This window comes from Rhipicephalus microplus, unplaced genomic scaffold (assembly GCF_043290135.1).
Source record: "Rhipicephalus microplus isolate Deutch F79 unplaced genomic scaffold, USDA_Rmic scaffold_32, whole genome shotgun sequence".
Lineage (NCBI taxonomy): Eukaryota > Metazoa > Arthropoda > Arachnida > Ixodida > Ixodidae > Rhipicephalus > Rhipicephalus microplus.
In genome coordinates this window covers 3,504,883-3,576,971 of record NW_027464605.1, presented here as the reverse complement: position 1 = coordinate 3,576,971, position 72,089 = coordinate 3,504,883, and the positions used below count along the sequence as shown (strand labels likewise).

General features: G+C 46.2%; 3 protein-coding genes across 7 annotated transcripts in view; 1 reads left to right on the top strand and 2 right to left on the bottom strand.

Moving 5' to 3' along the window:
* The window catches only part of LOC119172824 (uncharacterized), a 203,846-nt gene extending 199,470 nt beyond the window's left edge, over positions 1-4,376 (top strand). For 3 of the 5 annotated variants that reach the window (XM_075884480.1, XM_075884477.1, XM_075884478.1), the window contains one exon: positions 1,442-2,572. In XM_075884480.1, the coding sequence (XP_075740595.1) occupies positions 1,442-1,888 (447 nt within the window). In that variant the 3' untranslated portion in view covers positions 1,889-2,572. Of the gene's footprint in view, positions 1-1,441 lie in introns of all 5 variants that reach the window. The other 2 variants (XM_075884481.1, XM_075884479.1) reach the window with 1 other exon arrangement.
* A 4,373-nt stretch (positions 4,377-8,749) lies between these two features.
* LOC142786778 (uncharacterized) lies at positions 8,750-9,751 on the bottom strand. Its single transcript, XM_075884420.1, is given in 1 exon segment — positions 8,750-9,751. A coding segment is annotated over 1 exon segment (1,002 nt).
* A 13,512-nt stretch (positions 9,752-23,263) lies between these two features.
* LOC119172273 (uncharacterized) lies at positions 23,264-70,232 on the bottom strand. Its single transcript, XM_037423318.2, has 13 exons — positions 70,075-70,232; positions 60,154-60,393; positions 58,823-59,071; positions 54,818-55,002; positions 42,118-42,252; positions 39,528-39,651; positions 36,096-36,268; positions 34,636-34,743; positions 32,729-32,800; positions 27,246-27,411; positions 24,890-25,020; positions 24,616-24,774; positions 23,264-23,617 (listed from the first exon to the last, which is right to left on the bottom strand). Exons 1-13 carry the CDS (start codon positions 70,145-70,147, stop codon positions 23,303-23,305), a joined length of 2,130 nt encoding a protein of 709 aa, XP_037279215.2. The 5' UTR covers positions 70,148-70,232; the 3' UTR covers positions 23,264-23,302.
* Between the last annotated feature and the right edge of the window lie 1,857 nt (positions 70,233-72,089).

Below are 72,089 nucleotides of genomic sequence, written 5' to 3'. Positions count from 1 at the left end.
AAGTTTTGCCCTCGTTTCTTCTTCTATTTTGAGAGCCTGGTGAGTGGCATTTTAAGCCATGTAGAATGGCCGGGCGAAGTTAATGTCCCGTATACTTCACCCGGCTTAAGGAGAATGTAGTTCGTGATGGGCTACAAATTGATGTGTAAGAGAAGTGATGTACACTTAGTCAAACTTCTAGCTCCCGATTAATAGAGCAAGAACAGACACCATCATTTTTTGAAAGTGTTTTCGCCGAAGGTCTCTAACTGCGATATTCCTTAAGCTCGGATTGCATACTAGTATGTTGAATGTTTCAAATTTAGGCTGGCTATAAATCAACACTACGAGTAGCTTCATAGTGGTGTCCGTAGAATTACACATTTGCAATCTTTCGAAGGCAGACGAAGTGGTCTTTTCTAATGCACAGTAGCGCCTCGTTTTCGCCTTTGATAATTCAGACATCTATTTTTGCAAACGTATAGCTGAAGCTGTTCCCTGCCTTAAATGGTGTCCTATGAAGTCTCTTATGAAAAAGTCTCTTATGAGCCAGAAATAGCACCCGGTAACATAAGTGATTAGGAAGTTCAAATATGGATTAGCTGAAGTGCTCAAACAACACTTCCGCTATCATTTAGTTCCGTGAGACTACAACAAGCTAAATAACAATGACCATGTGTAGACAAAGCTAACAAAGTACGCCATACTTATCTCGTAACACACTCTTCGTCATAGTTAATTCTTCGGAAACACACAATGCGTATTGGCAAGTACGCTGAGTGAGCTAGTGAGCTATAATAGAGGCAAACTTTTTTCTTGGTGTCGCAACTATTCCCCAGAATGGTGGCGGAGAGCATAAGTATTTGCAGGCGATTATGGGAATACGTGTTTTGCGTAACTACTGCAGATAACGATGCCTGTTGACAGGCTAATATGTGTATGTCGTACAAACAGTAACACTATGGAGCTTCTGAGGGCTCGCTTTTCTTTGTTAGACACAATATTATTGAGAAATAACAGACAACACTACCAAAGAAGGTATAGGGGATGTTATTAACCTTTACATCACTTCAACTACTAATAACATCCCCTATACTTTCCTTGTCAGTGTTGTCTGTTGGTGCTCATTAATATTATGTCTAATAGGAACACCACGTAATAGTTGATAGTGTATAGTAGTTGATAGCGATAGAATTTTGTATAGTATTAGCATTTGACTATGTAATGAGATGGTCAAGTTTTTTTTTTTTTTCAAAGTGTCCTTTCTAGCAATTGTTAGCTCGCATCAAGTGATAATCGGTACTATTTCGTGATTTTGCAGTTAAAGCGCGTTTCCACATTGTACGAAGCAATATCACAGACGCCACACCATACAGAGTGAACTAGAAACTATTTCAAGTATTTGCATCGCGCTCTGTGGGGTGTTTGTTTTTTAAGGTTTCGGAGTCTCGGCTACTTTCAGGTGAATCTTACAGCATCGTCCTGGGGCTTAGGACTGCCTCTTACGCTCAAGCCGGGACCTGCACCTCCACCAACAACGGTTGAAACCACGTCGATTCAAACAACCGCTATGGCGGAAACCACTCCCACCGAGGAAGGGACCACAGCGGCATCTTCGAGGGCAACTACCTCAGCCGATGTCTCCACTACCTCCTGGGAGGTCATCACTGACCCCGTGGTCACGGATGAAAAAACTCATGATTGGGACACCACTACCACTTTCCCACACGACATCATAACTGAGCTTCCAGAGGCCTACTCTGCCATGGCGATGCGCTATTCTCCCGGTGTTGTCGGAGGCACAACGGCCGGACTTTTCCTGCTCGGAGCGCTGATAGGGGCGTCGGCTACGTACGTTAAGAGCGCGTTCTTCTCAACCGTGTCGCTTCCCACAATGGTGTTTCACTGAGTGACGCCAGTCTACTCAATGGCGCGCAAACGTTGAATTATTCATTCACGACGTGGTAACGCTACTCATATTACGTTTTAACATTTCCCATTGCGCGTAGTACGCGAAGATCTCACAAACATTTATTGTGAATACCAGGGGTCTAACTCATTGTTTTTCTTTTATTTCAATGTTGACCACTAGATGGCCGCCTCCCCTAATGATACGGCCAAGGCCTGCATTGGCCGAAAGTTTCTTTAAAAAACAATGCTAATGCAAGAATGTTTTTTTTTTTTAAGAATGTGAGCCTGGAGGTTAGGGTAGACCCACTAGTCCTGTTTAGTACAGCGAATTCCCTTGCATTTTATGTAAAACATTAGAAGTTTCGGACACTACCCGAAAGCGCTCACTACCAAAGAAGCAATGAGAAATAAAAAGACGGGGGATGACTTTACATCGAAGTTGAGCGTGACGTTGGTGACTAGTCCTGCGGTAGCGATATCTTCTCGCTTTCAAGTATCGCGTTTGCAGAAACTTGTGCAACCCTCGTGGCAGATAACATTGTGCCGCGTGGTATAAGAGGAGCTAAAGCCAGAACGTTTGCTGAGGGATAAGCAAGGTCCTCTTTTTTATCATTTACTGCTTCTCTGCTGACCACCTCTCCCTCCCCCAAATTGTCAATAATACAATAAACGTCATATATTACGTTTCTTACATTGTTCTGCGCTTACACAAAATTAGTGATGAAAATAAAAGTACCCATAGTAGAGGTGTTGGCTGCGAGGGCCTCCACTTGAGAGGACAGCGCTGTGTTTAAGAGAACTTTATTTCTGAAAGAAGCATACATACACAGAAGGCATTCATATGTTACACTTTTCGTTCGCAAGACATTGCTAATATATCCCAATATGCATTTAAATGCACAACAGAAACTGTTTGTACCTGCAAACAGAACTTCTAATGTGCACAAAGAAAACTTTGCACAGGGGGACGCACACTTCAAGAAAAGTAACAAAAAACAACATGATAAAAATGTGTATGTGAATAAATACTTTTACAATACTAAATGCAAGTTCAGTGAACTCACAAACACTAGCCTACCTCAGAAATGAAGGCAAGACATGGACACTTTGTTCTTTCTGAGAAGAATACATTGTGTTGACCACCGCATGAGGAAAGCTTCCTCCCCTAGGGTGAATAACTGTTCGTTCAGATGTGCTGACATCATGGTTCTTAAGCGATGTAGCAGAGGAAACATAGCCCTCTGAGGGCGTCTTCGCAGGCATGTCAGTCTCCTCCGCTTCCACGATACAAAAGCACCAATACAGATTATCAACTCAGCGAAAAAGTCTCTGTGCCGCGACTGCCATTGCATACTGACTTGAAACATTCTGGTCACCAAACGCCAGAAAGTACAAGCCACAGGACATCCGTGAAGTACATGATTTAGAGTTTCCGTCCGGCCGCATTGCGGACATGAGGCGGAGGGCGCCACACTCCACGCCGCAAGGCGGTCGGCCGTTTGTAATGCCTGCCATTTTCTTAACCAAGTGAAGTCTCGGACTTCAGCGGGTAGGGTCGTGGTTGTGACGGACCAATGTCAACTTTAGCGGCATTTCTTTCGTTGATCGTCGTTTAAATTTTTCACAGCAATACATTCACATATTTCAGTAGGTGACATATCCATCAGTTCACAGTCTGGTAAGTTATTTTTCAATCAATGCAGAGATTTCACCACGTACGTATAATAGGTAAGCGGCCGCTCAGCCACCGGTCCCGTCTCGCCTGCTTATCTGAAGAAACTACGGGAGGTTCCTATTGGGTACTTTGTGAGCTCTCGGCCTTGGTATGTCGAATTGCAGATGAATTCCCATGTGGTTCTCAAGGCCGACACACAACACACAGCTTCGTAGTCGGGAATGATAAAACCTCCCATTTTTTGTTGGTAGGTGGACTATTGCTCTGGCGACGCTTTCCACGTGGCCATTTTAAAAGAAGGAGCCACATGCGGTTGTTACTCTTAGCAAGCCTCGTCGAGGGCATTGGTTGAGGTGGCCGTGCAATTTTTGCTGCCAAGAAAATGATGATGATGAAATGAAAACGATGAGATACGCACGTTCAGGAAAAGGTCCCTCATAGATGCACCGGTTTTTAGTCAAAATTTTACAATGCAAATTAGACACGAGAGTGCCACCGGGGGCACCAATTCGTAGTTTGCTTGCCCGTATTATCAGGTCTTACCGCTTCTTTAAGCACTGAGCTTCAAAACAAAGAGAAGCACGCATGGTGTCCACAGCAAAAGCGCGGAAAATGCGGTGATCTAGTGGACAGCACAGCCCGGAATCCTATGAGTGACGTCATCACGTAGGTGGCGGCACGGTATGTCCCCGAGGTCAATATTAACGACTGCTGCCCGTAGGGTGACTCCCCATTCGCTTTTATATTTGGGAGGACCGTGTTGTGTGCTGTACCTAAGACCGCAGGCTGCAATAAATATCCTGATTCCCAATGCTTCTCATGTTATTTTTTTACCTTAACCTGTTCATTCACTGCAGATATTTCCTAGTCATGCATGTGCAGTAATGCCGCACGTGTTTGAAAGCGTGAAGACACTGCGCGTAGATATACGTGCATGATATAGAACCCCAGCAGACTCGCTCGCTGGATTTCGTGCCGACCAGTTGTGCCCCCGCGATCTCCGACGACAGCGCAGCTGTGGCTGACTGGGCTTCCCCTACCTACGCCATCTCCTGACGCCGACAAGAGCTCTCGCCGAGTGGTGCCCCGTCCTCGGACTCCTGCGAGAAAGTCCATCTTTCCTATCTCCTCTTCCGTCGCTCGCTGTCCCTGCGCCTGGCTCTCTCCTTAATCTATCTATATGTACCTTTTAATCCTATCCTTTGAATCCCTCCTTGCCCCCATCTCTTGTGAGCTACTGTTGAGGTGTCGCACTCTGATGCAGACAGATACGGGGCTCACATTTCTCTTAGTTTCCCTTTGAGAATCATATAAGAACCCCAGCTGGCCAAAGTTTCTCGACTCTTCCGCTATACGTTTTCCTCATAACAATGTTACAATTTTTGCATATAAAAACACCAATAATCATTATTACTAACGTGAAGCGGCTATCAGGCCATTTATTATACGGCGTCTAACGATGTAATGGTTTTCAGATCTAAAAACCCCGATAATCATTGTTACTAACGTGAAGCAGGTCTCGGGCCGTCTTTGCGCTTCATTCGTTCATTCCGGTTCTCTTCGCTATCTGTACTCGTCTAGATAGCCCTCCAGTCGTCTATGTGTGTCATCGAGAAGCATATCTGTTTCTCCACCACATACAAACGCACGTAAGTAGGTTTCTTTGTTTGCATGTAGTTGAAAAGGATATGAAAAAAGGTTTGCGAAAAATGTTGCTTAAAAGGCGGCATATCTGTGTGTCTACTCGGGCATTGCTATTTTTTTTCTGTCACTTTCCTATCTATATATATATATATATATATATATATATATATATATATATATATATATATATATATATATATATATATATATATATATATATATATATATATATGTATATATATAGATAGATAGATAGATAGATAGATAGATAGATAGATAGATAGATAGATAGATAGATAGATAGATAGATAGATAGATAGATAGATAGATAGATAGATAGATAGATAGATAGATAGATAGATAGATAGATAGATAGATAGATAGATAGATAGATAGATAGATAGATAGATAATGATTTATATGTGGGGTTTAACGTCCCAAAACCACCATATGATTATGAGAGACGCCGTAGTGGAGGGCTCCGGAAATTTCGACCACCTGGGGTTCTTTAACGTGCTCCCTAATCTGAGCACACGGGCCTACACCATTTCCGCCTCCATCGAAAATGCAGCCGCCGCAGCCGGGATTCGAACCCGGCTGCGGCGGCTGCATCGGAACAGCGGAACACTTCCGCTGTTACAAGCAACTATGATGGTGATACGCGAAAACAGTAAAATGTAGGGATGAAACAGTAACTATTAAATGTGGCAGCGGGAACTAACGAGTAACTTCGATAAATGTCAGGTTGTCGTATCAGATATCGGAGATCACCAACAAGCTCACAATCAGGAGAGCTCCGATTATTGTAAGCGGCACACACACAAACGCATGTAGCCGGTGCACCTTGAGGGCCTAATTTGTTTGTTTGTTTTACATCCGCTATTCGATACCCTACCGTATACGCAGTGAAACCAACCTTAGGGATGTATCCCTAAGTACTGTGAATCGTTAACCACTTTTTCTAAACACAAATCTTACCTTCTAGGTGTATTATCAAGTGCGTTCAATGGAGACGGCATCCTATTCTTGAAACTGAAGCAGCTAGTTTCTCTCCCGTAAAGCATCGTAGTATAAATCGTCGAACATTTTTTCTAAACACGCAATGCAATCACGTGCATGTTGTTCCCATTGCGGCCTAAGGGCTTAGGGCTGCTCTTGCAGCTTCTTGAGAGCGGGTTGATTGATTGATTTGTGGGGTTTAACGTCCCAAAACCACCATGTGATTATGAGAGACGCCGTATATAGTGGAGGGCTCCGGAAATTTTGACCACCTGGGGTTCTTTAATGTGTACCCAAATATGAGCACACGTGCCTACAACATTTCCGCCTCCATCGGAAATGCAGCCGCCACAGCCGGGATTCGATCCCGCGACCTGCGGATCAGCAGCCGAGTACCTTAGCCACTAGACCACCGCGGCGGGGCAAGAGAGAGAGCGGGTTTCTGCACTCCCATCAGGGAGTACCAAGTGCTCAATATCGTTGAACACATTTTAAAACTTATCTTTAACCTCATTTACGTTCGGCGCCTTTTTTGCTGACTCCAGGGGTTATTGTAAGGTGATTAAAATGTGTCATTTCACGGCTTGAATAAAGGCTGAAAAAAAACGTAGAAAGACCGAAAGAAATAAGGCCATATCCACGGAATGAATAATGATAAGTGGAGCGAAGCTCTAGAGAAGGAGATCATCGCTAAGCCGTTAACTGCGCCGTAAAAAGTTAGTCCATTACATCATTAAAAAGACGCAAGATTGTCCATGTGTTATACAAATCAACTTTTAAATTTATTCTCCTTTGTTTCTTGTTTCGTTCCTTCGCTTGATCTTTTCATTTTTTCGTTGTCATGGCGGCTGGATTGGTAGGTTTCTTCATTATTACGTATTTACGGTCCGTGAAATAAAGCGAGAGAAGTTTTTGTACTGGCTGCAGTGTGAAATTTATAAACACTAAGTCTATGTACGTCTCTCGGATCTTGGTAGGTTTCATATGGATACATTTGAGTGCGTGTTTGGAAAACGTCTGGCACGATGGAGTCATCGAAAACAGGTCCATCCATCCATGCGTCCGTCCGAGTGTCCGTTCATCTATCCATCCATCCGTGCGTCCGTCTGTCTGTCTGTCTGTCTGTCTGTCTGTCTGTGTGTCTGTCTGTCTGTCTGTCTGTCTGTCCATCTATACATCCATCCGTCCGTCCATCTGTATATCTCTCTGTTTTTCTGTCCGTCACTGACGCTAGCGCTACCTTCTGAATGAGCCACACAACTAGGTCGTTACGAACCGATTACAAAGAGACATGCATGAACAGACCCGCGGCTTTAGGAGCTTCGCCACTAAAATTATAATTTACGCTAATAAATCAATTTTCTATTTAGGACAGCCGTGGTTTGGTATACTCATGCACCGTGTGATGGGGATATCAGCTTCATAACTTGGGATCATTGTAGTCTGAATACTGTAAAGAATTAGGCTTTGTAGTCGTAGGAGTTGAGCATGCACATTAAAGAGCTCCCTAGGTTATTTCTGCACTGTGAAGATAAATTTGTCGTTTTAGTGCGCATCAACACTTCGTCAAGATCACGCTCACTGTGTGCGTTCATCGAGCAACGTACGTCTCCATGTGAAATAGCCAAAAACATTATAGAAGAACACAGTGAAAGTAGGACTGAACATTTGGTAAAATGGTATGGGTTCAATAGTGCAAAATGGTGTGATCAAAAAGGACAAAAAAACAACCTGGGTGTAAGTCTTTCCGTCATGTTCTGTGTACTTATAAATAAGTATCACAGCATATCCACTGAGTGAATAATGATTGAGTGGGGCTTCGGCTTCCTTATCATTCATTTATGCGTGTGTCCATCCATACGTTCGTCCGAACGCATAGACGGAAGTACGAATGCTTGGACGGATGAATGGATGGACACGTCACGCGTGGACGGATGCTTCGCCCCACTCATCATCATTCTCTCCGTGGATATGTTGTGAAAACCACTAACACCATCTAGTTATATTGTTCCAATTAAATGGATGGATGGATGGATGAATTGATGGATGGATGGATGGATGGATGGATGGATGGATGGATGGATGGATGGATGGATGGATGGATGGATGGATGGATGGATGGATGGATGGATGGATGGATGGATGGATGGACGGATGGACGGACGGACGGACGGACGGACGGATGGATGAATGGATGGATGGATGGATGCATGGATGGATGGATGGATGGATGGATGGATGGATGGATGGATGGATGGATGGATGGATGGATGGATGGATGGATGGATGGATGGATGGATGGACGGATGGATGGATGGATGGATGGATGGATGGATGGATGGATGGATGGATGGACGGACGGACGGACGGACGGACGGACGGACGGACGGACGGACGGACGGACGGACGGACGGACCCTTTAGATCGGGCGGTGGCTAGCGCCACCAAGCCGTAATACTTAATGAACCAAAAACTAGAATTATTTTTTTTCTTTAAAAAGTGAGTTTGAGGATTCCTACTTTGCAGTGAAAAGTTTAATTTTCACTCGTGCCTTGACTTCAGCCACCAATCAGATAACCTCCTTCTAGTTAGGTCTACCCGCTTAAAGTCTATTTTGCCCTCACTGTCCCTAAACCCCAGTGCTTTGAAAAACTCTGCGCCATCAACTTGAACTACAGGGTGAAGCCCTTTACAGAACATTATCAAGTGTTCGGCAGTTTCTTCTTCCTCTCCACACGCACTGCACACCGTGTCTACCCCTTCGTATTTAGCCCGATATGTCTTTGTTCGCAATACTCCCGTTCTGGCCTCAAACAGTAGAGAACTACCCCGAGTAATACCATAGATCCTTTCCTTGGCAATTTCCTGCTTAAAAGTTCGATAGATCTCTAGTGAGGACTTCTTAATCATGCCCATTCTCCACATGTCAGTCTCCGTTTCCTTCCCTTTCTTCTTAACCGATAGTTCTTTTTGGTTTGGCCACCTGCTGTTTTCTAAGTATTTACCAGTCTATTTCCTGGCTCACTTTCTCCATTTTCTATCGACATTCTTCATGTACAAGTAGCTGAAAACCGTCCTAGCCCAACGCTCCTCCCCCATTTCTCTCAATCGCTTCTCAAGTTTTATCTTGCTGCTAGCTTCCCTGCCCTCAAATGATATCCCCCCCATATCACCTTGTACTCCCTGATTTGGTGTATTCCCGTGAGATCCTAAAGCAAGCCTACCTATTCCACGTTGCTTAATTTCTAATCTTGCTTGAACTTGTGATCTCATGCACAAGACCGCATTGCCGAACGTCAGCCCAGGAACCATGACCCCTTTCCACATTCCTCTCACAACATCATACCTATTGTAATTCCACAGTGCCCTATTTTTCATCACTGCTGCATTCCTGTTACCTTTAGTCGTCACGTATATGTCGTGTTTCCTCAGATACTCAATCCCACTGCTTACCCATACGCACAGATATTTGTATTTATTTATTATCTCTAGCGTGACCTCCTGTATTCTAAGCTCACTACCTTCGTTGTCATTGAAAATCATCACTGCTGATTTTTCCTTACTGAATCTAAAATCTAAACTATCTCCCTCATTACCGCAGAAGTCCACCAATCTCTGCAAATCTTCCTTGTTGTTGGCCGTTAGCACTATATCATCTGCGTACAATAATGCTGGTAGTGCCTGATCAATAAGTTTTCCTTGTTTGAAGAAAGAGAGGTTGAAGCCCAGTCCACTTCCCTCTAATTTGGCCTCTAATCCTTGTAGGTACACCATGAATAATAAGGGTGATAGGGGACACCCCTGCCTAATCCCCCGTTTTATCTCTGCAGGCTTGGATACCTGTTTTTTCCACTTTATAACTACCTTGTTGCCTTCATAGATATAGTTTAAAGAATTAGTGACTACATGTTCCACGCCTAGTGTGTCCAGAATTCCCCACAATTCCTTTTGAACCGCGCTATCGTACGCTCCCTTGATATCCAAAAATGATAGCCACCTTATTTACCTTATACACACGATGCCATCTATTGAGCAACCGATAAACTAGCGCCTCTACATACTACTACCATAGAGTAATATAAAAAAAATTCCAGGAGTGGTTACTCCAACCAAAAAGCGGCGGCGCTACGCAGCTTAACCCCCACCGTAAAAAGGCAGCACATACTGTATTCAAGGAACGTGTGTACCCCTTATCTACAACGGTACCTTTTCTAGTGCATCATATATCTACGTGTCTTTGCTACTACGATTGTCACATGTTGTCGTAATGGTGTGGCACACATGGCATGGTCTTGATGTGGTCCACGGCATGGTCATGCAAAAGCAACGCTTTAAATACAGGTCATAATGTGCTTCGTTGTCATTGCTGGATTCGTGTGCAGAAACGTCTGTCTCCTTGGCTGCTGCTTGGTAAGAAACCCTTCATGGCGCTTTTCTGTTCATTGCTCTGCTATCTAATTGACCCTCGCTCGAATTGTGTCTCGGCGCAGAGAGCTTATTTTGTAGCGTTAGCTACACTGGCCTCGCTGAGCCAATTTCGCGTGTCACTGGTCTGCAGCATGCGCAATGATACTCCGCTGCCGCCGCGCGCGGCTCGCCGCCTGTGTGCGCGCAATTCGGTGCGCTGCGCAGACGATCAGTGGGGTCACGCACCGTAGCCGGCACCTCCCTCGCACTCGGCCGCAGCCGCGCGCGATTCGCCTCCGCCGGTGTGCGCTTTCCAGAGGAGTGCCGTCATAGCCTTGGTAGACGTATGGACGCCGACGCGCGCGCCTTTCCTGTGCAGTCGCCATCTGACACTACGCTGGAGCCGCTTGATAGCGCCTCTGACTGGCGTTTGCCATTGTTGTATAGCCATGGAGAAGGAGAGTGGAAATGCTGCTCAACGGTGCAGTAGAGCGGAGAAGGATCCGAAGTAGTTGCACGGCAAAATAAATATGCGTGTGTCATTGCAGCAGCAGTAAGCATGATAATCAAGCTAATCCTAGACACTCTGGAAAGTGAAGAATATTCAGCAGTACCTTTGCTAACGCTACGTATATCCTGGCATAGCTGAGCTAAGCCACTGCCATGTTTTGTTTCTCAGTTCGTGTGTGGCGTTCGTGAATTGCTTGAAGTCAAATGAGAAACAGCAAGTTTGCAAGATGTGCTGCACGTTTCTGATTTCTTTTTTGTGCGTTAAGAAAAACTGTTTAACGATTTAGGATACTCGGTACTCTAATATGGGAGAGCTAAAAGGCGTCCCTTGGGTCCGACGTAGCAACGGAAAACTTCCACAGGAGGAATATCCTCCCTTTCAATGAAGTTTTATTCATCTCTTAAAGGGGTGTGCGGACGCGCGTCGCATCGGCTCCGCAGATTTTCTATGGTTTTTCGGCGATTTCTGGTTGTTTGAAGTGCATCGGATTCGTGAAAGTACAGCGAACAGTGAACGTCGAATTTCAGCGGTGAGTGGCTGTTTTTCGGTTTTCTGCAAGCTGAAAACTTCGAGGCAGCGACCGTCGCGCCCGGCCAGACGCACCGCCGCATAGCGGCTTCTGCGTCGTGGTCGCGTCTCAAGCGTCGGCGGATGGACGCTCTTCAGGAAACACCGAGGTCTCCTCAGGAGCAGCCACTGATTCACACAGATGAGGAGTCTGCTACAGAAACCACTCAAATGGACGTTCAGACCTGGTCACCGCAGGGTTCGTCCGAAGAAGTCGACAATGTGTCTGCAGGGGAACGCCACGATGGTGCCGCATGGACGGAGGATGGCTGGCACACGGTTTTGACACGCCGGCAAAAGAAGAACCAGAAGAAAAACCAGAAAAACGCGTCAGAAGCTGTGGAGTGCAACGCCTCGTCAAGCAGCCCACCGAAGCAGGGAAGTCAGGTGAAGCGCCGACGTCGTACGAGAAGTCGCCGTCCGCTCCCGCCCCTGCCAAAGGACGACATAAAGATCATCCTTAGGCCTCACAAAGGCCTCGCCGTAAAAGACATACTCGGCTACGAACTTTCCACCGCTGTAATAGACGCTTGCCACCGACACTTCGACGGTGGTAGCTTCATGCTGCGCGTCCACCCGGGCTCGAATATTATCATCGTATCGACGCCCCACGAGCATGTAGCCAAAGAGCTGCGAGAGATCACGCATCTGAATATCAGGGGACGAGTGCACTCATTCAACTCGTATGTGGCGGATCCTGAGGACGTCCTACGAGGCATAGTCCATGGTATTCCGTCGGGGACTTCTCAAGCAGAACTCATGGCGAATCTCCGTGTGAGAACACAGGGGGTCAAGATTGAGCGGGCACGCATGCTCGGATCTACGAAGACCGCCATCATTACCTTCACGGGCAGCACACTGCCTAGGTGCGTCTATTTCATGGGAGCGGAAGCCATCTGTTATCCCCACAAGCCTACGAGGCAGGCTTGCAAGGTATGCCACTCCACAGGGCATCGAACTGACGTGTGCCCAACGCCCGACGCCAATGTATGCTCCACGTGTGGAACACGTGAACCCGCACAAGGACACGCGTGTACCCCTAAGTGCGTGATATGTGGTGAGGACCATATGACAGGTGACAAAATGTGCAAGAAGAAGCTTAAACACGTTCCGCCTAGGAGGTCCCGAGTGGATCAGCCAAAACGGAGGCACCATCCACGCTGGTTCAGCTCCGAGCGGGACTCGTCAGTGGAATCACGCTCACGTTCAAGATCCAAGTCACGGGCTTCCTCAAAGGGTCGAGCCCAGTCTGCGTCCAGAAAACGACTCAACAAACAGCCGCAGCACCAACAGCAGCAACAGCAGCAGCAACAACAACAGCAGCAGCAGCAGCAACAGCAGCAACAGCAACAGCAACAGCAGCAGCAGCAACAGCAGCAGTATCAGCAGCAGAAGAAGACAGCGCTGGTACAAATCTTGACGCCGCCCAAAGAGGGGACGGAGGCAGCCGCCTGCCAGCCAGCAAACACGGTGAGCTGGGCGAGGATTGTGTCTCCATCTGCTCCCTTAATTGAGAATCCCGAATATCAGAAAATGGTTGCCGAGAATAAGCAGCTTGCTTTAGAAAACGAGAAACTTCGATGCCAGATTAAGGAGGAACGCCGGGAGTTCCACAAAATCATATCATCTTTAGAAACCAAACTTGAAGCCAGGCTTAACGCCTTAGAGGCGAACAACAACGCCACTCATGCTATCTCCAGGGCAACCGTAGCCCACTCTTTGGAGGGAGGAACGGCGAAAGTAGACATACCTCAGAGGTTTAGCGAGGAGGCCCACGTTAGCCAGTTACAGATGGGGGAACAGTTGCAGAGCTTGCGGAACTTAATGCGAGAACTCCAATCACAACAGCAACGAGCAGCGTCTGAACTCCGAGAGCAGATGATGCAGCAAATGCATCAAATGTTTTCGGAGTACAGGAAAGAGTTTGCAGCAGAAACGGAACAACAAAGACGATACGTTAATGACTCAGTTGTAGGCATTCAGCGTGCCATCAACAAGCGGGTCAGTGTTACCTCCGCGAGCAGTCCACTACCGAAGGACCGTCGAATCACGGAGAAAGCAGACACCCCCCAATAAAGGCAGTAGTCACCATGGCGCGAACTAATTCCACGCAAAACTCCGACCACCTAGAAATCTGGCAGTGGAATTGTCGCACGTTCCACAAACGAGCGGCGGCATTGCAGAATTACATCCATTCGGCACTAATCCCACCTGATGTAATATGCCTGCAAGAAGTTGGGAACCGTCCCGTCAAATTGCAGGGATATTACACATTATACGATCCAAAATACCCCCGCGTTGCAGCGCTGGTGAGTAACTTCATGACAGTCGCGCTAGACCATTACGATCAGACTGACATTAATCACCAAATTATCGATGTCTTCCCACAAAAACGAGGAAAAGTACGAACGAAAATTTTAAACATATACAGTCCTCCCAAAAACCGGAAAGACGACTTCGGCCCACTCCTAAACGAGGCAGTTCGAGCCGTTGGCACCAGAGATCAATTAGTGGTGGTGGGCGACTTTAATGCTCCGAGCACCGCTTGGGGCTACGTCCGGGATTCACCCAAGGGAGTGTTATTAGAGAACACCACGTCTAAATTAGGTTTTACCCTTATCACTCTGCCAACAGCACCCACCAGGCTTGGTAATAGCATTAGCAGGGACACGTACCCTGATTTGACCTTCACCTTCAACATTAAAAATGCCACGTGGTCAAACCTCGATGAAAACCTTGGTAGTGACCATTATATTCTTAGCACCTCTATAGCATCACCAAAAGTTCGTCGTGTCGCTGGTGACGTTGTGATGACAGACTGGGTGACCTTTCGAAAGCGCCCTCTGCCGGAGCAAACGCCCTGTGATGTCAGTGGGTGGGTTGCTTTCATTCGAGAAACGCATGATGCCACCTCTAAGAAAATAGCGCGCACAGTTGAGGCGCCTGCGATAGACCGGCACCTATTGCACATGTGGGATAGTAGGCGACGCCTGATCAAGAGATGGAAAAAACAACGCCTCAACCGCTGCCTCTACAGGCGAATCGCTGCTCTGTCGGAGGAAGCGAATGAATACGCAACGAAACTTGCCACCGATGGTTGGGTGCAGTTTTGCGGTTCTCTCCGCGGTACACTAGGGACTAGCCAGACGTGGGCGATACTGAGGTCCATGCTGGAGCCGGACAAATCTAAGTCCTCCATGAACCGCATTCTTCAAAGAATAGTACACAGCTACCCCGGCACCGACGGAGAGTTGATCCAGGCGCTTAAAGACCGTTATATCGGTACTGATGTGGTTCCGCCATGTACATTAGAGTACATCGGCAGCGAGAATGCCACATTAGACGCCGCAATCACGAAAGAAGAGGTTTTCGCGGCAGCCCAGGCAGCCAATCGGAACTCTGCGCCGGGGTCGGATGGTATAACAAACGCTATGATAAGAAACCTCAGCACTGAGGTTCTTGAGCAGATAACGCAATTTCTTAACGACCACTGCTGGTCCCAAGGTCACGTTCCTCCGGAGTGGAAGGAAGCCAAAATAATAACTATACCAAAGCCCGGTAAAGCACCATCGCTCGGAGCCCTGCGGCCCATTTCGCTTACTTCGTGCATGGGCAAGCTCTACGAGCGAGTAGTACAGACACGGCTTCAAAATTACATTGAAAAAGAAAATCTGTTTCCCGCTACCATGATTGGTTTTCGCTCCGGACTCTCAACCCAGGATGCCTTCCTCCTTTTAAAAGAAGAGGTCATGAGTTGCGTACCCAGGGGAGGCGAACATTTGGTCTTGGCCCTCGACCTCAAAGGGGCCTTTGATAATGTTTCGCACGAGGCCATTCTCTCTGAACTCAACACAATCGGCTGCGGAAAGCGTACATTTAACTACATTAAATCCTTCCTCTCTGGGCGGACGGCAACTATTGGGATAGGCGACACGAGGTCGGTGCCGTTCTCGATGCCAAATAAAGGCACACCGCAAGGGGCAGTCATCTCCCCCTTGCTCTTTAACATAGCTATGCGCAGACTTGCTCACGAGCTCGAAGCAATCCCGCACCTTGGATATACATTGTATGCGGACGACATCACACTCTGGGCTACGAAGGGTTCACTGGCGCTGAAAGAGCAGACCCTCCAGGCTGCTGCGACAGCTGTGGCAGAGTTCGCAAGAAAAAGTGGGCTGAGCTGTGCGCCTGAAAAATCTGAACTCATAAGAATACACAGTAAGTATTACAAAAGTAACGGTGACATAAACTTACAGGTAGACGGCCATGCCATAGCCGAGGTTACTCAGGCCCGTATACTTGGCTTCTGGGTCCAAAGCAATGGCAAAGCCAGTCACACGATAACCACCTTAAAGACTACGGTTAAACAGATAGCTAGAATGATCCGTCGCATCACTTATCATAAAAAAGGCATGAAAGAAAAGGATACTCTCCGGCTTGTCCAGGCCTTAGTTTTGAGCAGAGTGACGTATGGCCTACCGTACCACTCACTCGACAGAAGTGAGGAGAGCCAGGTGGATGTGCTCATTAGAAGCGCTTTTAAGGCAGCACTTGGTCTACCCACCAGCACACCGACCGAGCGGCTCCTAGCTCTCGGTATACATAACACTTATGCTGAGCTCAGTGCCGCAGTCCTCATGTCTCAGAGGAATCGTCTAAGTGAAACTTCAGCAGGCAGGGCGATACTCACTAGAATAGGAATTTCGCCCCACCCACAGCACATTGATGAGGAGCTGGTCGACGTAGCCCAAGAGGTCCGCAGGCGAATCTCAATCGCACCGGTGCCCAAAAATATGCATCACGACTTTCACGCTGAGCGACGTACTGCGAGGGTAAACTGGCTTCGAAAGCAATTCGGCTCAGCTTCAAATGTCGCGTACGTCGATGCGGCCAGTTTCGATTGGCAGAGACACATAATTACTGTTGTCGACAACAACATGACGCTGCTAACGAGTGCCTCCGTACGCACGACCTCGGCTACAAAGGCGGAGACGATGGCCATAGCCTTAGCCTTAAGGTTTCAGGAGCGTAGAGGGGAGCCATCAGTTATTTTATCCGACTCCCAGGAAGCCTGCCGGCTCTTTTTAAGGGGCCGCCTTCCAGCAATGGGGCTGAGGCTGCTAGGATCCAAACTCACTCACCACCATCGCTTGATCTGGTGCCCGGGACACGCAGGTCTCGAAGGCAATGAAAGGGCGGACGCTCTAGCTCGTGCGTTTTGTAACCGAGCGGAGAATCCATCTCTTTCATTGACCATGCCAATTTTACCTAGGGAGATTCTAGCTCACCAGCGCTTCACGCGTCAAAAATGTGGAACACCTCACAGATCCCTTAATGGGGAAGAGGCCACTGACCTTAGAAAAATTCAAACGGATGTATTTCCGCACCTACTGAAGTTACACGCGATACATCCAACTCTTTACCCGGCTGTATGTCCGTGGTGCGGCGGAAGACCGACTCTCTACCACATATCGTGGGGGTGCGATCGTAAACCAAGCGACATAACCAATTTTCTCGGCGAACCTTTAACACCTAGTATGGAGCAGTGGGAGGCACACCTCGCTAGCTCGGACCCAGGAGTGCAGCTCGCACTACTGGATCAAGTCCGGCGGGCGGCTAAGGCCAGTGGAGCCCTGGACGTAGGGCCCCAACCATAAAGGCTCTAAAACGCCCCTCTCCCTTTCCCCTTCAATAAAGTTTTACTCTCTCTCTCCCTTTCAATGTTACGCCGTGAACGAGTTTACGACAGCATAGGGGCGAAGCTCCTTAAAGCGGCACCCATTAGTCTCTCGTCATAGTCGTAGTGCGTCACCAGTCTTACGTTTTGACCGGCAAGGTGGTGCCGGTGGGAGATTTCTCCTGTGCGTTGTTGAACAATAAAAAATTCGCAGCGTGCGCGTTAACTAAGAGCCAAATTCTCCTGTCTCTCATTCCCAATTAGCAGCCATTGGCATACAGATTGAGCACTATCTGACAAGAAAGGGTTGCTATGTTATACTCGCTGGGCGAAACCTCTTTGGTTTTAGAAAGGTTAAGCCAGCGTTGGACCACAGTGTCATGAATACAGTCAACTAGTATATACCGTGATCTCTATATGGTTAAAGGTGAGAAGTAGATGCGAAGCGCAAACCGTAAGAAAGTGTGCGTGCGCTACCTCTCGTTTAGTACATGGAATGTTCGCTGCATGGCGGTGCTTCTATATGCGGAATCTACGATGAAAAGATGCGAGATGGTGGTACTTAGAGTGTTGACTAGATGGACGAACGGACACACAGACAGATGCATGGACGGACGCACAGATGGCTGCACGGACAGATGGATGCATAAACGGACGCAGGGGCGGATACATGGATGAACGCAGGGACGGACGCACGGATGGACGTGTGGACGCACGAACAGACGCACGCATGGCCGTGCGGAAGGACGCACGGACGGTCATACAGACGGGCGCATGGACGGACGGAAGCAAGAACGAATGGACGGACGGCTGCTTCGCCCCACTCTTCATCCTTCACCCCGTGGATATGCTGCCATTTATTTTTGTTGTGCTTGTGCTTTGATGTACGTGCCTATGTACAGGCAATGAAGCAAAAAAAAAAGAAAACGTCCGTTTGGAGCGCTGAGAACTCAAATTAGCCGCAGGGGCCTATGGAAGTGACCTTTTTCACATTACTCTATGCCACTACTACTACAGGAGAGAGAATAAACCATGGCGTAAGGAGCTGGCTTTCTAAAAAGAGTAACAATTTGGAGTACTTCGTACTCAACAGTGGCAGAGTGGTCAACCGTTCCGATTCAAGGACAAGGCTGGTGTGCTTCGGATAAAGTGGAGAACTATTTAGAGTACTTGGTACTCTACTATGGGAGAGCACTAAGCCGTCCCGTGGGCCCCACAGAGCGTTTAGGAGAATTTCATTTCCGGATATATCTTACATAGCTTATGAGCACACAGAAAAATGGACAATGGAGATCAATGCGTATGTACAATGCAAGCTGTTACACACAGCGAAAAAACTTATAGTGTATGCAGTGACCTACAATGCATAAATGGGGGGGAGGGGATTAGGAAAAGGGGGTAACAATTTAGAGTACAGGGTACTCTACTATGGGAGAGCTTAAAGCCATGAGGGGGGGGGGGGTAGAAAAAGGGGGTAACGATTTAGAGCACAAGGTACTCTACTATGGGAGAGCTTAAAGCCGTCCCGTGAGCCTCAGTGAAGCTGCGACCCGATTGTCTGGGAGAAAGCCATGGGGGGGGGGGGGGGGGGGGTTAGAAAAAGTGGGTAACGATTTAGAGTACCAGGTACTCTACTATGGGAGAGCTTACGCCGTCCCTACCTTAACAAACTAGCCTTATTAAGAAAGCCATGGTACGAGAGGGACAAGTGAGGAATATATGTGGCTAGCATTCAAACGTCTCAGCCCTCCTAGTCCTACGTTTGGTGATCGCGAATGGTGCAAGTGAGCGACTATGCCTTTTGATAAATATTTTGAATCAGCCTTTGTATTTGGACAGTGTATAATTATATAAGGAGCTGAAGGTAACGTAGCGTAAGTCTTTTAATGAAATCATGATAAAAAGATTTGTTATGTTTGTTTCGCGCATATAACGCGTCAATATGGTCAATCTAATATTAATACGTGCATGTGGTGGGTATCTGGCTGTTGCATGGCTAGTTTTATGATTACTAGGAGTGGCAAATGATTTGGCTGGAGAAAGACGAGGACGAACTCGCGTTGCTCGATCAGAGCTGTTTGGTTGTTGGCCGCACTCTTACTTGTTCTAATTTAATTGCCGTGACAAACTAGTGGAGGTGCTGTACAATTCCAAGGCGCTAGTTCGAATTCAAGACGCTTCAAGCTTCTGCCAACATTTCAACTATTTCGGACGAAAATCCAGCCAAGGCCACTGAATCAAACACACAAGTGCATTGATTCGAGCGGCCATGACCCAGCACTTCGCCACAGCCACCGCTTGCTAGGACTACCTCCTAAATTTGGCCTATTGAGCTCGGCAAGTCAGACGCAAGACAGTGAGTGAAATAGACGGGCTCACATCCACCCCAAGCGTCGTCTACGCAGCACGCATATCAAAGTCGTTTCATGGTGATGTGTTCGAGGACGTGGATGACTACTTCGACCAGGTCGCAGCCGCCAACGATTAGAACGAAACCAAAAAACTTTGCAACGCCTATTTTGTACTTGAAGGCTACACTCGCACCTGGTATGAGAACCACAAGCTTTAAATAAACAACTGGCAAGAATTTCAGCGACGGCTGCAGCAGGCATTCAGAAATCCGAAAAGGAAAGAGAAAGCCGAGCAGGCTCTGCAGACACGGGTTCAAAAGCCAATGAAAACGTGCCTTATATTCGTAGAGGACATGCCACGCTTGTTCAAACGCACTGACTCAGAAATGTGGGAGAGAAAAAAAACGCAGCATATCCACGGAGTGAATGGGGATTAGTGGGGTGAAGCGTCCATCCGTCCATCCCTTCGTCCGTGCGTCCATCCGTGAGCCTATCCGCGCGTACGTCCGTCTGTCAGTCCATCCATGCGTCCGTTCGTCCATCTGTCTGTCTCTCCGTCCATCCATCTAGTGAACACTCCAAGTACCACCATCTCGCATATTTTTATTATATATTGATCATATACAAGTATATCGCCATTCTGCGGACATTCTAAGCACTAAACGAGAGGTGGCTACTACGACTACGACACGTATCATACGACCCACGGCGTAAGGAGCTTCGCCCCTAACAATTCGACTCTTCCTGTGGCGTATCAAGGGGCAACTTTTTGCTGGACTCATGCGCAAGGTCCCAACTACCTTCGATTAGTTCATCTCTGAAGCTACTATACCATTAAACAAGCACTTCAGTAACGCGCTATGCAGTACGACCACCAAGCTTCTGTCGCCACGTTTGTCACCTTTCACCTGTGGACAAGATTTAGCAACACAGCACGAGCTTTTGCAGAGCGTGGTCTCCAAGGAGCTCTTAAAATTTCGCCCCACTTTTACTTACCCGAGTGCGACCATTCTGCGGGACATCAATCACCACGAAATTAGGGATGTGACCCAACCATTCATCTCAATGCGTGCGGAAGCTCCTCTGTTTTACGCCGAAGCATTTTGAGGACCCCTCAACCTTCTACCGGACGCCGGCCGCCCTCCACTTTTCCAGCATCGCCCCGTAAATTCACTCCTGATAATACCTACGAGAACGCTTCCTGTATGATGTTCCGTGCGAAGTCACCCGTAAATCCGACGTATGGCGCGCCTCTGACAACAGGCCACTTTGTTACCACTGCGGCGAAGCGGTCCATCTGTAGCGGCAGTGTTCGCATCGCAGGATGCGCACACTGGCTTTCAACCTAACGCGCGTCGAACGGGGAGCGCCCTCGCGATATTCAGCAATACCTGGCAGCGCAGCAGCCAGGTATTGCTGCATAAAGACACCGGCCACGCTCACCTTCTCCTCGGCACCCCGGCTCGCTTTTTCGTTACGCCACGTTCTCTGTTGTTCGAAACAGGTTCCCAAGTCCTGGTCCACGTCAGGAAAACTGAAGCCAGCTACCTCTGGAGTCTACTCTTGGCCGAAGTGACAAACATCCTCGGCCACGACTCCTTAACGATGCCAATTTCTCTGTCACGAAACTTTCTGGTCGTGACGCAGCACTTTCCGCCGATATTTTTATAACCGTCGACAATCACTCGGCCACCGCACTCGTGGATACTGGCACTGATTACTCCGTTTTCAGTGATGACTTCGCGGCTGCTCTCCAAAATGTTATGACGCCATAGAACAGTGGGCCGCTCCTTATCACGGGTAGTCATCTTGTGACGCTGGTTGGGAGATTGATTGATATGTTGAGTTTAGCGTCCTAAAATCACCATGATTATGAGAGACGCTGTAGTGGAGGGCTCCGGAAATTTTGACTACCTGGAGTTTCCTTACACCCAAATCTAAGCACATGCACCTGCAGAATTTTTGCCTCCATCGAAAAATGCAGCTGCCACAGCCAGTATTTGATCCCGCGACATGCGTGTCAGCATCCAAGCACCTTAGCCGCTAGACCACCAAAGTGGGGTACCAATAACATTGAGTCTAACGAAGAAGAAAAGCCTATAAATTTATGCTTCTTGCTCTCCGTATGAGAGGACAACCCAAAAAAATGACTGAGTCGTACAGCATCACCTTATGTGAGAATGTACTATATACGATCACTAGCCCAGTTTAAAACGAAGTTCAGTCAAGGCGAAGTTTTGAGCATACGTGAAGATTCCACTACGAGAGACGTTCATGTTAACACGATACATCATATACTAGCCGGGCCGAAATGCACAACCCTATTATTATGTGGCTGCACACAGAGGCATATGGCATGTTTCAAAATCTGCTTCTAATTGCTACTGTTGCCACCAGTGTTGTCATTACTGCTACTCTTGTCTTTTATGGCAGTTCTTTTTTTTCGTCGTTCCTAGTTTGCTGTTTGACCACTTCGTTTTACATTGGCCTGCCACACTTTTCCAAGTAATCATCGAGTGAATTCCTTACAGGAGTTGCCTCACAAATAGACTGGTGCAAAGATTTCTAGAATCTATCAAGTACAAGTTGAGTTGCAGCGACTTGAGGCAAGGTCTAAGCAATCTCTTTCCTACCGTACCAGCGAAGCCGCTTAAAGTTGCACAGTAGGTGACCACAAGGGAGCAAGCTACGTTCGTTCGACAGCGCACGTTATGACCTTGAGGAATTTCTTCTAGTTTGAACACGCGGCTCACTTTCAGTGCGATCGCAAGTTCTCCAGTGTAATTCTGTACTGAATGCAATTCTAGTACTATTAGTGCAGCAAGAGCACGTCATTCTTATGGCCAATGACCATAATCTTAGTGCTTATGACGTGGTCATTTTGTATTATGACATCACTTGTTGAGAGCAGAGCGAGCAACTTCTGACTTTGAAAATGAGTGGAAAATTTCACTTCGCGTGCTGCGTTACTCGACTCACGTGTTCTAGGGAGCCTCGACTGCCACCTATAGGCAGCGCCTTCTGATCGGGCTCAAAAAGCGTTAACGGAATCGCTGACGTTTTCAAACTTCGCAACCCACTTGAGTCGGCAATGACATGTACGTAATATGATGACAACTCATCATTAAAGCAATGTCGCTTGCGACAACGTTTTCACGGGAGGACACGTCTTCGTCAGTGTAGTCCGGTGACTGGAGGTGGCATTTTTTTTTCCGGTGGTCAAACCATTAGCTACGGCCGCGTTCATTGTTAAATGAGTTCCCACAGTAGTTCCAACATCCACCTGTGCAGATGTGAATTAAGAGTTATTTATTAAAGAATCAAACAGATTTCACTTGCTTGAGAAAGACGAACTTTTCAAACGTTGTATCTTCGTCGTATAATGACTCTCAAGACTTTAGCCATCAGTGCGGGAATCTAACAGAAAAGTTGCAATGTTTTCGTACTGTATCGCAATTGATCGGCCGGCTGGATAGGGAGTAAGGCTTGCCAAGTGAGAGTTTCGAGTGCGTGGAAACCACATGCGCAAAACAACTAAGCGATTGACACAGCACTTTCACTCTCTTTATTTTTTTCCATTTCTACCGTACAATCCGCTGTAGGCGCAGTGATATTGCACCAACAAGAGCGCCCATGATGAACAGTAGAACAGCTCCGCCTGCAAAACTCGCAATTTTCACAGTTTTCGCAAACGTATCGTTCTTCGGAAGGGCCGATTGAGAGCGTCGTTCATATCTGTAGAAAAGAGCAGGTGGCGCCCTTAGCACCGTCGTATTGTCGCCGAGCCAGCTGTATTCTTCAGGCTGGAAAGGGGAAGCGCTAGATGCCTTTCCCTCCGGAAATTCGTCTTCGGTGATCCGGAGCGTGTTTGGCACGGCTGTAAATTCGATCTCCTCCTGTAAGAAACGAATAGACTTTGGTTCGATTGTTACGACATCGTCAAGGTGACACGTAGCATAATGAAACTATAGTTATCCATCTGAAAGTACTATAGCCTTTCGGTGAGTCTTTAACGCTAAATGTTAGCGCTCAGCCACTGTGTTAGCTTGTCGACTGTGGTGCTGTACTGCTGAGTACGAGGGTGCACGCCTCAAGGTCGCGGAGGCAGCAGCTCTACTGGGACGAAGTGAAAAAGTGAAGAAATGAAGTTTAATTCAAGCAAAAACGCAGTACAATGAAACAATGCTCCCATCTCTATGAATTTAGGTGCACGGGAAAGAAGACGTGATGGTGAAATTTACACTGCAATATCCTGCTATAGCATGCCTAATTATCGTGCTGAACAATAATCTTGTCACGCAAAACCGCTGAAGTTACTTTAATGTTAGCTCTTTTGCGTCTTGTTCTCCCAGTGCGTCGGTGTGCTCTATAGTTGCACCGTGCTGCACTGAACCCCTTCGCGACCACATTAGTGAGTGTCAAATCAGCAAACATTTAGTTAATTTGACCAACCACGTACTCTTCCATTTCGACATACTTATCTCCCTAAACTCACCTCCGTCCCTAAGTAGCTTATTGAGTTATGACAGTCGGACCTGCTGCAAACAAACTGTACATTGACGTGTAACTTCAACTGTTTTCAATGTGGTATTATGTTCTTTGTTTTGTTGTTGCTTTCGTGTTTTTTCGCTGATTGTTCATTTTGGGCGCACCAAGCAATATTCATTTATTTCGCTGCAGAACGTATTGATATGCAGGAGGTAGAGGAAAGAAAGGCAGGAAGGTCAACCAGGCAATATGGAGTAGCCAAGTTAATATGGATCTCAACCTCGCCACAGCAAAACAGAACAGAACACGTCAGAACAAACGTGTGGCACTACAGTCATTGAACCGCATTTTCTGTGTGTTTTCATTTAATGGAAAAGATAGTGTGGCTTAATAATAGCATTCTCACCTTTTTTCCCGGCGCATTGACTTTAACATTCAGTGACCCTTCGTCCACAGCTTTTTGAAGTGATGCCTTCATTTTCTCAAGTGTCGGCTCATCTCTAACGGAAGGGAATCCATCAAGTAATGAAAACTGGATGTACATCTTTCTTTGTTCGTCGAATACCTATAAATGACGTCAGAAAATATACACTTCTACGTCAGAAAATATACACTTCTCTCCAGTTTTTCACGCATTTACAAGCCACACTTTTTGTGTTAGATTTAGACGTCATACTTACAGCGCGCAAGCGTCCGATTCGAAGTGTTCCGAGATTCGATTTCAAGCTGCGCACTATCTCCGATTTGCACATGGCCAGAAAAATTGGCTCGGCGGCGATGCTCACCACGTCTTCATGCTTGGCTTCCGGATCTGAAAATAAACCGTGTGAAATTTAAACAATATTTTACAGTGAGGCTGCTAAATAAAAATTCCAAGTTCTTGTTTGCGGATGCAGGAGAGTTGTGGGCTCTACAGTGAGCAACGAAACATGAATTGAAGTATTGAAAAGTAAATGTAACTATAAAATGTTGTACGTGTGCATACGTCATTCTAATAGGTCAACATGTCAGCGCGCGTATGGACCACGATGAGGTGTTATAGACCGGCTCGGTGGTCCATGCTCCTTTTTGGGCATCAGTTGCAATGCTGTTAAAGTTGGCGAGACTTCTTGCAAAAGATGCATTCGGATTAAAATAGAGTTCAATGCTTCGGGCCACACAAAATAGATTCTTTTTTCTTCATTTTAAGGGTGAATAATAAATGAAGTTGTTTTGTGTTCTACAGCTTGTGAACCCCGTTATGCGGCTTTTACCGTGTGACTCGATGACTTAGCGTGCTGTTGTTTTCCTTTTTTGTTTGATTTTCGTATTTTACGCATATGCTCGAGCGAGTTTTCGCAGTGACAAATACGGACCACGAAACAAACCTAGTCTTATATCTTGCCGGTGGAACTTCTTTTATGTCTTGCACAGCGTTGCACCTGATGTGTGAAACAGTGTGTAGAGTTTAAATAATCATGGTAGTCTAGATGATGATAAACTCAGCTGCTGACCCGCAGCTCGCGGGATCAAATCCCGGCCCTCAGCGGCTGCATTTTCGATGGAAGCGAAAATTCTTGAGGCTCGCGTGCTTAGATTTATGTGCGCGTTTCATAACCGCAGCTGGTCGAAATTTCCGTAGTCCTGAAGTACGGCGTCTCTCATAATTATATCGTGGTTTTGGGACGTTCACCCCTACAAGTGGTTGGGCTGCTGGACTATTGACCCGGAAGTTGCGCGTTCGAATCCCTTTCGGGGCGGCTGCATACCCAGCTATTCCGTGACTATTCCAAGTCATAACTACCTTCCTCAACGCAATGGGTTTCTTAATCTCCTGTTGTCTTCTCACGGAAAATTGCAGATAAAACCTGAAACCTGGCTAGCTGGAAACATTACCGATACAGAGTATATCACTGGTCTGCCGAAATACGCATTCATCGGAAATACTGCAGTATTTTAATAGGACATGCTATATACTTGTTGCCACGTATCATCAATTACCGTTCTCTCTTGCAACGATTGAGACAGACTTGATGGCCTCGCTTAGCTGCTGCCGCACTTCAGCACAGGCTGAAGTACGGCAGCAGTGCTCTTAGGCGCTTTCAAGAAGCCACCGTATAACATTGCTGATTTTTTACGTGAACTTGATTGCACCTTCAGTGAACTTATCTAAAAACAACTAAGCAAAGAGCCAGCTTTTTGTTGGCTAATTTCCCGGAAAAATATGCAGAAACAATATCGCTTCTATTACAGTATATTTCGCTGCTACAGATTTCGTTCGTGTACTCCTTAACTGCATTCTAAGTTATACTACATCCTGCGCGTGTTACAAATGACACATCTAATGTACTTAACCTTATACTAACTAGTGACCACTATAATGTACTATCGCAAAGCTTTTTGAAAGAGTTAAGAGATCATATGTACTCGCCACGTTGATCTTTCAGTTGATCGTAAGAGGAAAATCCAAGAAATCTCAATCCTTATATAACAGAGGAAAAAACGAAGTCTTTACTAAGGACTTAAGCAATTTCTTTCGAACCTTCCAGATATTATTTCCTATGCATTCTACTTAAAAGAAACGAGCAGTATTTAGGAATAAAATAACCAAACACTAAAGTATAAACTATGAATGACCATGCACACCAACATAATAAGCCGTTGTTTACCGAAGCCCAATAAGGTTCATTCCGAAGAATGATATCCACAAGCATGTTTCGTTTTAGGCCTGTATTGTTGGCAAATTCAAAATTTTTCATGAGACTACATTTACGTTTTCCATGTCTTCAGCAGTTCAAGAATCAAAATCGAAATATTGGCATCTTCGACAAGTTTTCTAAGCAGCGTCGAAAGCATTAAACCTAAGTGTATATAATGATTTTCTTGTTTATTGTCTGATGCTCCTTTTTAGAATCTCGCTCTATGTTCTGGATTTCTTCATTGTTCCATAGCTTCTCTTTGTTTTCCATGTTTTGAGAAGGAACTACCGTTTTGTCGTTGTTTGTTCCTGTTCTATGCGCATTCAATTGCAAAAGAAGGGCATGCGAGCTCACTTACACGCCAACTCGAACTGCATCGGATAAACATTGTCTCCCATGCAGTCAGTGACATCGAAAGCCTGCAGATCCGTGACCCACTTGTTGGCTCTGTCCACTCTGTAGAAGGAGAACGTCAGCTTCTCCCAATCGGTGCTTCCTTCGCTGCCCGCTGCGGTATCGTCAGTCTGAGGGCACAGCAACGAGAGAAAAAGTTTGTACTCTAGTGGTCAAATTCTAAACTTGATTTTCTTAAACTCCCTGAGCAATAACAAATTTTAACGTTGCGACTTAGAGCGCACAGAGAACACGCACACAAAGAGCTGCATGATCATGCAAACAACTAGCCAGCCAATTCAGTTTCTCGAGTAAGTATTGTCGAACAGTGGCATTCTCTTTTTTTTTTTCTCTCGTACTTGCCCGATGATGTGCAAGATCACGTCATAATTGGCCCATTCGCATGGTTCGCTCACTGAGTCCTAGCATTTCTATCCTTGCGTGCACAAACGAAAATTACCTAGCTTAAGCGAAGGCAGCTGGGTCAGTTGCACGTGTTTATAGCTATGTAACATCATACTGACCAACACAGACATGAACGAGCAGAAAGTATCCAACAACGTCGTTAGAAATACACTAAATGGCACTGCTGGTATACTTAAGAAATAATCGCCCCTGGCCTCGTACCCCGGTATCATAGCTAACGTAACCTATACTATAACCTAGCACACTATAACTTCAAACTTAGCACGTCCTAATCTCTAACCTAAGCTCTCAAATGAATTTCCTAACCTAACTTATACTAGCATATTGTCTTTCCTAGATCTGTGTCAAAATTATGACACCTTATACTGCGGCCGTTTCGCGGTGGTCTAGTTTCTGCAGGCAGTGGAGCAACGGTTTTCCACTGTTATCAATGCGATCGGCCGGCCGTGAACGGCGGGTGATTACAGTGGCATGATTACGAGTAGACAGAACCGCTGCAATGTGGCGGCCTTGACTGCGTTTTGCTTTCAGCGTATTTGTATTCGATGTCATTTCAGACACCCGGTTGTTTTTAACGTTTCATCGAAATCTGTGTTTGAAGTCTGATTGTGCGATGGTCAACATTAGACACATTAGGGAGATTTAGAATACCGTTTGCAAGCGCTGCGGGCGAAGCGGGCGCGATAAGAGGTTTAGAATAGCGTTTGCCCTGCCGCTAACCGCAACGCACGATCGCAGCGACACTGTAGCCTTGAAACCAGCGCTTGCGTGCTACATGCGGGCAACGCCTCCTAGATTTCCCGTACCTGCCTGATTATCGGTGGTCACTTGGATTATCAGCAGTCACACCCGAAAAAAACGTCTGGCGCACACACAAGTTACGATAGGTAGTGATAACTATGTGACACTCTCGCGAGATCTCAAATTATACAGCAGCCAGATTGCAAGATAGCACAGGACATAAAACCATGGATCTAACAATTCGATTTGACTTGATTCAGTACGGCATCATGTGGTAGCGGCCATTATTAGGGCCGCAACCACACGATTACATTAAGAAGCATTCGAAAACTGCTTCATTTCCCACATGATACGTGTAGCGGATCTAAACGCCCGGTATGGTCGATACGATAAACGAAAGGTGTTGTTCAGTGCTTCGCTTGCAGCATACGCAACGTCTCGTGCTGCGTACGTAGCATTGTTACGTACACCCAACTAAATGTGTATATTCTCTAAGAAGTTTCGTGAATCGTGTAGCAAGAAGGCGAAGCTCCGGCGTCTTCATCTGCGAAAAAAAGAAAAGAAAAAGAGAATCTGCCCCACAGAGGAAGACTCCCGTTTCCACACCGCCTGCAATGGTGAGATTATTTCTGCAGGTAAAATGCTTCTCCACTTTCAGCGCGTCATTGTCACCACTTTTCAACGTTTCCTTTCCGGAATGATGTATCAAACGTATTAAGCTACTGTTACTTACTTACTTTTCGCGAAGTGATACTTCGTTTGTGAAAGTATGCACATTTAATTCACGTAGAGTATGCTTGGCACGAAAAAAAATATTGTTTCTGATCGGAGCACAACATTGCCGCCCTCAATATTCTCTTCCTTGGACAATGTAATTAATTTTCTTTCCAAACGACCTCCACTGGCTTTACTGTGAACCCAACGCTTATGTATATTACCCCTTGAGGGGTCTTCAAGGAAATGAAGCGATGGGATGTGATGGGATGTGGAAACACTTTTTCGAAACTTTGTTGCAATGAAACCACATGAGTTTGGCGTCGCATGTTTTTGTACAACTCTTCTTCCCATTCAGCCTTAACTTTTTTAATAGCTTTAACTGTAGAACAAAAAAAACCTGCTGATATAGTTGTTTTCCATCTGCACGCAAGAAACCGTTTATTAAATTTAGAGATTGTGTGGGCTCAAGGCCAGTGGCCTACGGAAGACCTCAGATATATGGCACACATTCTCAGGATTAGGCACATTTGTACGTGGCACCATCTCACTGCGGTAGCAACGGTGTCCTGCCATGACTGAATAGCAAATGGGGAAAAAAAATCGTCCCTTTTGAAATAAGCTACTTATGAAAAATTACTTTGGTATCTGTACAGCAGAGACCTACTGGATCATTTTGGGGAAATTTCACTCTTGCACTACTAAGCTAGTGGCTCGATTCCCAAAACAACTGAACACCACCCATCGTAAATACACAAGGTCCCGTTGTAAAATATTAAAGAGCCAAGGAAACCACATGGTTTGTAGTGATAAACTGCCACTATAACCGAATGTTTAATGAAGTTCATGCTGCCCGGGAGTCGTTTTTGAGAACTACCTTTTTTCGTCAGATATGATTTTTGTTTCGCTTATTTGCTATTCAGTTACGACAGGCAGCCGCTGCCACCAACAAGAGATGGCGCTAGGTGTACACATCCCCAAATCCTGGTTACGGTCATGAACAAGAGAATGAGCTCTTTACTGCTTCACGATCCTGGCTGAGTTGATCGCTGTTCTGTCAGAAAACAGTGCCAACCGCGAGTGTGAGCGCTCCCCAGCCCACGTGTACTTGTCGCGTTCGCACATGCGAACCAGCGCCCCTCCCATGTTGGATTGCGGCGGCCTGAAATCACATCTACTGTTGCACGGGTGAATAGAACAAGGAGACTATTATCAGAAAACACGCGAAAAACTATAACTCTGAGTGATTCTGCAATATTACAAGTTTACTGAAGCTTGTTAGAAAGGTACTTCTACATGTCTTAGAGGAATCGCCTCAGTGGTAAGACTACAAGTGTTAGTTGCGCAAACTCTTTTTTGGAAACTGCACTGGTCGGCTTTATGACACAATGTACATCGGGCATTTGTTCACAAGACAGTAAAAGTGCTTCGTCAAGCTTCCTCCAAGGGACATGAGATTGTGTACGGTTGGCTGCCTCAACATTGTAGTACTGCTGGTAACGACCTCGCTGACGATACCACCTAGTTCACCTACGAGGGGACCGTGATACTTTCAGTATCCTGGCTGAGGACAGATGCTAAAAGGGGCCTTCATTTTTTTCCTTGCCGAAGCAATATCTTGGACATCGAGACGCAAATCGACTGTCTGTAACGCTCATCTAACCCTAACCTCGTTCAATCAAGGAAGCTGAAAACTCGATCGCAGCCCTCCCGCCTCCACACAATTTTACTGTGCCGCCTGAGGTCAGGAGTGGCTTTCACACAGGTGTATTCTTTTGGCGTATATGAATGACGGATTCTTCTGCATGTTACATTGTCAACAGACCAGTAGAGTATGTGCCGACGAAAATACGAACATTTTCCCGCGGTGGAGGTCCAGTGGCTAAGGTACTCGGCTGCGAGGAATAGAAAAATAGCCAGTTTGTCGATTATTAGCATGACCAAAAATTAAAATATGATGACTAGATGAAAACATGACATAATTATCGCTTAACGAATGAATCCTTTTTTTATTTCTTTTATTCTTCGCATGCGCAAAGCTGAGCGAGGTCCTGCGGTTTTCGTTTGACGCCCATTCTTTTCTGCACTCTTGTCCTGAAATGTTCGTATTTTCGTCGGCATGTACCAGATTCACAGACGAATCACAAGTACAGGTTTCTGGTTGAAGTACTTGTTGCTTGCTTACCATGAAAAAAAAAAACGCTTGCAGCTCGCGCTCGTGTTGCTTGCGAGAACTTGTGTGTCTCTCTAGCATTTTTGCCACCTTTCTTTCTTTCTTGTTCTCTTTTCTAGTTCTGTTTTTTTTTTATTTCAATGTCCTTGTATTTCTCGTCATTTATTTCATTCTACTTCTTGCTTGTTTCCTCTCTTTCAATTTTTACACATGTTTATTGCCTGCGTTACAACAAAGAACGGCAGCTGATGGCAACATACATAATCCCGGACCCTTAACGTGCCCCTAACGTACTATCATCGTCACGGCACTCGAACAAATGAAAGAAAAAAAAACTTTTCTTTGCCGCGAACGCGCGCTTGATATGCTACTGATGGCTATGCTACATACAGTTTCACTTGTGCTACGGCAAGCGACGACAACAGCATGTGATAACAGAGTACGACCACAATATAAGTAAAGAGAAAAATAGAGAGAAAGGAAGAAACAGAGAGAAAGATACAAAGATAAACAAAAAAGACAAAGAAATAGAGAGAAAGATGTCGAGAAACACATTCTATTCATGACAAAATAAATGAAAGAACAATTAGCAGTGGCTTAGCTTGGCTATGCCTGGACGCACCTATTACGTGCTTCGGACGGACAGATGGACACATGAACTTGCGAGCGGCTCACGCAAATCAATCACCAGCCCACTAGTAATATGTCACTCCAGGAGCTTCCAGGTCTTCTCGTGCGCGCCAGCTGTATGTCATGTGACGTCATCGCTCCTCGGTCATGCGCAGCCCCGGCTCTCGATAAGCCACGCGAACCTGCTTAACCTTGGCCAGTATAGCTTAGGCTACAAAGCCCAGAAGGAACAAGGACGGCCACAGAGCTGTGCTCCTCCTTCGCGCCTGGCACTCCTAGCGCGAAGCTGCTTTTCTGGTTTGACATCTCGCTAAACGCAAAGAAATTGTGAACGTTAAATCACGCCCTAAACTCAGTTTGAAACGTGTGCACTGTTGGTATTATTATATTTATGCGATGCCTCTGGTCGTGCATAGTACTCGACTAGTGCCAGTTCCCTGCCCGCAAGGAGTCTGGTCGCCTTTTCGAAAGGGAATGTACCACTGTGAAAAAATGTATAAAGGCTGAAAACGTGTGTCTGTTCCGTAACAGTGCTGAGCATGTTACCCTGTGGCATCTACTTTTAGGTGACGTTTGTGTGGCCGTAGGCCAGGCGTCTCTCACGTTGACGTCAGGCCGACAGGTTCACATCAGACGGGACAAACCAGACAAGCGCTAAGAAGCACAATATTCCTTTCCGCCTTCCGTCTCTGACAGCTCTAAACGCGTCTGCTCTTTTGAACGGCGTTTTCATCGCACGCCTTCTTTTAGAAGAAGTGGCTTACGTGCGCGTTGTAGATTTCCAAGCTGACCAAAGGGAGACTGGGGGAGTCCCACATGCCAAAAGTTTGCTTTTCCTGAAAAGAAAAGAAGAAAAAAGACAATGAAAATAATTTAACACCTGTAGGCATGCTTTATACGCAGAAACAGAGTAATTTTGAGGTGTTTGTTCCTTTTCTGAGCATATTAGTGATGAACGTAGATGAATAAAATTCCTTCAATTTCTCAGGGCTTTTTTTTTTTTTTTTACTGTCCGCAATCAACAAATCGCTGTCGCAGTTTCTAACAACACGAACACTTTCGACGCGTATAAGGCCCTAATCTCTTTCAGGCCCAGTGGTTCGAAGAGGAATAATAAATTTTGTATGTCAGTCAGCGTCCATCTGGTAAAGATAAAGCGCTGTTCTTCTCCAAGAGGCCGTGTTTAGCATCTGATGTGGTGCCAACATAGCACGCGCAGGTAACGGTGGTCACGTGTCAAGGAAGAAATTTCAGAAGCGGTAGGGCACATTGCGCATTCTAATGATGATGATGATAATGATGATGATTATGATCAATCTGCATGCCTCACACCCACTCTGTGGTTATTAATCAAACAGCAAATAATTGTTGAGGTGCATTTTTTTGCACTGTTGATAGATAGGACTTTTATTTCTGTTCTGCCCCAAAAGTCTGAATTCTGTCTTCCCATCTCAATATTCCGTATTAAATTGAGCATACTTTATAAAATATTCTGGATTAATATTTAAATTCCACTAATCGGCACTGTAACTATTCTTCGTTGAAGATTGTCAGCAAAGCCCCGCCGTGGTGGTCTGGTGGCTAAGTTACTCGGCTGCTGACTCGCGGGATCGAATACCGGATGTGGCGGCTGCATTCTATATGGAGGCGACAATGCTGTAGGACATTGTGCTCAGATTTCGGTGCACGTTAAAGAACCCCAGATGGTCGAAATTTTCGGAGCCCTCTGCTATGGCATCTCTCATAATCATATAGTGGTTTTCGAACGTTTTTTTATTTTTTTTTTATTTATGGTACCCTCAGGGCCCGAAGGCATTACAGAGGGGAGTGGCAATACAAAATAATACAGCAAACGGCAAAACGTAAAGGAAAAGAAGGGAAAATACAAAGCGATTGGCAAAAACACACAGTAACAAAGAATTAAATGTAGTAGCGGTAATACATTACAACGATTTTGAAAAAAAAAAAAGCACGACATATATAACACGAAGCAAAATCAAACATCGCAAAACATGTTTTGCAAAAAGGCCCTAAAACGTGATGTATCGGTAATAGCCGTAGCTGATTGTGGTAGTAGATTCCATTCGGATGTGGTTCTTGGAATGAAGGCATGCGAATAGGTTACGGTTCTGCAGCGGGGAACATGAACTTTTTGCAGATGGTCCAATCTGGGTGATATGAATGAGGGGGGTTTAATAAACTGTTCACGAAGATTTTTGCTATGATAAAGTTTATGAAGGAGACTGAGTCGGGCTATTTTACGCCGAATGGCGAGTTCAGGAAGGTTGAGCTGGGACTTCATTAAGGTAACACTGGCCGTGCGGTTATAATTGGCTAAAACGTTAAGCCCCACACCGTATCTATAAAAAAAGCGATAATTTTATTCATTTTTTATTTACTTCCCCATGCGCATCTCAAGATGTAAAAACCAGCTAGTTATATTGAAAATAATTTATTTGAGAGTAAAAAGGCATTGTCTTTTATTGTTCCCTTTCCCTCTTTGGTGGTTTCTTTCCTCTTCTAAGCTTCGAAATTGAACGTTTAAGGCGCCTATATACTTTGAGGAAAGGTACTTGCAATGCCCGTGGTCAACTTGCCTTATTTGTCTTTCTTTCTTGTGTCTCTCTCTACTTTGACCTAGTGCCATTTTTTTATTACTCTTGTCTCTCACCTTCTGCTCGCCTACACACCACTCCCATACGGTGGTGATATTCGCTCGTGATGGCCAGTCGGTCCGTTTGCCTTGCCACACGTTGCAGGGAATTCCTCGCTTCCGCGTCTGAAACGAGAGATATCTACTACGACCTCTCTGGCAATCTTTTTGCACTAAGGTTTAATATTATAGAACTTCTATTTAACGAAGCAGCTTGTGCAACCCCATGTTTCTCGTAGGAAAGACTGGTTGCATGCATCCACAAAAATGTCTTTTCTGCAGAAGCAAGAAAATCAAGTGAAGTGTCATGAAGGTCTGCTGTTGTAGTCAATAGTCATTTTTCATGTCTTTTTCTATGAATCTGCAGCGTCCAAAATAAATATTTTGCCGCCATACTTCCACGAACTTTGTCTCAGGCTGTACAACTATCGTGCAACAGCAAAAAATAATTGTTTTGTTGTCCTCTTGTGGAATATTACTGACCAGATATGAACCCGAGGACGAGTTCTCTTACACTAATTTCAACGCTGTTTAGTACATACTAAATACCAAGACAGTTCACTTTTTCTATCCCTCTCAGTTTTTAGTAAATAACAATAATAACAAGGCAGACTTTTTCGTATTCATAAACGTACTGATACAGTAAGGATCAGATTACCAACCATGATTTTCCATTATAAAGGCATGTAATTTGGGTATTTTGTTTTTGAGCAGAAAGCTTGACATTGTATTTGTGTGTACGCAGCCAGTAATATTCGGCATTTTTCAGTACATCGTATTTTTCAAGACTCTTTCTTTTATTCAGATTAGAAGATTTTCATTTCTTGGGCTCTCTTCTGTTTTGTAGCACAAGATCTGCTTCATGCTTTGTTCGGCAATGAATGAGCGCAGTCTTGGAAGTTTCATCACTTCATTCACATCACAAATGGAGTTTCTCAATAATGGTCTTGTGTGCTGTTTGCGCACGGGACTATATGGCTGTTGTGCGCTCCAGTGTCCTTTCAATATCAGTGCTGCATCGTGCGTAGTTTGAGCCTGCACTGCAATGGTGGTCATCAGGCTTTGGCGTTTAGAAATTATAGACCAGGTGTCTACTCAAACCAGTCTTTTTTTACCTCGAAGCTAAATTAAAGTAAATGACACATGGAAGTATAAAAATCACATCGAATGCTACGTTGGAGGCAAACTCCTATTTATATTCCTTCTCTAACTCTATATCCGAGAAGTTTATTATGGCGAGCTTCATACAAACTATGCTCAGTCGGCCCTTTCAACAATGTCAACATGCTTTCATTACGTTTAGGCCCAACAAAACCAAACTTGACCGTTTCTATTTACGTTTTTATCAACCACTACAAGTGGCGAATCGTTTGACCTTCTATTGTCTATGCTAAAGCGTTTTACCCTGTTTTCTCACTAGCATTTCAGTCTTTCTTCTTTTTTTTATTTTTCACCATCCGTAACCTTTTTTTACGTACCTGTTTCTTCAGAAAATATTTAGTCCTGTCTGTGCCGAAGAAAAGCGTGGGCGAAAGATTCGGTACATCCTGGAATTCTATAATGGACTCCATCATGAAGGGCAGTCTTCTCAATGTTCTGTTTTGGCATCGCGTCACTCCCCTCTTCAAGTGTTGTATGTCGAACACAAGCTCTGTGTTGGAAAAGAAACAAACAAGCGTTTTCGGTTGTTTTTTTTTACCTGAGGGATTGAATACATATGTTTGCCCTTGGACATGCTAGAAGGCAGGTTGCGATTACTCTTGTTTCAGGCATAACGTTCTCAGTGGCTTAGCGAGGGGGCACACTAGGCCCGTTCCCCCCCCCCCCTCCTAAATTTTCGCACCATGGCCTAGAAAGCAAAAAGTCACAGCATATCCACGGGGTGAATGATGGAGAATGGGGCGAAGCTGGGTCCACACGCCGCTGCCGCACCGCTTCGGCCTCCCGTTCTCGTACACCGGGATCTTGTCGGATGCCGCCGTGCAGCTTCACGGCACGCTTCTGCCCTCAAGCACTCGCACATCGGGGTTCTGTCTTCGAGCGCGAGCCGCTGCCACCGCCTTGTGGGCACGCCGCTCTGCAGCCTTGTGCATCCACCGACCTTTTAAAGGCGGGCGCCCGCCAAAACGGCTTTTATTTTACTACACCGCACCCCCTAGTGTACGGTGCCGCCGACGAACATACGATTGCCAACCTCTTCATGTGACGCCATTTCTATTTCCTCGCGCGCTCGCACATCGAAGTTCCGTCTTCGAATGCGAGCTGCCACCGCCTCGTGAGTATCATACATTTAAAGACGATAGTCTTTCTTGGGGACCTTCGACGCAAAAATTTTGGTCTGTCTTTCTGTCTGTCTGTATGTATGTTCCCTCTTAACGGCATCGGGTACTTGAAACGGCCGACCCCATCCGCAGCGCCCACCAATGTCGCTCAAGGTTGAGCGTTCATGCACGTGCAATTGTTAATTAAAAAGCAACTACTGCGCATGTCTGGGGTACCATAACATGACGTATATATTCTGCATGTGCGTCTTTTACTAGAAAAGACATACATAAGTAATTTTAAGGACCGTAGTGCTTATCATGCTGCGCTGACCATGCAACGCTTGCATGGAACGGGGAGTGTTTCCAACGCTTTGCTAAGACGAGACAGTGGTGGCACCTATTCGTCGCCTTGCCTTTTACACTTTATCACCTCTGACATGGGCGTGCACAGCCGCCTCAGAGCCACGTGCTTTGTTTTCTAATAAAACTGCCAGATGGCGCTATGTCTCACGTGTGACGTAACTTTATGTGCTCGTTCGCCTCCGCTGCACGCTCGAGGCACTCTAACGCAGCGCCTCCAGAATAACATTAACCGATTTTCTTGCGCAGAGCGTCAAAATAGTGTCTTGTTCACTCTCTCCACACGCAAGACTATCTTCTTTCGACGACATTTGCAGAAACATGCAGATATGGGGACAATTTTTTTATCGGAACCGTGAATTATCCGCTGGCCGCATCCCTCAGTCATGTGTCTGTCTGTCTGACACACAAATGGACGGACGGGTAGATGCACGGCTGGACGCATGGAGAGACGCATGGACGGACGGATGGACGCATGGACGAACGCAGGGACGGATGCACGGATGGACGCACTAGAGGACGAGCGGACGCATGGATGGATGGATGGATGGATGGATGGATGGATGGATGGATGGATGGATGGATGGATGGATGGATGGATGGATGGATGGATGGATGGATGGATGGATGGATGGATGGATGGATGGATGAACTGATGGACGCATAGACGGACGCACGGATGAACAAATGGACACACGGACGGACGGAATCACGCATAGACGAACGCAGGTATGGATGCACGGGTGGATGGACAGGCGCACAGATAGACACACGGTTGGACGCACAAATGAACAGACACATGGATGGACGGACTCATGGACGGATGGACTGGTGGACGCACGGATGGACGGAAGCAAGAACGAACGAACGAACAGAAGTGTGCACGGACTGGCGGTCGCTTTGCCCCACTCAGCATCATTCCCTCCATGGATATGCTGTGATTTTTATTATTTATGGTACAAGTAACGTCCTCTAGTATCGTACCATTTGCATTTTTCCCCGCATATAACTTTCATTATATGTAAAAAGTACCGCCCTCAACGACTGGTGCAAGAACTAACAAGAGGTAGGTGGCTTGATACGATTACTACGGGACGCTCAGCCCACGCCTTAAGGAGCTTTGCTCCTAAAGGATCATATAAAGTGGTACACCCCTCCCAAAATCGGGGAGGCACCTCCACCCACGAATAAAGCTTCTGCCTATACGTACCTAATGCTTGTCATAGGCGCACTGGGTGATTTATCGCACCATTGATGGCATAGATACGTTTCAACGTGCAACAGTCTTCATGTGCAAATTTGGATGCGAGTTTGTTTTGGATGTGTGTGGTAGTTTTCTGGGACGGGGGGGGGGGTATTTATGGGCAAACGAGTATGGCTATAGATGGTTTCACACCTGACTCCATCGAACCATAGACTGACTGTGGTTGCCCATATGATTCTATCGAACCAAAGACTATCTATGGTTTCACATCTGACACTATCGAACCATAGACAATCCATGGTTTCACATCAGATTACATCGAACCTTAGACTATCTATGGATTCACATCTGACTCCATCGAATCATAGACTGCCTGTGGTTTCACATCTTACTCCACCTAACCAGAGACTGTCTATAGTTTCATATGTGACTCCATCGAATCGTAGACTACCTATGGTTTCACATCTGACTCCATCGAACTACAGATTGTCTGGGATTGCCTATCTGATTTCATCGAACCAGAGACTGTCTATGGTCTGCCATCTGACTCCATCGAATCATAGACTGTCTATGGTTTCCCATCTGACTCCATCGAATCATAGACTGTCTATTGTTTTCCATCTGACTCCATATAATCATAGACTGTCTATGGTTTCACATCTCACTCCATCGAACCATGGACTGTCTGTGGTTGCCCATCTGATTCTATCGAACCAGAGACTGTCTATGGTTTCACATCTGACTCCATCAAATTATAGACTATCTATGGTTTCACATTTGACTCCATCGAACCATAGACTACCTGTGGTTTCACATCTGACTCCATCGAACAATAGACTGTCTGTCGTTGCCCATCTGATTCCAACGAATCATATACTGTCTATGGTTTCCCATCTGACTCCATTGAATCATAGACTGTCTATGGTTTCACGTCTGACTCCAGCGAATTATAGACTATCAATGGTTTCACATGACTCCATCGAATCATAGACTATTTATGGTTTCACATCCGACTCCATCGAACCATAGACTATATATGATTTCACATCTGACCACATCGAACTATAAACGCAACGGCTCACCGTGAGTTCCTGATATTATGCGGTTCACAGATTTCACGCCTTGTGGCAGAGCGAATTCGTTGATGCTTGACGTCTCCGAGCTGAAATCAATCCGGTAAAGCCTTTCTGTGGTGTCCATGCGAACCTACAGGAAAGAAATGAACCTGAATTTACATAGGTGGTATCCTTGTGAAAGAAAATAACCGACCATAGCGAGCCCATCTCTGCTCAACAACGTAGTTCCCACTTGTTTCTAAACCTCAAGACGCATTTTATTGAAGCATGGTATCTTGAAAGTTTGACAGAGCTAATAAAACGCACCAACAAGTCTAGTGTAACGCGGAAGTAGGGCTCAGCCCGAGTCTGAGTTCTCATTTCCTTCGTTTTGTTTCTGTCTATGTTCCTTGCATCTCTTATTTACACCTGTTTTCTTCCTACGCCTTTATTTCGACTTTCTTTCTCCAGTTATTTGTTTCTCTTTCTGTCTTTCTTTCTTTTTCTTTCTGTCTTGCTCTCTATTTTGGTATGTGTTTTTCATGTCTGTTCCTTTTAATATCTGTCTCCTTCTTTATGTGCCTTTCTCTGTGTTTCGTTTTTTCTATCTCCTTGTCTCTGTGTCACATTGTTTTCTTCATTTTCTACTCCTTTTTCGTCTTTGTTTCTCTTTCTATCTCTCTTTGTTCCTTCGTTTCTTTGTCTTTTTCTAAGCTTGTCTGCCTTTTAATCATTTTGGTTTCTTTCTTTCTTAATATATATATATATATATATATATATATATATATATATATATATATTCCTTTCTTTTTTCTTGTCTTTTTCGGTCCTCATTTTCTTCTTTTTTCATTTCTGCCTTGTTATTTATATCTTGTTCTTCCTGTCTTTCTTTTTTGGGTGTTCGTTTTGATTTGACACTCACCCCTCCTGCACGGTAGTGGCGCTTGCCCCATTCTTGATTGATATGTGGGGTTTAACGTCCCAAAACCACTATATGATTATGAGAGACGCCGTAGTGGAGGGCTCCGGAAATTTAGACCACCTGGGGTTCTTTAACGTGCACCCAAATCTGAGCACACGGGCCTACAACATTTCCGCCTCCATCGGAAATGCAGCCGCCGCAGCCGGGATTCGAACCCGCGCCCTGCGGGTCAGCAGCCGAGTACCTTAGCCACTAGACCACTGCGGCGGGGCGCTTGCCCCATTCTTGTAGCGGAAGCCCAGGTTAGGAGTTTCGGACGAAAGAGCACAAGTTACCTATAGCTTGTACTGTTTCACCATTAAAAGACTGAAAAGAGCATGATCCCGTTCCTGATGAACGTTTTTTTCAGGACTGGGCTCAAGTTACCGACAGCTTATGCAGCTTCGCTGCTGAAATATCGTTGGTCCCACCATCATAGCAGTCGGTATGAAGAAAAAAAAAGTGAACCGTGTTCTTTCAGAAGTACTCGAGTGTTTAGTTTAGGCCTAGGTTTTTATACGAGAGCTTGCCGAATGCATCCTGGTGTTTGACAGCTGTAGAACATTATTTGGAAGCGATGCACCCCCGCTGACGCCTAGTGATGTTTCTCAAGACCAACGACTAAACTCCATAATCATGAGTGAATCTTTGTGGTAGAAGCAGCAGTCAACATGCACTTCGGCACAGCATATGCTGAATATAGCGCATATGCTGCATATGCTGAATCATAGCATATGCTGAATAGCATATGCTATGATTCATAAGCATCCATAGCACTCATATGATTCATAGCATTCATATGATTCAATCATAGCATATGCATTCAGCATATGCTGAATCTAGCATATCGATGTTGCACATCGATATGCACTTATTTGAAGCATCGTAATTTCACCATAGAAATGTCAAGATGCAAGAAAAGGAGAAAAGAGGTGCACCACCACTTTTACTGTATCTTGTCTTGTCTTGTCGCCTACTGTATCTATCGTGAAGCACTGCACGTGCATGGGGTGGTTGAATGAAATAAAAGTGGGTGTGCAAAGCGGAGCAGCTTACACGTTCAAGATGACCGGCGCCCAGCCAAATTCTCACGCAGTTGCTTCCCACATGTTGGAATATAATTACGAGTGTTTCCGATTCACTGACTTTAAAGATGTTTTCACATTCAGGTGACTGCATTGATTAGTGAGCCCAGTTTCCGTGCTAGTACTCTCATTAGAGTGGTCAGTATATGCAATAACGTCCATTATGGAGACAAGGCATCCATTTTCACTTATTCCTCTCGCAGGTAGACTTTTTTTTTTTGACGAGGTGCTTTTAGCTATAAGGCAAAATGATTGAGACAAAAGGTTAAGAACACAAACCACACTCATTCACGGACTAACAACTGACTTTATTTTGCACCAATACAGCCCTCTAAATATGCGCGCAAACACTTGCCGAGTGACAAACGAGTAAGCAAACAAATGGTCATACGCAACCCATTAAGCAAAATATATCTAGTATAGAAAAGCGTGGTTCCCTTCTTTTCAAGAGCCGTAGAAACAATATAACAGAACTCAGTATACACACTCATTAATTGCTCATTTTCCAACACTTTCGTCTCACGGCTAAATGCATTGTTACAACTCACGGTCCATCGTTGGAGGCACTCACACGTGAGTCAGCAACAGCCCGGTCATTCTTCGCGTCAACAGTGACTTCTGCTAAGTAGCTGAGGTAGTTGAGAGGAGACGCGTCCGGTTTCCACTCTTCAGCGGCAAAGCCTTCGCAGTACACTCCGTCCGGGTACTACAAATGAATGTCAAACATAAACACACTTTACGTATTTCACTAAAATACTCCTGTATTTTTTAATGAGATAAAATTAAACAACGCAATATTTATCGCCTTTTCTGGTGATGGCTACCCCTCTCCGCGCGTTATTTAAAGAAAAGATGATGATTGATATGTGGGGTTTAACGTCCCAAAACTACCATATGATTACGAGAGACGCTGTAGTGGAGGGCTCCGGAAATTTCAACCACCTGGGGTTCTTTAACGTGCACCCAAATCTGAGCACACGGGCCCACAACATTTCCGCCTCCATCGGAAATGCAGCCGCCGCAGCCGGGATTCGAACCCGCGACCTGCGGGTCAGCAGCCGAGTACCTTAGCCACTAGACCACCACGGACGGGTGTTTTCAGGGAAAAGTAATAATGAAAACAAAATATATATATACCTATATGCGAATGCACATTTGAAAAAGTTTAAATGTTCTCCCTCTTAACACAGCACACATACAAGCACGCAGTGCACAATTTCAGTGTAGTTCATCCAATACTCGTCCCTAATAGTAGCGCTCTAAAGAATATTCAAGCACTTTGACTGCTGTGGTCATTTCTGACGGGCATAGACTCAGTATTTTCGCTAATGAGAACATTCACTCACAGTTCAAGAATTGGATTTCTTGGTTCTAGTGGCTATCTAAGCATCATGTGCTTTGGACAGGCCAGCACTATTTATGACTAATAGGTTACAAATGGTCTGTGTTCCTTGCAAAAAATAAGCTTATTGTATTCTGTACAATGGTCACGGCATAATAGCTGCGGAAAATCGACATAAAAGAGGCATGGTAGATGTCGTGGAGGTTTGATAAAGAATCGCCCAGACCTGCGAGGAATGTGCGGGACAGTCACAGAGAGAGCTTGAAAAGTGGACTTTCTGGAGCCTGTGAGGACTGTGTAGACTCTCAAGAGGCAAATAATACAAGTACACATACAAGGAATTTTTGCCATTTTATTTGCATACACAGATACCCAAGGCGTACACAGATACCCAAAGGCACGCCCTTAGACGCCATACGTCCGAAGAACTAGCAGACACTGCCACAAAGCTGCGTATTTCTTTTCGGGTTGATCGGCTAGCTCCCTTGATGCGTGCATGGCAGCGAGAGTTACGGGGTTGTTTTCAACGCCTTATTGCAGCGTGGTCATTGACAGCGGCTGCTTGGCGTTGCAGGCGTAATCCATGTGCTCACCCTGAGCTTCTGCGCTTTGCGAAAAGCTCGCTTCTCAACCCGTCGAGTCCACTAGGAAATCAGGCTGCCAAATCTTTACCAACTGTGTTGCCGCTGGCACGTTATCAATCAGTTTTCCTAGATCACTTTGCCAACATGGCTCGTACGACAACGTAATCACATCGCGGTAGCACCGAGACAGCCACAATGCTAAGTAGGCTCCCTCAAATTTCATCAGAAGTAGCTGAACAACCTTGCACAAGTCCGTCAGCTGACAAAGCACTGTCCTCCATGAAGCGTGACTCGGCCCCCGAGCCGCATGAGTTGCCTGTTGAGTTTTATTTACCGTTTGGGGACGTCATTTCGGCTCTTTTCACCTTTGTTATTTGCCACTGTTTTGAGAACTTTGATTTATCTGATAGCTTTCGCGATGGTCGAATTGTTCTAATACCTAAACACGACCCATCTTTTCTTCGCCCAGAGGAGTGGAGACCAATAACGCTCCACAACGTTGATTATAAAACTTTCGCAGCAGTTATCACTCGGCGTTTGAGAAGCCCGATAGGCGTGCTCTATTCCTGGAAAAGAAATCCACAGTCTCTCTTTTGTTACGCGTGATATGATTGCGTACACGTCAGCAAGATCAGCTCGGGGACTCTAGGTTTCACTTGACCAAGAAAAGACATTCGATCGCCTCGAACACAGCTTTATATTTAGCGTATTGGCAGCATTTGGCTTCTCCCAAAGCTTCATTGAGCTTCTCAGAAACGCACACCGAAATATACGCAGCACGTTGTTTCTTGATGGTTTAGAGAGTGTGTCATTTCCTGTTACCCGTGGTATCGCCAAGGGTGCCCTCTATTCGCTGCATCTTTTGTACTCAGCCTCGAACCATTCCTTGGCTTGATAATTGCTGATTCATACGTTCGAGGCCTTCCTTTTCCAGGTAGTGGTACCATGACGATGACAGCATTTGCTGATGACATCACGTTGTATTTAAAGAACGAGGACAGTTTGTCCCTATAGCCTACGACTTTTTGCTGCGTATGGCACGATTTCAGGTGCTGCGTTAAATTTTTCAAAATGTCGATATTTATTCATTGGTTCCCCAGACGTCTGCCTAAGTCCCTTTTCTGGTCTTCAAAAAAGTGACTCCATTCGCATTCTGGGGCTTGATTATACTTGCTACCACATATTAGCCTCCTTGTGGGTGCCAGTAGTCGAAGATGTAAAACGACACATCCGGGAAGCACGAAAGTATCATTTACCTATGCTCGAAAGAAGGTATTTAGCACAGACTGTGTTTTTGCGGCCGTTCATGGTACATATCTCATGTCGTACAGCCCCCATTACGAATCACTAGGCCATTGTAGTGCCTCATTAGCTCATTTTTCTGGTCAGGTGGAAGAGAGCTGGTTTGCCGAGCAGCACTTGGGCAACCGATAAACTGTGTTGAATTCGCATAGGCATCCGTATCTGTTCGCTGCCGGCTCGATTGCCTGACGACTCTTACTTCGGTTGTTGCATGGTGATCAGTGTGCCGCACGCTATCTTGCCTGCTATTTTTCAGGCACCAAGATACACTATTTACTACCACATGCACGGCTTAATTCTGCATCGCAAACGCTTAACGCACCTGCATTTCACTCAACGGCAGTAGCATTTTATCGACACGCGCAGCATGTTTGTCCAGATGTGGACATTATTTAAAGTCGCATTGTAGATACAACGGCGGCTCTTATTCTTCCTCTGGTTCCTCCATCCCGTCTAGCACGATCGAGACATGTCTCGTGGAGCACGACAACGGCATCGTTTTTGCCCGGTCACCTCCGCGACTTCATGTGGTGTCTTGGATGGAGAGTACTCCTAACACGGGACAGACTGGAGAAGTGGGGCATGGTCCCATCTTTCACTTGTCCTAACTGCCCGTTACAGGAGTCTAATCAGCATGTGATGCAGCAATGTGTGATTGCAAAGGTGTTTTCGAAGTCCGTTAACACTGGTTTCCGTCGCCTATGTGTTAATTGCTTTGTCACATCTAGTTGCTGCTCGCGTAGTCGCTTTGCACGCCTTCTAATAGCTGCGGGAGCTTTTCGTTTGTGGCATAATAGATGCAAGGTTATTGCGGCAGGTCATAGTCATCGTGCTCTTTTTCCGATTCTGGAACGCTTATACTCTGAACTACTATCGTTTCCGTCGGATGAATTGTTCTTCCTTGGGGAGAAAGAATTTCTACGACAATGGTGGTGCCACTTTCTGTCCGTAGTTGACAGACGTGTTCGATTAGTTTTCCACCTGGCCTGGTTCCTATAACCAGGTCACCTCTCAGTGTCACATTAGTGCATGTAATCTGTATATGTTTACTATTTCTATGTATTTGTGTGTGCCCCGTATGGCTGTGAGTTCTTGTACATGTGCACTTCATTCTAACGGTGTAAATGATGTAAATTTCACGAATCTCTATGCCTGTTGTATAGCCTTGCTAACATCTTCACCAAGTCTTGTCAATTCTGTACATATATCATCATTTACATTGTCCATATTGTGATTAATGCGTATATGTAGTGTATGTAGTCATTAGTAACATGTGTCAGGGATACCCTACGGGCTTGGACACTTTTGTTTAAATGTGTCATGTATGTTGTACTTTGTCTTTTGTTTGTTATTGTGCTTGTTGTATAGACGCTCGTTCTGTATACGTTATGTTCAAATAAACTTTTTTTAAACCCCGAAGGACATCGAGAGAAAAAAAGAGAACAAGCTGGCAACTGCCACCTGGAGGAAGGAAAAGAGTGAAGTAAAAAAAAAGATGACAATGACTTAGACAAGTAAGATCCCACGTGGAATCGATGATATGCGAAGCACGAATAAGGAAGGTTGATATTTCACTTTAAAATCAGCGCTACCTTACGAGACGGACGGACGTAGTACGCAATAAACACGAGGAGCAATATGCGCACTCATGTATTTAGGTAAGAGTCAGGTATGTTGCTTATAGTTGCGTAACGACGGCATCACTAACGTTTTCAATGCCAGCACCAGTAGTGGCAGGCATGTAAACTATGCCGTTCAGGACTCCCATGTCATGACCAATATATTTGCGCCTGGCAGTTGTGTTAGCCGTCTATTTACGTCCCGTAATACCAAATCTTGTATATGCGAAGCTAGCGAAACGGCCGCGAGCGCATCATGAGCGTGACACGTAGTCATGTTCTTACATGACACGTATATCATGATTATCATGTTTTAACGAGTAATTTACTTTCGCCGTCCAGTCACTTCATGTAATACCGAACTTGGTATGTATGAATCTAGTTAAACGACTGCGAGCGCAGCATGAGCGTATGTAGTCATGACTTACATGACATGCATGGCGTAATTTCAACGTTAGGACCTGTATGAATCTAGTTAAACGACTGCGAGCGCACCATGAGCGTATGTAGTCATGACTTATATGACATGCATGGCGTGATTTCAACGTTAGGATCTGTATGAATCTAGTTAAACGACTGCGAGCGCACCATGAGCGTATGTAGTCATGACTTACACGACATGCATGCCGTGATTTCAACGTTAGGACCTGTCACTTGTGTTCGCCATGCAGTCATGTCAACACATACCAGTTTTAAATGTCATGTGAACGAAACCACCACGAGAGCAGCAAGACCATGTAAATTAGGACATTCGTGACACACATGTCACTATTTTCATGTTATCACTAGTCATTCATGCTCGCAATACAGTCGTGTTATGCCATACCAATATTGGTATCGATCCCATTATCTAAATGGCCAAGAGAGCTAAAAGTCGTTGGCAGCTAAATGGAGAGATAGATACAGTAATGTCGCCGAAGTTGGCTAAGAACTGCATCGCATTTAAAAAAAAGCATCTATTACCGAATGACCAGGTCCTATTGGTACATTAAAGTGGGTAGAGCTCAATGGGCCTAGTCGCGTTGATAAACACAGCCTCCCGGAAAGAGGTGATTGTGTATCGTCATCCACTCATTCCAGTAATTTATTTAACAAAGTCCTCAGCGTAGCAAATGCAGGACATTGTAGCGAATGCCGGACAGTGCTCAGGTGTTTCATAGGAGCTACAACTACGCACAACGGACTGCCAATACGCCCTTGATTGTATAATCGTTCGCGCACCAACACAGGGGCGACTTTTAAAGACGATAGTCTTCCTTGGGGACATTCGACGCAAAAATTCTCGACTGCCTGCTGCTAGCCTGCATGTCTGTCTGTCTGTCCCTCTGTCTGTCCCTCTGTCTGTTTTTCCACCCTTAACAGTACCTTAAACGGCACCAATGTGACCAAACCATACTCCAAACAGTCGACCCCATCCGCAGCGCCCACCAATATTGCTCAAGGAGGGACGACGACGAAGTGTCTCTTCATAGAACGCTTCTGCTTTCGGCTCCGAGCATTGTTATCAAGTTTTTCGCTTTCTACGGGAGACGCTGCTCCCTGCCCCAAGGCGACGGACGCGGAGTCATCCACTGGTCCGCCCAGCCAGAGGTCTGCTATGGCGAGCTCCTCGGTAAATCAGCGCGCCTGGCCCAGAACCAGTAAGGCCAACGGTGATAGTCACTGCATCATGGCTGTGGACGTGGAGCCTTCTGCGGCTATGTCCGACCATAGACCACCTTTGGCAAGCTCGTCGCGGAAACGAAGCACCTGTTCGAGCACCAGCGAGGACACGGAACTGTACTCGGCCACTGGCGACGACTCGTCGGATGACGACTTCGAGACCGTGAGAAGCAGGAAGGCCAAAAGAAGAAGTATCAAGTCGTCTTCACCAGCAGGGACATTAACGTCTCAGTCAAAAGGAGAATGCTGGCCGCACACCATCCTCTTCATGCCCGAGGACTCCACCATCAGCCTTCGAGCAGTAAACAGGCAAGCTCTCTCTATGTACTTTGAGGGGGTAGCACCAAACGACATTAAGGATATCCGGGTGAACACGCGGAAGAATATTCTAGCTGTGGACACAATGACTGCCAGCGCTATAGACAAGCTTCGCAGAGTATCAGATTTGGGAGGCATCAAAGTACGACCGGTTATTCCAATGGACGGTGCCTGCACGGCGGGAGTAATCTACGACATTGATTTGGCCATAGCAAACTCGGACCTCCCAACTCTCATAAAACCAGCGAACGAAGGAGTTCTCATCGCGAATGTACTTCGCCTCGGAAACACCCGATGTGTAAAGATAATGTTCAAAGGAGATTCCATTCCGTCGCATGTCAAAGTGGGACACTTCCGACATCCTGTTCGACCATTTGTCCCTAAACCACTCCAGTGCCATAACTGCATGAAAATTGGTCACATCAAGAGTGTATGTACAAACACCACAGTATGCCCCCGATGCGCTGAGCCGCACACTGCAGACGCATGTCGGGCAACAAGTCTGAAGTGCAGAAACTGTGATGGTCCGCATGATGCTGCATCCAAGGAATGCCCTCGGATTAAGAAGGAAATCGCCATTATCAAACAAATGGTTAGGGACCATTCAACCCACAGAGAGGCTGCTGAAAGGGTACGGCGGCGACGTAGTCGCCGACGGAGGCGTGGAGGACAGAGTGTTGCGCATAACCCATTTCCTCCGAGCACGAGTGAAGTAGTAAGCACGAAGCGAAAAGAAGTGGAGAAACTCACAGCTGCGGATGAGTGGCCTACGCTTCCGCGTACACAGCCTGCAAAGGAGCCTCCTGCGAGACCTCGCCGCCCTACACCTTCCACCGAGTCTACTTCCGTTGAGGATGTGTCAAGGGTCGATCGACAGATCATCCCGATGTTACGATCCCTCGTCGCTGTCATGGCAGACATACTAAGAAGCCTGGGAACTCCAACCGCTCGAAGCGGGTTACAGGTGTTGGACGCGCTGAGCCCAGTCCTCGCCTCCCTCGCGTAGAGTCATGGCAGGAGATCAACAATCGTTCCGCAAAGACGTCAGAGAAGCATCAGTCATCCAGTGGAACGCAAGAGGACTTAGATCACGGATTTCCGATTTTCGTCAGTACGTGTTTTCTAACCTTTTCCCAATCATCGTAATATGTGAACCGAAATTATCAAACCCGATCAGGCTATCTGGCTACGAATCAATCCCGTCCAAAACCCGAAACGAAAGCAGCAAGGTCATTGTGTATATTCGTCGGGAGCTTACCTACATCATTCAACCTGTGTCGCCTCATGATGAGAACCAATATGTTTGCCTGACTGTGAAGCAGAAAACCCTCACCTTCACATTAATAGGTGTCTACTTATCTCCCTCAGCCCGTTTTGATTGCCAAAGACTGGATGACATTCTTTCGAGCGTCCCGGATCCGTGGATAATTATAGGGGACTTCAACGCCCACCACCCTATCTGGGGAAGTTCAAAAGTCAATACCACGGGCCGGAGGCTGGCTTCATTTGTATCGACTCATGAACTGTCTCTACTTAATGATGGGAGCCCTACATTTCTGCGAGGATCAACGTACAGCAGCTGTTTGGACTTGACGTTCGTGTCACGTCGCTTCGCCACAAGCGTTAAGTGGTTTTTAGACATCGAGACACATGGTAGCGATCACATCCCCAGTTATCTCACCATCGAAGGCTTTGCTAGCGACCACCCGCCGAAAACCGTACGGAAGATCGATCTTTCAGCATTCACAACCAACATCGAACACGCTTGTGAAAAAGGCTTAACCTCTGGCATTGAGCAAGCGATCAAACAAGCAGCGCAAAGTGCGATGCGCACGCTGGCATATTCTTCAAGGCCCTCAGAAACGGACATGGAGTTAGAGCGACTCCGTGCGACTCGTCGGCGTGCGGAGCGTAGATATCGACGCACAAAATCCATTCAAGATCTACGGATGGCCAGGCGCATGCAAAAGAAGATCCAGCGTCGTATAGACAAACTGGAGTTTCAACGGTGGGCGAAATTTTGCGCGAGTCTAGACCCTCGCAAACCGCTTTCTCAAATATGGCGAACCGTGCGAGGCCTACGCACATTTCCCCAACAACGTTTTCCGTTTAAAGCCTTGGCCCTTTTCCAAAATAGAAGGGATATCGAGGTAGCGGAAGATTTTTGTAGGAAGATTGCGGGCCCACCAAATTGCACAGAAGCCCTTACTGCGGATTACACGCCACATTCACTTGACCCGCACCTGGACCTGCCTTTTTCAATGGAAGAACTGAATGTGGCTCTTGCTTCATGCAATCGATTGTCATCGCCTGGGCCGGATGGCATATCATACCGCCTATTATGCAATCTCGGTGATCGAGCACGAAGTGCTTTGCTGGAAGTATTCAATGAGTCTTGGAGAGATGGAACGGTCCCCAGAGAGTGGAAAACAAGCCGGTTGGTTGCACTTCTCAAACCTGGAAAATCGCCTCTAGAGCTGACATCATACCGCCCAATAGCGCTGGCTAGTTGCGTAGGGAAGCTGATGGAGCGAATGATCCTTGCCAGACTCGAGTGGTTCCTAGAACGCCATAGAATATATCCAGACGCCATGGCCGGTTTTCGTCGTCTTCGGAGCTCCATTGACAATGTCATTGACCTGGTGACCTACGTACAACACCAGAAAATGAGCAGACGGTTATCTGTCGCACTATTTTTAGATGTCAAAGGAGCATATGACAATGTTTCTCACGAAGCCATACTTGACGCCCTCGAGTCAGTTGGTTTGGGTGGGCGAGTGTACCGCTGGATCCAATGCTATCTACATATGAGATCATTGTTTATGCAAACTGATGATGGGCCGACTTCTGAACATTATACACACCGTGGTGTTCCTCAAGGTGGTGTATTGAGCCCCACACTGTTCAACCTGGTTCTGATCGGTCTCGTTGAACGCATACCAGATTCCGTGCAGATATCTCTCTATGCAGATGATATTTGTGCCTGGACATCAGGTGTAACACGTCCTCAGGTACGTGCGAGACTCCAGAAAGCAGCGAATTCAATATCGGCGTACCTTAGAGAACAAGGCCTCGAGATTTCTCCTGAGAAATCGGCGCTGGTCGCGTTCACGCGGAAGGCAATGACGTCATATCCCATCGCCATCAATGGACACAGTGTCTGCTACGCCAGGACCCACAGGTTTTTGGGGGTCACGATCGATCGAAATCTATGCTGGAGTCCCCATGTGGCCACTCTAAAGAAGCGCCTAACGGCCATCGCACAACTTTTCAAGTTCCTCGGAGGCAAAACGTGGGGCACATCAGTGCACGCGATGTTGCATTTGTACAAAACGCTGTTTCTGGGGTACCTGCGGTATAGCTTGCCGGTTCTGACGAACGCTTGCAAAAGCAGTATACGCACAATAGAAAACGCCCAGGGCCACGCACTCAGAGTTTGTCTTGGATTACCACGCTGTACATCAACAGCGGAAACCATCGCATTCGCCAAAGATCATCCGGCCACAGTGCACATTACTTTGGAGGTGCTTAGAGCTCATATTAGACACCTTGCTCGCGCCCCTGCCCACCACCTAGCTTCGCTTCCAGAAGATCGACCGAGTGCCTCCTTCTGTAAGAGAGTATTGACTTTCCGTGAGTGCCTTCCAACAGTCTACACACCTCCGGAATGGATACTAACACCTCCTTGGTGCTTGGACCGACCAAAACTGCGCTTGACAGTGCCGGGGATTCGCAAGAAGGCGGAGCTCTCGGCGCCAGCTTTAAAGCAGATGATTCTACTCATGCTACACGAAGAATACAAAGATCATGTCAAACTTTACACGGATGGCTCGACAACTGTTGGAGGATCTGCAGGAGCTGTGATCTTCCCAGCAAGAGCCGAAACCATCCAGTTCAGAACGTCACACAAGACGACATCGACAGCCGTGGAGCTCGCGGCACTCCGCAGCGCACTCCGCAGGATTGACCAAGAGACACCACAAAAATGGAGCATTTTTACTGATTCGAAACCAGCTCTCCAATGTCTACACAATACTCTACGTCGTGGACCTCAAGATCAATTGGCGCTCGAAATACGACAACTGTACCATCACCTAATAGACGAAGGACATGACATATCTTTTCAGTGGTTACCAGGCCATTGCGGCATCATCGGTAACGAGCATGCCGACAATGCAGCTAAGAATGCTCACGAAAATGGAGTGATGGAACCTATTCCACTATCAAGAAGCGACGCAGCAGCAAAGATTAATACGCTTGCGCAGGATGTCGCAAGGTCTATGCGGAATACGCCCGGTTTTCTCCACACCCGTCTTCACCGCCTGGACCCATGCCTACGACTTACTATTCCATCTGGCCTACCCCGATCCGAGACGACCCTTCTCTGTCGTATGTGGCTTGGGGTGTCTTTCACGAACGCTTTTGCCTGCCGCATCGGAATGAGAGACAGCGCTACATGCGACCATTGCGACAATGACGAAACAATTGAACATATTTTATGTCAGTGCCCCCAGTACAGCTCTCAGCGACAGTCCCTCTCAGCAGTGTTTGCTCGCCTCGACGACCAGCCATTTTCTGAGCAGTCAATCTTGGAATGTCGGAAAGATCGAGCTTCACGCCAGAAAGCAACGAAGGCGCTGATGAAGTTTCTGCGAGCGACCCGCCTCGTAGAACGATTGTGACACTACTGTGTGCGAGTGTGTGTATGTGTGTTTGTGCTTCTCTTCCTCCCTTTCCCCTTACCCTTTCCCCAGTGCAGGGTAGCAAACCGGATATGTTTTCTGGTTAACCTCCCTGCCTTTCCGCATTAAATTTTCTCTCTCTCTCTCTCTATTGCTCAAGGTTCAGCATTCATACTTGTGCGATTTTCAATTAAAAAGCAATTACTGTGCATATTTGAGGCACCATAACAACACGTCCAACTTATTTTTGTGTATTTTTTACTAGAAAAGGCATCCATAAGTAAGTTTAAGGATCGTAGACTTTATAACGCTGCGCTGGTCATGCAACGCTTGCATGAAACGGCAAGTGTTTGCAACGCTTTGCTAAGACGACACGGTGGTGGCACCTACCCGTCGCCTCGCGTTCTACAGCTTATCACCTCAGAGACAGGCGCGCATGGCGCGCGCCGCGTTTCCAAGGATAAATGCCGGATAGCACTTATGTCTCACGTGTGACGTGACTTGATGCGCTCGTTCGCCTCCACTGCACACTCGGGACACTTTAACGCAGCGCCTTCAGAATACCATTTACCTTTTTTTTTTCGCGCAGAACATCAAATAAACGTTTTGTTCACTCTCTCCAGACGCAAGATTTCGACGTCATTTGCGGTGTAACATGCAGATACGGGGCCAATTTTTTGTTCATATAACGGGGCTCTAGAACGACGAAGCAAGCCACGACCATGAATGCAGGGAAAGAACTAGGTAATCATCATGCCATAAATCATAGTAATTTTAATTAAGTATGAAAGCACCCACTGTGCTATTTCTTCGTCATTCTTCAGAGAACCAAGGCTCCCGCTAGGTCTGTAAATATACTTTACGCTGGCGCTGATATCAATTAATAATTATGGCTGAGCCATTTGTAATAAACTGGAAACATTGAACAACCGAATGGTGGTTCAATTTCTATTGTGTGAACCCGGGATGTTATTTTACTCTTCCGCCAGGCTACACTATATACGCAGGTTAACGCGATTCCTTGCCCGACATGACACCCATATACGATCTTATCACGAATGAGTTTCAGACACTAGCATGTCTCCATGGTAAAGTACTCGACTGACCCGCACAGGGCCCAAGTTTGAATCTCATCTCAACCAAGCATTTCTTTTAATTTAATAAATATAATCTTATTGTGCGTGATAGCGGTTATGGACAATGGCAGTGGCGGCGTACAAATATTGTGCCAATCGCGGTTGTTGCTTTGATTCCGTAAGTCTTGCTGTAAAAATTATGCACAACGTTCATTCACGGTTTCATATCTGCCTCACTCAGAAGTACTGACTTTGATGGATCGTGCGTTAATGAACTACGGCAGTGTTACTCGTGCGCACATTCTACATCACTGCACTGTTTCCAACTCCTTTTTCAGCCGTGTCCTAGCGATGACCACTACCATATCGTCTTCGTTTAGTTTTGCAATGATTCTGAAAGATTCTGCTGAGGCAAAGGCAGGCCTGGCAAGCGGCTTTTCGGGTGTTTTCTTGGTAGTCAAAACACACACTATTTTCCTTTTCTCTCTGCTTTCCCTTCCAAGGAGCTGGCTGGCGCCTTGACCCTCTAAATGACAGTTGTGAGCGGTTTCAACCCTTCGCTACAGTTTGTTGTGTTTTGAGCGAATAATAATAATAATAATAATAATAATAATAATAATAATAATAATAATAATAATAATAATAATAATAATAATAAAACACTCTGTGTGAGTCTATATGCTCACCTCCAAATCTTCGGCGTTTACTTGTTCGTGAGTAAATTGCATTATCTCCATCACGTTGAGCTGCTCGGTGATTTCAGTGCGGTTCTCGTCTGGTCGCCTGACCTTTTCCTGGCGACACATTCGGAGCTCAATAGGAACATTGCGTTCAGCGGACATCGAGTACCAGGAATTTTTCTCTGTGAAATCTGCGCGAAAATATTGAAAAACTGAAACATGGGCTGCACACATTTTGAACAAGATCTAGCAAGATACGCTGAGCCCCGAGCCCGCGACAAAAGCATGCTGTATTCTCACCATTTCCTCCGCACGCCGTATCACTTAAATGATCATGTGTTCAAATGACGAGAGAATTGGGTGAGTCATTTCGTGTTTAGGGTTAAAGGCAGCTCAAGCAACACTGGTCAAAGGAAAAATGGGGCATCATGCTTCTTGTACCACCAGCTTCGTCTCTGTTCGTAAGGCTACCCACCATAGATTGATGCCCACTGTCATCCTTTAGTCCAAAGGTGCATTCAATGATGTTCTGGGTGGTTCATGGACAATCAAAGTGATGACTCTCTGTCTACAGAGAATGTCATTCATCAAAATTATGGACAGTGTATATAAAGTCCTGCGTCTACTAACAGTCTGAAGTTATTTAATAAAACTGTCACTTGCGTCATAAAAGAGGATATGGGCATTGATCCAGTATTTATGCACGCCATAGCTTCATATATGTACATGGTAGGGAACTCTGGCATTAATAATGTCTATGGGAGCTGCAACAAATGGCAGTTCAGGCAACGCAGAAATGATGGGTATGGTCTGAATTAGCTTTGCCGCAAGACAAAATATAGCAAACGTTTAGCATTGCGCTTCCCCAATTTGACATCTTTAGTCTCACCAATTCAAATCGGCTCACGCAGTTCACAAGGGTTCGTTATTTTATTTGAAACAAAACCAAAACACACCAAAAAAAAAACAAGCCACAAGTGCATTCAATACCCGCAATCACGAAGGCTAGGCACATTTATGTACTACCCATCATTCTCCCAGTTACTTAACGATCGCAGCGCCAAAGGTCCCCGTAGTAAATATCGTAAGAAACTATGATACACGTAAATGCAGCATTGCGCCCATGAGCCAGTGCAAAATGAAGTAGGGGCCACATTTGTTTTATGCTGTCTGCAAGTTCTTCCAGGCGCACGCAGGCGGGCGTATTCTGTACCTCGAAGTTTGCTGCAGAAAACACTACGGGTTTGTACGCAGCTATTGTGAAGACCTTTCATGTAATACCGTTGGCCATCTGAGAATATTCGTTTTAGATGCGAAGCAGCTCTTTGACCAGCCTGTGCAACGCTGTCTCGTGTGCCCGCACAACCACTTCGCCGCAAGCGTTGAAGCGGTGACAAGTAGGTCAAGTCGCAGCTGCGCGTTGACGTCACTCTCTTCACCACCCGTAGCAACGGCTGGCTCCTCCACCCGCTCGCAACACACTTATTTCTCACTTCACCCTCTCCACTGCCCGCAACGCTCGACTGCTAGTCGACTGGAAATACTAGATAAATTTAGTTGCGCGTCCGCAGCAGCCAACCGAACGCAGCAAATGACTAGCAGGCTGCGTCGGTATGGCTGTTGTGGACGCATGAATAAATCTGTCTACTCAAATACAACATTCCCCAAAACATACACAAACAATTACTCATACCACCCCTTCCTAAAAACATGCATGCAACATATCATACTAAGCGCCGAATCCAAAGAGCAAAAGCTCTTCAGAAAAAAATTCCATTGATCCAATGACGTGCTCCATGTCGATGCGGCAGAATACCCATCCTACTCATCCTATGCCCTCTCTGCTGTCGACTATAACGGCAAGGCGCTCACAACGGCATCCGTCACTGTCAACTCTTCGGAGGAGGCAGAGGAGGCTGCCATCGCTTTAGGTCTATCCATCCCCAATATCACTATGATTGTAAGTGACTCCAAAACTGCCATACGCAACTTCAGCGCAGGTCGCATCTCATCAACTGCCCTTTCAATTCTTAAGAAACATCCTCCCACGCAAGACGTTGCTCTCATATGGACGCCCGCGCATGCGGGGTTGAGTGGCAATGAGGCGGCTCATACCTGTGCTCGAGGAATGACCGGCCGAGCGCAGGCCTCTGATGGCGCCTTAGACCACGCGGCCTTTTTCAGCGCGAGATATTGTCTTTTGATCTTCCACGATATAACAAATAACTACCGCCTACAGCACACTATATACCCCCCCCCCCTTACATCATGGAGCTTCGCGCAACCATGAAATACTATGGCGCCAGTTACAGACCCGTACGTTTCCTACCCCATCTTTTCGCCATCTTATACACCCTGCGACATACCCCTCCCCTTTGTGCATTTTCTGTCAACAAAGAGCTAACCTAGACCATATCATGTGGGGGTGTACTCGAAACCCACCACCCAATTCTCTACACATTAATAGTAAGGAGCAGTGGGAGGCTGCTATGTGCAGCTAGGTGCCCGAGGTCCAGGACCAGGTCTTGGAATGGGCCAAGAAGGTAGCGGAGACCTACGCTGGGTAGGCTGCTCTGACACTCCACCACCGCACCTTTCCTTCATGGGATGAATAAAGTTTTTCTTCTCCTCCTGTCTACTCTTTGTGCGCGCTTATCTGCGATGGAACTTACATGAAACCCAACCCGCCTACCGTGTCTTTGTGTTTTAAACAAATGTTTACTCGAGTAAACGCTACACCAAGTTTTGTTTCAAACCATTTTCAGCACCCACGTGGACGCCCGTTTTAACCAGGCCAACGCCGTGCTCACTGCTGCTGCTTCGCATCCCATCAGGCTTCCCTTCAGGGAGATGGTCCATAATTTTAGGGGCGAAGCTTCTTAAAGTGGCACCCGTTTGTCCCTCGTAGTCGTAGTCGTAGTGTGTAACAAGTGTTACATTTTGACCTGCAAGGTGGTGCCGGTGGGAGATTTCTCCTGTGCTTTGTTGAACAATAAAAAGTTCGCGGCGTGCACGTTAACTAAAAGCCGAATGCTACTGTCTCTCATTCCACATTAGCAACCTTTGGCATGTTCGAGTAGAAAACGTTAGTAGAAGTAAAAGTGTCAAAAGCCAACTTCTGCTGTCTCTCATTCCCAGTAGCAGCCATTGTTTACCTTCAAGGTAGTGCCTGGTGATATTTCTCCCGTGCGTGACTAAACAATAAAAAATATTGGTTCAAAACGTCGTTTATTGATGAAATAAACCAACAAAAGACGCCAGATGTTTTCTAAAAGCAAAACAAAAAGACGCCAGATGTTTCTAAAGCAAAACAAAAAGAAGACGCCAGCTGGTTAACGAAAGACGCCAGGTGTTTTCTAAACCAATGGTTTTATGTGATCGGGCGAATTAACGGAAAAAAATTTCACGGTATTACTTCAAGGAGCTTCGCCCAATCTCATCATCATTCACCTCGTGGATTTGCCGTCAATTTTTTTTTCACTTCATTATCCCCATTCATTTTCTCCCTATGTGATTCGTTTTTTGCGTCACTTTTTTTTGTCTACATAGGCGCACGAATAAAGCCAGGGTCGTGCGACTTTACTGGTATAAATTGAAAAATGGCTACTGAGGTGTTACCACCTCCTTCGGAAAAGAGAAGAGAAATAAATAGTAGGACAACGAATGAAATCAGTCGGTATAGATGGTGCCCATCTCCTGAGTATTGTTCCTTTTCTCGTCAGCATCATGCTTAGATGCAAGCATAAGTATAAGTATTAGCAATTAGCTTAAACTAAAGCATGGCTGGACAACACGAACAGTTGGGAAATGCAAGATGAAAGTTTTGCTGGTTTTGCTGCGTGTGACATATCTGTATCAAGGAAAACAGAACCGCAACAGTCAGCGTGTTCCCTTTCCGTTGTGTTTATGACCCAGGTACAGAACACGATAACAATAACCACCACTTGCTCGCCGCCTTCATATGACGGTTGGAATACGCACTGGGTGTGATGTTACAGATTGAATCCTTACCGGTCCACACTGCGTAGTAGACATCGATAGTCTCTATTACTGCGCCATCGTCGTCCGTCCTTTTGACAGGATTTCGCCTGTACGTCCACGTTATGCATGGCATACCCCGGCACGTTCCTGTGACGGGCCTCTCGTTGGACGGAGGCATGCTCAGCATCTGACGTATCGGGAACACCATGGAACCATTGAGACCCTTGAGTAAGTGGAAGTTGAACGTGTTCACCATGTCCGCGTCTACCCGGGAGCACACTGCGAGCAAGATTGGTCACGCGGGGGAAGTCAAATAATTCGAAACGCCATTTCACAGCGTAACTATATCGATACTCTGAAGAACAAAAAAGGACCACTTTGCTTCAGCGTTTTGCAGTATAACACTCCTAATCAGTTCATAAACCAGTCATAGCCATTTTTTGCTTTGGCCTCACTATTCCCATCACTCTCAAAAACTTGCCTGAATGATCAATCAGTGAGAGAGAGAGAGAGAGAGAGAGAGAGAGAGAGAGAGAGAGAGAGGGTAAAGAAGTATAGGGAAGGCAAGTATGCGTTAGCCAGGTGAGCGTCCGGTTTGCTATATATCCCGCACTGGAAGTAAGAAAATGAAAATTGCAAAAAACAACGGGGACTACGAATGTAACTATAAGATTCGGTACGGTTCAGTTGTTACTACAACTCCAGCTATACGTTTCAGTAGTGTTTGACCTATTTTCAATCTATCCACATATTCCATTGTTACGCTTTTTACATGTTTACTAAACTTTACCCTATTCTAAGGCCTAGATATGCCAGCGTATAGTAGTCGCTATAAATATTATCTCTTGCACTTTCAACGCCCACAGGGAGTTTCTATTCAATGTCACTGAGGCTTCATAGGCCGCCAAAAACCTTGAAATTATTGTGGAAAGTCACGTGATACCATCAAATTTAATATCAGGAACTCGAGGTTGTTCATTTCAATATATAATATTGAAACGTATATTTGGGCAAGCCGAACTAGCGAAGACGCTTTCGCGTGACTATACTGAAATGGGTCGGGCTTGAAGATATTGAAATTATTCTAATTTACGAAAAATATTAATATCAGCAGTTTTGTCGGAAAATTTGAGCAGTACATGGTTTGGGTTATGCTCGAAATTCACGTAGAGAGCTTATTTTCTTGCAATAGGTGAATATCAACTGTGTAAAGATGGTCGTATGGTCATTTTATGGCACTACACGACTTTATAATGCCACACAAAGTTTCCTATTAAGGCCTTCCGTGTTTTGTTTTACTTTGTGTTGTTTTTCATTTCGTGTTTTTTAAGAAGCGAAAAGAACCATTTTCAGGCACTTACGTTGGCTGCTGATCTGTACAGTCTGGTTGAGAGCTTCGTCTTCAATGTAGCGCACCGTTTCCATAACACCGAGGTCGATGACAAGAGACGCTCGGCCGTGTCCCGTGTTGGCATTCTTTAGGTAGCTCTCCCTGAATTCTGATGCTACTCCAGATTCGCTGGAGCGGGCCTCGGGTGAACATTTATTCACAGTGTAGGCTTGGCCAACAGCTTGGAAGGAGGCTGGAATTTTGACCATCCCTGCGCAAACAATTGCCGATTGTGATATTCATTCGTTTTTAGTGTCGTTTTCTGGGCTCTTTGGCTATCAACAACTTCAATTACAAACCAGTCTATCGCCAAACCATTCTCGGTATTGGGCTGATCGTGACTGAAGGCTGTCATCCTTGTGCCAAGTACTTCACCTCGTTGTTTTACGTTACCCGCCGTGGCAGCTTAACGTCTAAGCTGTCGGGCCTGAAATGTTTAGGACGTATAGTTTGGCCCCTTGGCCTTGGCGAGCTTATATATATATATATATATATATATATATATATATATATATATATATATATATATATATATATATATATATATATATATATATATATATATATATATATATATATATATATATATATATATATACTTGTATTAGAGCGAATTGCTAGATCACCCATGTACTAGCATTTCAGAAGAGAGAGGAGGTTAACCTGAAAAATACTATCGGTTTGCTACCCTTCACTGGTGAAGACATGTAAAAAAACCTCAGATGGTCCAAATTAGTTCGAGCCTGCCCCTACAGCATCTGTCATGTTCATATCGTCGTCTTGATACGCAAGAACCCCGAAACTATTATGTTATCATTATTACTCGCTAAACGATACTAGACTTTACAGAAGCCGATTGGCATATACAGATGCAGAAACCTCATAATCAATGTCCTTACCTTGGGATTGTATGCTACTTATCGCGCTTCACTTACGTACGCACCTCAAGTTCATGTCTTCTATCCTTTTTGTCTTGGCGAAAATTCGGCGAAATATCCTATTTGCCCCAAATACCTGAGCAGCTGAATATCTAACATACCTCAGTGTAGATTACCCCAGCCACATAGTGGCGCTGAAGTTCAACCTATACAGAACAGTTACTGGCATCCAGAATTTTTTTCTGGGGAGGGGGGGGGGGGGGGTAAAGGTACAAGGCTTTACTATACCTAATGCATTAATGCATATTCGTGCACGCATTTAAATATGTGCGTGTGTATGTACGCAATTTTTTTTCATTCGGAAGAAAAGAAGTAACACCGCCCCCCCCCCTCACCCCTTGGCTATGCCCCGGGTCACTTGCAGTGAAAACATAGTTTAGAGACCACACGGGATACCCACAAGATGGAGAAGGCCAGCAGCACGAGGCATGTGTGCATCGCTAAAACACTGCCTGATGAAGCGGTCTTTGAAACCTGATGCCACGTCTGCGCGTGCTTCCCTTCTAATGGCTGCATAGCACGTAGGCGCGGTAGTATGACGTCAGCACACACGCCACAGAGATCAGCTGCGGCTTTATCCAGAGATCGCACTTGCGTAACGAAAGTCATGAATCGTAAAGCGGTCTCATCGGAAGAGCTGATATTTCATAATGAATCGGCTACCACTAAATACAACGTTATCGTAAGTGTGCTAAGACAACTGCCTGTTCACTGTGCTTGCAGGAATAAAATCAACGCACTGAAGTCACAAAACATCCCGCCCAGCGCTTTACATAACCGCAGTGGGTGTACTCCAACTACGAAGTCAGTTTGTCCGGAACAATGCTGCTTTTTTGCCCTTCACTGGGAATGCTGAGGCTAATGTTGATTCACTTTACATGTTTAACTTTTAATACAAACTCCGAGCGGTCTGTATTTGCTTTCAATGAAACGCCGAAAGCGAAAAATCCGCTTACGTCATACAGGGATTGTTCTTTTCTTTATTTCTCAGCTTTTGCACATAGCTTCTGTTGTTTTTTTTTCTTCTTTCAGTGAATGCCTTTCATTACAAAAAACAACGTGACTAAGCAAGGGGTGTTAAAGCTACGCAGCATATTACGTATGGCAAAAAAAAAGAAAGAACAGGCTATTAAAGTAGCATATGACAGCACTTTATTTCGCGTGCTGCGCATGGAATGTGTTTGCGATCGCTGAATCCCGCCACACCGTTGCTATAGTTCGGAACAAGCGGCTGTAAGGCTCATATTCTACATCCTGGTGGGCTATAAAACAACGTGAACGTTCTGCGGGTTGCACAATTAGCTTGTGCTGTGTTTTCGCAGCATCCTACTTTATTCTTAAGGATAACCAACTCAGTCTGTGATTTTACATTTAGGATTATGTTGATCGAGAGCAAGTGTTATGTGACTTGGCACCTCTTTATCGACGATGAAAGTCTGTCTGCAATTCAAAGCCCTCCACTACGGCGTCTCTCATAATCATATGGTGGTTCTGGGACGTTAAACCCCACAAATCGAAATTGTCTGCAATTCATCCCCCCCCCCAAAAAAAACAAAAAAGAAAGGTGGCGCTTTTCGCCTTGAAATCTAGACTAAGGGGGCTGCCTCTCGCGAATCAAGTGCGTAGCAACAAAATATGTGTGCGCCATCACAAATGTCAGAAAGTGTTTGTGAGTTCATTCTAAAATAAAAAGCTCATCGAGATAGTGCACAAGATAAAATGTGGCCCGAATTTTTCGAAGATAGGTCTCAGCCTGATTTGTAGTATACAAATGTATTGATTGATTTGTGGGGTTTAACGTCCCAAAACCCCCATATGATTATGAGAGACGCCGTAGTGGAGGGCTCCGGAAATTTTCACCACCTGGGGTTCTTTAACGTGCACCCAAATCTGAGCACACGGGCCTCGACATTTCCGCCTCCATCGGAAATGCAGCCGCCGTAGCCGGAATTAGATTTCGCGACCTTCAAGTCAGCAGCCGAGTACCTTAGCCACTAGACCACCGCGGCGGGGCTGTGGTATACAAATGTAGATGTAACTTTATATTTACGTGCGCCGAACACAGCGTTATACGTATGTGCAGCAGTACGTTGAAAGCGGTGCAGACACAACAGTGCGGGTCATATTTATTTCACACGTGTGTGCGGATGAAAAAAAATTACATCCCACGAGAAGAGGAGGTGAAATATTTGAGCTGCACACGTAGTGAGAAGTATTCAGATGTACATATTTAGAGTAGGGTTCTCAATGTACATGTTGTCCCCTTTTGGTATGAACACGGCGCACCATGGCGGCGTTCCGCGTGGCGCCAGCGCACGCGGTGCGGCCGCGCAACGAAGATAATCGGCGCAGACTCTACTAATGCGCTCGAGCGCCGTGCTTGCTTTGCTTTAAAGCCACCCAACTATCACTATGCCACTAGCGATTGAGCGTGCCGCAACGGCATTGTAGGAAAGCGTTCTTCGCTTACTGCATTCATGATGGCAAATTTCACTGCACGAGAACATAGATCAAAATGGGAGAGAGTACGAAAGAGCACTCTTTTTACTCTCTATTCTTTAGAGGCGAAGCTCTTTAAAACGGCACCCGTTCGTCCCTCGTAGTTGTGCGTTACATGTCTTACGCTTTGACCCACAAGGTGGTGTCGGTGGGAGATTTCTCCTGTGCGTTGTTGAACAATAAAAAATTCGCAGCGTGCGCGTTATCTAAAAGCCGAATTCTTCTGTCTCTCGTTTCCCATTAGCAGCCATTGGCATGTACTTTAAGCACTATCTGACAAGAAAGGGTTGCTACGTTATACTCCCTGGGCGTAACCTCCTTGGTTTTAGAAAGGTTTAGTGAGCGTTGGGCCAAAGTGCCATGAATACAGTGAACTAGTATATACCATGAACTCGAGGTGGTTAAAGGTGGGAAGTAGACACGAAGCGCAAGCCGTAAGAAAGTGTGCGTGTGCCACCTCTCGCTTAGTCCTTGGAGTGTGCGCTGGATGGTGGTCCTTCTATATGCGGAATATATGATGAAAAGATGCGACATGGTAGTACTTGGACTGTTGACTAGATGGATGAACGGACACACAGACAGATGCATGGACGGACGCACGGATGGCTGCACGGACGAAGGGACGCATGGACGGACGCAGGGGCAGATGCTTGGATGAACGCAGGGATGGACGCGCCGATGGATGTGTGGACGCACGAACAGACGCACGCACGGGCGGGCGGATCTGTCAGTCAGTCAGTCAAAGAACTTTATTTGGTCCTGAGAAGACGAGAATGCCCCCGTCAGGGGGTACCATCTGGGGGCCCCGCCCACAGCGGGCGGATGGACGCTGTTAAGTTTGGCCCGGCAATTCGTCTGGGCTGACGCCATTGTGCGTAAGCCGGTCTACTGGGGAGGCTCTCAATCCCTTCGGCGCCCAGTCTTCCGGACGCTGTCGAAGATTTCGACAATTAACCAGACCATGCGGCATGCAAAGGCGAGTTCCTGACTTTCAAATGCGGACCCTTTCGTCGTCTCTTCGAGCAGCAGCGGTGACTGATGCCCTCGCCGACTCATCTGGCGAGGGGGAAGCTGTTGTGAGCGGCGCCCGAGCTGACGGGGGAGCGGCGCTCTTTTAATACCCAATCAAGTAGCTGACCGGCCGGCTGCCTATGCTCTTCTGGCATTGTCCGTGCTAGCCGCAGGATGAAACGTCGTGTCGCCACGACGCCGTAAACCGTTCCAGAGAGGACAACAAATACAGCATCTTCCTTAGAAGAAACCGTGGTGGCCGCCGCAAATCGCCCCGCTAATTGAACGAACAGAACGATGGACCTTTGATGTATGCTGTCAGGAGCTTGGAACCTCTCGACTAGTGGCACACACACGACGAGGAAGAGCGCCGCTGGCGCCACCTTGCAGTGCAGTGTTCATGACTCAATATAGGGCGTTCACGTGGACCGTGCATGCTCGTCCCCCTCTCCTGTTGTGTGTGTGTGATTGGTGTTCCACTCGGAGAGGAGGAGCCCGACAGGACTTAAAACGACGCCGCAGAGTGCTGGACGTCGCTCTGAACCATGTAACGGTTCAGCCACCATGCTCGTGGATTGTGAAACCACTAACCTTTCTTTGCTGTAAATAAGTGTAAATAGTGTCATAAACCTGTTTGTTTTCGTATCCTCTTCTTGTCAGCGTTCGTTTCCTCCACTCGGTTACACCACGCTACCATAAGAGACCGGGAAGTCCCCCATCCCCAACAACTGGTGAAGTGGTGGGACATCATCAGCGAAATTCCTTCTTCCGACCCATTACAACTGGTGGCAGCAGTGGGATGCCATCAGCAACTTCCTCCTTCCGACCCATAACAACTGGTGGCAGCGGTGGGATGCCATCAGCGACCTTCCTTCCGACCCTTAACAACTGGTGGCAGTGGTGGGATGCCATCAGCAACTTCCTCCTTCGACCTTAACAACTGATGGCAGCGGTGGGATGCCATGAGCGACCTTCCTTCCAACCCTTAACAACTGGTGGCAGCGGTGGGATGCCATCAGAAACTTCCTCCTTCGACCTTAACAACTGGTGGCAGCGGTGGGATGCCATGAGCGACCTTCCTTCCAACCCTTAACAACTGGTGGCAGCGGTGGGATGCCATCAGAAACTTCCTCCTTCGAACTTAACAACTGGTGGCAGCGGTGGGATGCCATGAGCGACCTTCCTTCCGACCCTTAACAACTGGAAGAGCGCCGCTGGCGCCACCTTTCAGGACAGTGTTCACGACTCAATACAGGACGTTCACGTGGACCATGCATGCTCGTCCCCCTCACCTATTATGTGTGTGTGATTGGTGTTCCACTCGGAGAGGAGGAGCCCGACAAGGCTTAAAACGACGCCGCAGAGTGCTGGACGTCACTCTGAACCATGTAACGGTTCCACCACCATGCTCGTGGTTTGTGAAACCACTAACCTTTCTTTGCTGTAAATAAGTGTAAATAGTGTCATAAACCTGTTTGTTTTCGTATCCTCTTCTTGTCAGCGTTCGTTTCCTCCACCCGGTTACACCACGCTACCATAAGAGACCGGGAAGTCCCCCATCCCCAACAACTGGTGAAGTGGTGGGACATCATCAGCGAAATTTCTTCTTCCGACCCATTACAACTGGTGGCAGCAGTGGGATGCCATCAGCAACTTCCTCCTTCCAACCCATAACAACTGGTGGCAGCGGTGGGATGCCATCAGCGACCTTCCTTCCGACCCTTAACAACTGGTGGCAGTGGTGGGATGCCATCAGCAACTTACTTCCGCCTTCGACCTTAACAACTGATGGCAGTGGTGGGATGCCATGAGCGACCTTCCTTCCAACCCTTAACAACTGGTGGCAGCGGTGGGGTGCCATCAGAAACTTCCTCCTTCGACCTTAACAACTGGTGGCAGCGGTGGGATGCTATGAGCGACCTTCCTTCCGACCCTTAACAACTGGAAGAGCGCCGCTGGCGCCACCTTTCAGGACAGTGTTCACGACTCAATACAGGACGTTCACGTGGACCGTGCATGCTCGTCCCCCTCACCTATTATGTGTGAGTGATTGGTGTTCCGCTCGGAGAGGAGGAGCCCGACAAGGCTTAAAACGACGCCGCAGAGTGCTGGACGTCACTCTGAACCATGTAACGGTTCCACCACCATGCTCGTGGTTTGTGAAACCACTAACCTTTCTTTGCTGTAAATAAGTGTAAATAGTGTCATAAACCTGTTTGTTTTCGTATCCTCTTCACGTCAGCGTTCGTTTCCTCCACCCGGTTACACCACGCTACCATAAGAGACCGGGAAGTCCCCCATCCCCAACAACTGGTGAAGCGGTGGGACATCATCAGCGAAGTTCCTTCTTCCGACCCATTACAACTGGTGGCAGTGGTGGGATGCCATCAGCAACTTCCTCCTTCCGACCCATAACAACGTGCGGACAGTCACACAGACGGACGCATGGACGGATGGAAGCAAGAACAAATGGACGGACAGACGCTTTGCCCCGCTCTGCATCATTCACCCCATGGATATGCTGCCATTTTTATGTGTTCTCGCACAGTAAAATTCGCCATCACGAATGTAGACCAACTAACCCAAGCTTCTATGCTCGTGAACGCTTTCTACAATATTGTGCAGTTTCCCGGGTACGATGTGAATGGTTCCTCCTTGCATTGTCCCAATCCCTGTTAATTACGTGCAACTTTGGAAATTGCTGGGGATTATGGCTGGGGATCATTTCGACCACCCGTGGCTTTGTAGCGTTACATAGATTTAAGCAGTACCGTGACGAGCATGCTTGAAATTCGCGTAGCTGGAAATTCAGCCAAACCGACTGCGTTTCGTGTCCCGAAACATTGATCTCGGCGTATGTTGACAGTCTATATGAATACTAAAACATTACTAATCGTCCACACTGTTCAGTCAGTCACCTAAATAATGTTTTCGATGCACGCAGGATGGTTGTCCTGCCATAGTTTGCTACATTATCGAGCGTGAGAACCTCCGATTTCTTGCCTTGTTATTTAGACACAGTGGTCCTACCTCTTGTCGTCCCCTTCTAAATGCCCCTTCTTCTTTATTATCCAACTCATACTTCTCTGCATTAGAGTTACGCGAACAATCACTCATTCCAATGCTTTGACACCGTCGTGCAACAGCTTCTTAGTTTGCAGTGTGCAACGGTTTGGGGCCTGGGCTATCGTGCGATGTAGTATGCCGCGATTGTCGCTTGGCGTTACGCAGGCAGAACCCCGTACGGCAGAGACATCTGTAGCATGCTGAGCGCATGCTCGCGCCAACAGCGTGCCCTTCCTTTTGTTCTTCGAGTGCCTTGGTGATCATATCAAGTGCGGGGCACTTCAGGGGCTTGAGCTTTCGTATGCGGTCTTCGCTTCGCGTCGCACAGCCAAGGGAACGTATCGGCACAAAAAGAAAGAGGAAGCAAGCGAGAAAGACAGAGAAAAAAAAAGAAAAATAAGAATAAAACTACAAATCAATTACATGAAGAGAGATGAGTAGACAGGAAAAACATCCTAGAAAATAAACAAACAAAAAAGAAAAAAAAGAAATGCAAGAAACAAAGAAAAGAAAGGAAGAAAAAATAAAATAAACAAAGAACTCGAATAGATACAAAGGCCGGCCAGCTTCTCACTTTCTTCAGGGTGGGCCACACTTTGATATTCAGGGTTTGGCCGCATTTTGAGCCGTAATTCTTCGATATTCAGAGCTTCTGAACTGTTATTTCTAAGGTCATAAAAGTCAACAAAAGGTTCAATGAAAAATTCACGTGGATCTGAATTCAAACGCCCACACAGAATCCTGTCGTGCGTTACATCCGCCTTTCAACACTAAACAGCACGAGGCCAATTCATTATTCGCTAAGCTGAGCGTACGAGCTCAAATTTAAATACTATCCTAAATATTTTGAAACCCATTCTAAAAGTAGCCAGTCCATTCTGCGGTATTCGCATTATGCCTTCTGAGGTCCATTCCAATATTTTTTTTTATACTGTCATGCGCTTGCCAATATCGTTACAGCTGACGACGCTGTTATCGGGCTGCAATTTTTTCGCAAGCTGTGTGCCTCATAGAGTGAGCAGAACAATGGTCAAATCGTTGGTTTCATATGCTTAAGCAACACGGCGTTGTTCTACTCATCGTCCTTCGTTCGGCTTCGGTAACACACAATTGGGATATTGAACTTATGTGTAATACTCGTTCCACTTCGTTACCAGGGCGAGTTATTTAGGCACGGTTAAGTCACAGTTTCGCCCCGTTGAATAACGTTGCGTGGTAGAAATTGGTGTTTTTGTACATTCTCCCACAGTGTGAGGGACACAAGTCGAAATTATGCGGAGCCATTTCCTAAAACACCTCTCATATATGCGGAGTCGCTTTACACTGTTGAGTCACTTACACCAAAGCAATGCTGAGCTGTTTGCCAAAACACATGCAATCAAGAAGGATTGTGTATGTGAAAAGAGGAGCGGCCCAGTTGCATTTAAGCAGTGTATACCGCACAACAAGCTCAGTGCGTTTTCCTGCAAAGCTGTTCCGTATCGCTCAAAATCGCTACTGGTATGCTGACAGTCGGGCGTGCTTCCCAGCGAAACAAGAACAGCGCATTGGCGCATAAGAACTTGTACACGTGCTATCCGTAGTCTTTATATAGTATTCCTCAGCGATTTCTATTGGTTAGCACGGTGTTGTCCGTTTTCCTTCTTCTGTCCTTCTTAGTGTTGCGCTGTAAGCTACTGAAAAAATGTATCGCAGCCAACTGACCCAACTAGCCGTTTTCCTCCGGTGAGATATTGGGAGCGCCTTTGCACCTGCGCCGATTAGCTTCGATGCACCGTGTTCGCACCAAGAGTGGACGGCACTGTACATGGAATGTTATGGCAATAAATGTTATGGCATTAAATGTTATGATATAGCAAATTGCGAGTACCGCAATATCAAAGGGTTGAGGAGTTTCTTGCAAGCCCGGAACCTAACGGGGAGAAATGGAAGGGGGGGGGGATAAACATAGCGATAATATACAATAGCATCGAAGTCATTTTACACAGCAGTGCGGCTGACAACGCCAACACAACATGACTGCAACGACGTGTTCCACATTGTATGCTGACAAAGTTAAAAGTTAACACCTCAACATAAACTAGGGCAACAAGTGACAATGTCGCGACAATCTGCGCTTGTGATGCTGGACTGCTAACGCCAAAAGAATCGAATTCCGGCCGCGGCGGACTGTTTTTCGGTGGAGACTAAACGCCAAAGGCCCGTTCGCTTAGATTTAGCAATACCTTAAGGAGCCCCAGGTGACCTAAACTTCCGAAGACCACCGCTATACGACGTGCCTCATGATGATGCCGTGCTTCTGTCTCGTAAAACGCCAACAATAGTTGCTGCTATTAAAATGACACGTGCGGCAAGTGGTGCAGAAGAAGCGAGCTTACCCTGGCCACTGATTAAGGTGGCGTGGGCAGCGACCGCAAGGACGAGAGTCGGCCATCGGCGCGGAGAGAGCATTTCTCACAAAGACGGCAGGCTCGAATGCGGTCGGATTTCGCTAGCACGTCCAGGCTTCGCTTCCGTCCCCCGCAAAAAGGGCGAGAGACGCCTCTCGCAGCGGAGGTAGGAGCCTTCGTGAGATATTGAAAGCCGCCGCACTCGACGTATCGTCTATTCAACGCTCCTATCAGTGCCTACATGTGCCGCAGTTATCAGTTTTTTCGTAACTGCTATACGTGAAAACATTATGGGTACACGGCGAATCGAATGGATAAGTTCCAGTGAGACTCCTTTTTCTTTTGCACTTGGTTACAGATCAACACTCACGAGGAAAATAGAAGGAAAACGGAGAGCACGGCACTAACTCGCAACTGATATTTTAATAAAAAAAACAAAGGTGAAAAATATTTGGTACTAGGTATATAGAACTTGTAATGCGCAGAACAAAAAAATCAAGGAAGCGTTGACAAAAACATTTTTTTTTTGATAATCAAAAGTGGCGCAGGGTAACTACATTCTTTTTATGTCATGCGACTAATTGTTCACTTGTACACGTGCTATCAGTAGTCGTTATATGGTAGATCTCAGGGATTTCTATTGTCAGCACGGTGTTGACCGTTTCCCTTCTTCTGTCCTGCTTAGTGTTGCACTGTAAGTGAGTGAAAATATGTACCCCAGCCAACTGGCCCAGCTTGCCGTTTTGCTCCGGTGAGATATTGGGAGTGCCCATGTGCCGAATATTTGTCAACCGATGGTATTTATCAGTGCTGGCGGTAAAACCACTTCAAGAGTTCTCGCGTTTCTAATGGCGTTTCAAGAAGCGCAAACTGTACGTCGCAAGCTAAATAAAAGCTTACTATAGGTTTGCAGTGGCAATGGCGTTACGAGCTCCAGAGACAATAGAGCCCCACGTGTGGTGTTGATATTTCTGAGTAGGCGCGGTGACTCAATGTGGGGCAGTGCGGGAATAAAGTGCGTTTAAAACCCTCGTATTCACAAACGCTCCTCGGCTCGACTTTCACCCTTCACTTGACAGAGTTGAGCACTGCGCTACCACTCGGCTGAAAATGACGCTGCTCTACTGAAGAATCGCAGCAGACTATCGTTAATATGCAGTGACTTACCTTGACTAGAGATGGCGCTCCCATCGGCTTTCTCAAGTGAAGGCGAAGCATTGAGTGAAGGGAGGTTCTAGAATACGGGGGTTATTCTGGTGGCTGTACGAGCTGCGCATTATGGCATTCTGTCTACGGCACGTAGTTCACGTGAACGTTCTTAAATAATTGTTTAAAACCATAATGTAGTACTGACACGAGCATCTAAAAATGGACGCTTCTCTCTTATGTGGCATGCATTGTTAACGCTCTTTACACTGCAGAGTCGGGCAACACGCACAAAATAATATTCTCATTTTAGCCTTGTCGTTTCTAAGCATAAGCAAGTGAATCCCACCGCAATGGATGTTATCCCGTCGAGTCATGATAGCCCAACAGTGTTTTCGGACTCTGTATCCGGCATTCAGCCTAATTAAAATTAAAATAAAAAATCACGGCTGGGATCACTGGACGATAACTCACTTGTCGTTCTTTATGGATCGGCCGCTAGTACGTCGCGAGCTGTAGACTCTGTACTACGTTACACTACGTTTAAACGTAAGTAATGAATCACCTCTTTGATGTCAAAATCAAAAGTTTTTATAGGTATAAGTATTAAAATGAATTTGATGCACTACCATGTACCGTAATACTCTTTTGTGGTTCTCGGCTGTAACAATTTAATTAGGACCGATGGTCCTGAAACATTAAAATTTCGGGCCAGAAGGAAATTGAAATGCTTCAACAAGAACTGTTTTGGCGATCAATATTAATTAGCGTATCGGCGTTCAGAAGCAGTTAGCCATTCAAACACTTTTCAGGCTTTTGTGAATCTTTGTAATCGAAAGAAAAATACTCAACTTTAG

What these genes read in the sequence shown, in the direction of transcription:
- LOC119172273 (XM_037423318.2), bottom strand. Translation starts at nt 70,147, where the DNA reads ATGCTCTCTCCGCGCCGATGGCCGACTCTCGTCCTTGCGGTCGCTGCC. An exon ending in GGGCTGTTGCTGACTCACGT is followed by an intron (nt 39,652 to 42,117) that starts GTGAGTGCCTCC and finishes TCTTTCCTGTAG; the next exon opens with GTTCGCATGGACACCACAGA. An exon ending in GATGCAGTTCGAGTTGGCGT is followed by an intron (nt 25,021 to 27,245) that starts GTAAGTGAGCTC and finishes GTTTATTTTCAG; the next exon opens with ATCCGGAAGCCAAGCATGAA.